This window comes from Lytechinus pictus, chromosome 15 (genome assembly GCF_037042905.1).
Source record: "Lytechinus pictus isolate F3 Inbred chromosome 15, Lp3.0, whole genome shotgun sequence".
NCBI classification, from domain to species: domain Eukaryota; kingdom Metazoa; phylum Echinodermata; class Echinoidea; order Temnopleuroida; family Toxopneustidae; genus Lytechinus; species Lytechinus pictus.
The window spans coordinates 22,224,779-22,296,867 of record NC_087259.1 but is presented as its reverse complement, the minus strand read 5'-3'; the positions used below and the strand labels follow the sequence as shown (position 1 = coordinate 22,296,867).

The window sequence follows — 72,089 nt, the reverse complement described above, 5'->3', positions numbered from 1 at the left end:
TTTCCAAAAATTGCCTTTCGCCAGCCATTGCAAGACATATTTCGGGCAATTTGGTTAAATGTGAGGGGGCCTTTACACGAAGCTGTGATTCACATGAAATGGCTAATGCTTGACTTTAGGTTTCTTAATCGTTGTCAATCTTGGGAAAAGTGTATAGAAACACGTATGAAGTGAAATATGAAATGTGGTCCCACGTTAAATGATAAAACTAATAGTGAAAGAATATGTCTGAAATAAACTTTTGTTTACAATCATTTGTGTCCTCAGATCCAGATGGCATGAAAAGGGTAAAGGTTTTGCTTACCAAGGGTTAAATAGTTAATTTGGGTGGCAAAGTTGTTACAAAATATTCAAATGTATCTGTTTTATTTCAATTCGCTAAAAATGCAAAAGAAATGTATGAAAAATGTATCACACGGTAGCTTTTTTTCGCCATTTTTCCTTGACAAAGCATCAAAATGAGCATTCCTGCGCAAACCGATTTCTGATAGCTTTACAAAAATGGACAGTGCTTACTCAGGTGTAACATTTTGTCAAAAATGTTACTTTAAATTGATAGATGAGACCCATACCCAAGAATATATGTAAAAAAATTATCCCCACGTTGTATTTTTTTCAATTCCCAGGTGGGTGTTTCATAAAGCTGTTTGTAAGTTAAGAGCGACTTTAAGAACGACTGGTGATCCTTTCTTGCGGTAAATTATATTCATTGGCGATGGTTTTTTTCAAAGTGTAAACTTACTGTAGTTCCTGCTTGTTCAGTGATTGCATTTAAGAATAGACTGGATAAGCATTTTGAAAAATTGCCTATGAATTTGAGTGATTTTCGTGTGTTTTTCATGGAATTTGTTGCTGTCTACGATAGTCCGCGTATGGGGGTTGCGCACTGCCTATTTCATGACCATGCGCGGTGTTACCACTTGGGTCACGTGTTTTTCATGCTAATACGATTTTCAGAATACCAATCGTGTTAGCTTATTTTGTGCTAACACGGTTTTCAGAATACCGCCCCTGTACATAACTGTGTTGTGCGTAATACCTTGGTCACATTTGCTCTACGGCGGCCGCATGGCGATTCGAAAACAGCCGTTTTAACATATTTTGTACCAACTACATATAGGTGGTTTGAATTAAAATTGATAAAACGGCTGTTTTTCGACTCGCCGTACAGTCGCCGTAGAGCAAATGTGACCAAGGTATGAATTTACTAACTGTACAAAGTACCCCTATATAAACCAAGACTTGATTATGTAATCACGTATGCATGTTCCCTCTGGGGGTACCTCATCACTTCTCCTTCACTCTTTCACAATATTCAAGACACAGGCAGAAACAATACAGTTTTAATGAATGCAAGTAAGATACTTTAATGGCTTCCACCACCGATTTCCCGTGTTATTCGGGTAAATTAAACTTAAAGACGGGTCACACCAATTTAAGACCACTTTGAACACATAACTGTAGCTGAATTTCAAAGCTTTATGGTAAGCCACATTATAATAAAATTCCGTCACCGGTCTTATGAAACTAATCGCATGTTGACTTTAAATAAATTATGTATACAGAGCTTATTAAATGCCAAAACACTAAATATTTATGACATAAATATCATCATTATTACTATTGTTACTGTTGTAAGTATTGACCTTATTAACCTTACTATTGTTGTTCTTCTTGTTCATGTTACGGTTAATTTGTTTTTATGGTTTCATCGTTATTATTTTACAATTAATTTAATTCCTGTTGTTGTTTTAATTCTTCTTTATTTTTCTTCTGCAAGACTTCTCAAGTTCTGTTGTTATTGTATATCATTACATTGTGAGTTTATATTCTATTATATCAATTACCTTGGACCCAATGAAAATATGAAAAAATAACACAAAATCGCAAAATGATATCAAAATCATGTTTGTGGTATCAAAGAATGATAGAAATAGATGTCTTAAACGAGAAAAATAATGAACTTTCAGAAACCCTTACGATGACAATAAATTACGTACACGTTTAAGGGCTTCACCTTAAACTCTGACAGTCTGATATGCATTTGTTTTTCTGGCATGTTTAGTTATATTTCGCTATTTGGTTTCCTATGAACATTAGAATATCATTATTTTCAGGATTATATCATTAATTCATTCCCTCACTAAATACCAAAAAAGATTAAAATCTAAAGGTATCAGAATATATTTTTTTAAAAGCTTATTGTAATGACGAATGAAAGAAAGAAATGTTCTTAATAGAGAAATTAACTTCCAGAAACCTTAAGGTCACAGTCACGACCTACACCATTTACGCTACAATCAAGTTAATTTGACTGAAATTAAGAAAAAAGGTATATTCAAGAGTAGACTCCATTCAGTCCATTTCTGTCATCGTATCTCATTATCATGATGAAGGTGGCTCGGGCCTGCGGAATAATTAGAAAAAATGTAAATGATAAAAACAAAATTTAGTTACGAAATTACGTCATTGCGAAAAGACAGAATCGACCGTTTCTCAAGGGAAGTGTAATGCAAAGGTTGAACAAAAACTTCGTCTTTTTCTGATGTCCCACGTCCAAGCCGCTCTCCAACCGTAGTCTGCAGGCACAAACACTGATTGGAACTTTGATCAACAAGTGTGCGTCCAAGCAAAGGCTAGCACATACAAAACTTGAGCCTTCAGTACACAAGGCATGAGTAGGCTGCACATTCAGACCCTTAGCTCGAGTGAAGGGTTTTGCCCAGCAGACTACTTCAACCGTTAAAATTTTAGAGGCCAAGCAGCACTATTGCTTTTCAAAAATAGTTTACATCATGCACATTATTACAAAAAGGACAGAGTATGAATTGTAATTCATGTTTAAATTACATTATGTGCAATGAAGACGTTGTCCAAATTGAGTTTGTTTGCCGGAAAAAAAATCAAAACTTTGGCATTGACATTTTCGCGAGTTCTAAAATCCATCGTGTATTTGCGTGTATTTTTGTATTCTTGCCATTATTAAAAGTGTGATATTGCAAATATTTGTGTTTACTTGTTAACACATGAATAAACATGAATCATTTTTGTAATCATTATCTGCTATTATACCATTGATATTTTTGTCATTATTGTTATAATCATCATCATCGTCGACATTTTAATATTACAACCCTGATAGCAGACAGACGTCTTAAACTGGACAAAATTGGTCAACTCGTCATACGTCGTAAACACGACATCTTTACGATGTCTTAATGACGTCTTATAAGAGATTACTATAATACAATATTCAAATAGGTTTACCTGTTTCTACGCAATATGATTATGACTTCGTGGTTATGACTTTCAAAGACATCAATTTTTCATTTTTAAAGCAAAAAGTTATGAGAGTAATATGACGTCTTTATGATTTATTTTGTTATTTTTGAACCAAAATACGACATCTTTAAGACGTTTTTAACATGTACATGTATATGAGACAACTTTTTAGTCATTTTAAACCCCAAATGACTTTACTGCTTTTATTTTGACCAAAGTACAGTGTATATTTTATATGTCTTTAAGACGTGTATAGACTATTATAGGTCTACGATTTTTTTTTTTTTGGGGGGGGGCTCTTTTTTGTATTAATTAGTCTATGCCTGTCCGCCTAGCCTGCGTGACGTGCGCTAGTGTGAGTGCTTATCGCTCGATCGCGCACAATGCGCACCCAGTGCGATCCAGCGCTAACTAGTACTGCCATATTGAATTGTATTTTGAACATGGTATCACAGGCCTAAATTCATTTTCCATACACCAGGGGTTCTCAAACTACGGCCCGCGGAGCTTCTCTATCCGGCCCGCGAGACTCTTCTTTTTTTTTATCACTAATTTTAAGTCACAATATGAAACATATAGCTCAATATGATTACATTGTGTATCCATGAAACCGTAATAAAAGTAATGGCAGTCAAATTAATTTGACTTTTAAACAATGTTTAGTGGAGTCTTTTCCTTCTGTTCTACTTTCTTATTAGATGACCAGCGCAGCGCTACATTGGAAAAAGTAGTTTCACGTCAAACGATGATAACACGTTGCATTTGAAAACACGTGCGCACACATTCCAACACGCGATCAATTTGGTTAAAACGTAAACTTAATTGCCGGTTCAGTTCTGCGGATTTTCTCAGGGGTACATTAGTCATCATTAATTGTTAGCCAGGTCAAGATGGCATCAAATTCTGCAAAGAAAAGAAAGGTGGATGCTGAAAATCTTGTTTTCCATGAAGAATGGACAGACAAGTATGCATTCATTTTGCCACAATCGAGCACAAGCCTTAGGCAAATGTGTTGGCCAATCTACGTACTTTGACTTCAAAAAATTTGATAGGCCTACTACAAAACATCATCTATCTCTTCAATTCCAGGTATGTGTTAAAATTGACATATACAATTTACATTCCTTTTAACAAAGTACAATTTTGTTGTCATTACTATTGACTCTCGCTGTATTTTGAAATCTTTTCTAATTTTGCCTATGTTTCATATGAAAGGGCCAGATTGCACCCGAGAGCATCTAGGACCCCGGCCGCAAGGTTCTTCGCGCTTCGCGCACATTTTTTTTCCTTTTAAGTATCCACTTCACCCTGGCCCTTTCAGGTTTATTTCGAGTCTCATCTGGCCCTTCAAAGAAAAAGTTTGAGAACCCCTGCCATACACTGTTAGAAAATTTATCCTCAAAATAAAAGAAGTTCCTGCAGCAGAGTCTCGAGAACACCTGTAATCTTACCAGATTGCGTAATCTTACAGGAAATTGGTATTTGGTGTATAGAACCTGAATTCCTTTAAGAAAACACCCTTTTCCCCTTTTTAAACAGACCTGTTCTGTTAAATTGCAGAAAAATTCCTGTTTATGAATTTACAGAATGATTCTGTTATTGCTTTCTGCAAAATCTTCTCTTTTTATCTGTAAAATCAGGGTTTTTTTAACAGTGTAGACTCATGTGTTAAAGTGGCACTTAAAAAAATCATAAAAAATAAGGAGGAAATTTGAGGGTTGAATGTTTACTACCACTGGATAGGATATATGTCTGACATTCCATATCTGACCAGAAAAGGTACCTCGATCGGCTCATTTTAAAAATAAATCGGCATTTTATAAAGACTACACCTGACGGGATCAAATTCATCACTTGAGAGAGTAAAATGGTCCTAATTCTTCCGCCAGTAAAAAATAGTTCCAAAGTGGTGATATATCTTTCCAATTTGGAAAAAGGAATTTCAGTAGGTACCCTCCATAGAATCAGTGTTAGATTGTCAGTCATATTCATTAATTTTTGTCAATCAGCAATATCAAATTTAAAAATTGATAATGTGTTGGCTCGAATGAATATCTTTTGTCTGCCAGTTGTAATTAGGCCCGTGTAACCACATGCGTGGGATGCAAGCCTTTCTTCTTTGCCTTTGTCTTGGAGTTGGGGCTTTTGAAATAAGATCAGTAGAGTTGATCTAATTCCGGTGAAATTATACAGTTAGGTCTACCGGTACCGTATTTAGCTCAGTCCGGACTTTTCGATGTACAACGCGAACGAACCTTTACGACGGTATTTGATTTTAGGAAATACTTTTGGGTCCGCCGTAAAACGCTGTCCTGTAATGCAAATTGTGTGACATGAGAATTTTTTTTACCTTTCGCATCTACAACGGAAGCTGCCGCTCGTGTGGAAAATTCTGGTTGCTACTTTGGTAACAGCGACATATCCGATTGAAGACAAGTTTCCAGGACTACATTTGATTCCTCCTAGAGCTCGAGGTAGCCGCCCGGGGGAGGGGAGTCCACTTCCATTAACGAGCGCGACCACGCGTAAAAAAACATTTCTTTTTCAAGAGTAGGCGCGTAGGCCTATGTAGCGTAAGAAGGGTGTCAACAACGCTATTTGAAATAATGACAAAAAAGGTATTTCGTAAGGTAAGCAACGTGTTTACGGTAAAATTTGCAATACTTGTCAAGAGCAGGGTTTCACCCCGGGGTTTCACATGCCAATAGGGATGCATTTTCATATTATGGAAAATGACTTGTTTAGAGTGCTTTTCGAAACTCCATGGTCGCGCCTGGTGCGTGTTTCATAAAGCTGTTCGTAAGTTAAGAGTGACTTTCAGAATGACTAGTGATCCTTTCTTGTGGTAAATGATATTCACCATTAAATGTTCATTGGTGATTAGTTAGCACGTAAGAAAGGTTCACCAGTCGTTATTAAAGTCGCTCTTAACTTACAAACAGCTTTACGAAACGGCCCCCTGGTCAGTGAATGGGAGTGCCCCCGGGAATTCAAAATCTAATCCCCATTTTCGGGGGGGAGTAATACATTGGTCACATTTGTTCTACGGCGGCCGTACGGCGAGTCGAAAACAGCGGTTTTAACATTTGTTTGTACCAGCTACATATAGGTGGTTTTAGTATAAATGAATAAAACGGCTGTTTTCGACTCGCCGTACGGCCGCCGTAGAGCAAATGTGACCGTGGTATTAAGCATAATGCCCATCGTATTGTGTGCGAGATGGCTTGCTTTGCGAGCAAAAAAAAAATTCGGATGGATTTTGAGACGGATTTTGCATGTTGTGTACATAGTACATATGCCCTAATCAACGCATGCGAAATGGTTAAGCTGAGGAGGTGAATATGACCCATGGATTTAAATGCCAGCAATCCACCAATAAGCCACGTTAGATGCAATATCGATTCGATGGACTGTAATATAATATACCTTTGCCTTAATTCACTAAGTTTTTCCTCACTTAATATGTACCCGATTTCTTTGAAAAACCACTAATCCATACCATATCCGCCTAGCGTTTCTCATATCTCCAGCTTAGCGGCTGAAGTACTAACAGTGCCGGGTCAGGTCCCGGGCATTCTGTGCTGACCAGTCGTACTTGCGAATGGCATACATTGTGTTGCATGAAAGAATTTTGCACACGAAACGCAGATCTAGGGCCCGTAACACAAAGCTTAGAAATGATTGTAGAACAGTTTTCTACGATTGATCCCATTGATTATAATGTACAATCAATCGTAAAATCGAGTGTACAATTAATCACTAACATAATGTGTTACGGGACCCTAACGTCCGCGTCCTGAGGTTTACGAAAAGTGCCTACTCTTACTACATCAACCGACACTGGATTTTAATTTTATCATTGTTGAGTAAGTCAAACTACTCAGTTAAAACTTTTTTTTTTTATAAGTTCCGTGAACGTTCAACGTACCGTGCCGTAGATTCTACTCATGGTGTTCTACCCACTTTGTATTGTCCGGACTCTGGAACGGTGGTTTATACGGCAATTTTAAGAACTTTACTTCAATATTTCATTAATTATTTGAAAGTCGGTGAAAGTAATGTCACCGTCAGGCGTATTATTTGGTCGAGACAGAGTAGAAGTGGGCCTTTTTACAGGATCCTAAACAAGTTTTATTAAAAGTCTTGCTTAATACCCTGTAACACAAAAATATGTTATCAATTTTTCGATCAGTAAATCATAACCCTTCACCAGATAGTCTGCCACACCTATAATTTCAAATCAATCATAGGATTTAGCAAATAAAATTTGTTTTGCTGCCGTACTGAATCATGGTGAATTTTGTATTTTTAAGAAATATATAACAGAGGACATGGTAATGAAATGTACCTGATGAAAAGATCTCAAATGAAACTCACTACTTTACATGTGTTTAGTGTGTAATTCATTGTACTGTATAACATTTACCCTATAAAGATGGTTGTAGGCGTATAAGCAAACAGTAGTATATATTACTTTCAGTTATACCTTAGGTGGCGCAGATTACCCCTACGTCATCAGAGTGGTCACAGTTGTGCTGTGTGAAGGGCCCGGCTGGACAGTATAATAGGTTTTTCTCATTCCCCTTACAGTCGACATCGTCGAGGAGGATTTCCCCAGTTCCCTCCCCGAAAGCTGATGTAGTGACGCTTCCGCATGTTTGGTACCCCAGGCTGGTGCACACTACATGTGTGTTAATCTCGTCCCATCCATCATCGCAAACAGTCCCCCAGTTTCCTTGGAAGTAGACCTCAACCCGACCTTCACTCTCGGTTGATCCACCAGCGAGGCGAACTGCACATGGAAGATTAGGTAGGGAGTATTTGCACGGCGACGCAGAACGTTTTCAAGAACATAGAAATGTATAATATTATTGTCAAATGCCCTTCATAACAAAAAAAAACAACCGAGACATCCTGGACACTGGACAAATGACATTTTTGCAATTTGTCGTCAGCTCCGAAAGTAAGGACAAAACTGATGTTCCGCGCATCAGCAAATTTCGATAAAGCCCCCCCCCCCCCCCTGCTCTACATTGTCATTTGACGGGCATTTTCAATTCATTTACTTTGTCCTTGAATTCGTTCCACGTGGCAGTGCGAGAGCTTCCTAGTAAAAAGAATTAAAAAGACGCGAATCAAACACTGATATCATTGATGTGTGGCTGAGGCATGATATGGTAAAACAGCATATCTTGAAGAAAAAAAACCTGTTCGGAGGAAAATGGAGAAAAAATGGGTTTAAAGTTCAAAATCATGAGCTTTTTCAATTTCATGGAAATGGTGCGTGATGCTTTTAGTCTATTCATTTTAGCCCAAATTTTGACCAAACTTGGAACAAATTGCAACAGAAAAAAGTTTTTTTCATCATAGTGCATTTCTGTGAGGTCCCGAGTACAACATACTAAAAGTCCCAACCTATCCGAATAGGGGAAAGGTATCTAATTTGCATAAATCCAAGATGGCTGCCAAAATTAATTGCCTTATTCTTAATATTTTTTGGAAAGATAATGGCAAAATCTTGAAATTAATACGCAATTCACTATAATTAATATATATCATAAATCGATTGCAATCGTTTTCGGGACAGTCCGGTTAATGTTTTTCGAAAAATGTGAGATTTAATGCCAGAATTTCCATGTTTTCGGTCAGGAATTTGCATGTGCGTTGATATCCAACCGGGAAATAGCGAATGATATCAATCGGCATTTTTTCCTCAATCTGCAACACACTACCACCACTGGACTTGACAACTCTTTCGGCATATCTTCCAGCACCTACATCTCCGCCCCCTATTCGCGAGAGGGAAGTGTAACGTCGCTTAAAAAGCCTTAACTCTTATAAGGCACCTCTTCCAAACGACGTCCCTACACGCATATTTAAGGAATTTGCGCCGGAAATAGCCACACCTCTTTCCTTGATCTTCAATAAATGCCTGAAGAACGGATATTTTCATCATCAATTAATTAATTGTTACTTTATATTATTTGACTTTTTCATTTCACTTTTGTAACAATGAAATTTATGTTTACATTGTAATCTTTGTTTGTATCAGTCTCCCGGCTGTTTTAACAAGGAAGTATTTTGTACAATAAACCGAAATGAATGAATGAATGAATATCTTTCTGTTTTATCATTAGCATCAACAACTAATGCAAAATATCAGCATTCGACAAGAAAGGGGATATATCAACAAGAGTATTGATATGCTTCATAACAGTATTAATGTCTTAACTTGCTAAAATTAAGGGCAAATACATCCGAATGTATTACTCGATATTGCAATAAAGTGACACCAAAAACCAACCTCCGTGTCTTAGTCATACTTTTGATATCGACTACAACGCGATCGCTGGCATGCCTTTAAAGAGAGTACAATAGATTAAATCGGTCTTACCTCGCCTTTGTTGGTGTGACTAACACGCATAAATACATGTGATGTGCGTATAGCGATAGAAATTACTTAGATTGGTATGTGGGTAAAGGGCTTTTTCTACATATTAAAGGAACTTTTATGTCAATGAAATCTCTTGGAAAAGTTAGAGGAAACTGCATGCTGCATGCAATTACGCTAAAAAACATTAAAGCATAGTCCCGCAAAAGCCCGTCGAAGATGCTCCCTTTATCTGTAGCTTAACTATTAAAATACCGTGCTTTTTGAAACCCCCAATGTGACAAAATGGTGATTTTGCTACCGAGCAAAACAACTTTTATCGTCTTCAAATCACGTGGAGGCAAAGGAGTAGGCTTTTCGCTATCATTTACATATAAAGAAGTGATGGCACAACAAATCCTACCCCCTCAGGGGTCTGCCTAAGTCACGAACCCCTTTTTGTATTTTGCCCATTTCTTGGAAAATTCGTCATTTTTAGCCCCATTGAGGCAAAATGCGTTTCCCCTTTGCAGTAAACCACTTTTATTGTATTGTAAGCACTTGGGGATGAAAAATAGATTTTCCTCTATCAGCTAAATAAAGAAGTGCTGGCACAGAAAAGCCTATCTCCTACGGGGTTTGACAAAGTCACTCACCCCTATTCCATATTTTGCCTATTTATGGAAAAATCTACCAATTTGGAGACCTCATTGATGCAAAAAAAAAAATTTGATATATAGCAAACCACTTTCATTGTTTCGTAACCACTTGGAGATAAAAGAAGTAGATATTCCTCTGTCAGCTACATATGAATAAGTGCTGGCTCAGCAAAGCCTACCCCCTCAGGGGTTCCCGAAGTCTTCCCACCCTTTTTGCCTATTTTCCCTCTTTATTAATTTATAATTTATGGGGAAATCTGCCAATTTAGAGCCCCTATTGAGGCAAAATTGTGTTTATGCTCTATAGCAAACCACTTTCATTGTTTCGTAACCACTTGGAGATTTAAAAAAGTAGATTTTCCTCTATCAGCTACATATAAAGAAGTGCTGACACAGCAAAGTCTACCCCCTAAGGGGTTCCCGAAGTCTCACCACCCTTTTTGCCTATTTTCCCTCTTTATTAAAACAAAATCGCAGTTTTTGACCCCCCCCCCCCCCCTCCTATTCACGCAAAAAGGCGTTTCTGCTATATGATAAAGTCACTTTTATTATTTGAAACCACTTAAAGATGAATAGGTTTCGTCTATCACCTACATTGTAAAAACAACTGCTGGCATATCGACGCTACTAATTCAGGGGCTGCTGTATAGTCACCCCACATTTTGCCGATTTTGCCTAATTGTTAGAAAATAAGTCAATTTTAGCCCACCATTGAGGCAAAAGGCGTTTCTACTATAGAGTAAAGTCACTTTTATTTTTAAAAACCACTTGGAGATGAAAGAGAAGGCTTTTTTCTATCAGCTACATATACCCAATTTTTAGCACATCGACGCCTTCCCTCTTCAGGGGCTCCACATTGACAGATATTTCCCATAAATTGGCAAAATACGGAAAAGGGGTGAGTGACTTCAATAGTAAAATAGTGGTATAATAGGATGTGGCAGGTCTACATGAAAAGCTACATTTCATTTTTCTCTTGAACTCTGAGAACGAGCAGGCAGAAAATGTCATTATTTCAGTGTACAACGTCACGTGACTATAGCATATGATAGTTTCCGAGCCTAGACCATTTTCATGTTAAACAATTAATACAGTCCAAACAGAATCGAATTTATGCATTTGATGTTAATAGCAACAATGTTCTTGTAGTACACATCTTTGCTTACTGATATTTATGATATAGCTATAATTTGAGGAGGCCAATGTTTATAGTAGTATCGAGTCAAGAATTGATTTGATTTGCAATCGGGTCTGGGTACATATTATATACTAGCGTCGTCTGCTACGTAAACAGGTAAACTAAATGAGCGAATATGACCAAAACTAACCATTATGTTTACGCAAATTAGAACACTTTCCCCTAGTTGGATTTTTGGGGACTTTTAGTATGGTCTTCATGGACCTCAAATAAATGTTCTGCATTGGAATAATCTCTGTTGCAATTTGTTCCAAGTGAAAAATTAAAATGACTGGACTATTTGTGTGAAGGTGGAGTCTGTACCAAAATAGACGGCTTTACCATAAGAGACAATCCTCCAACAAGTGCGAGCTAACGGTCTATCTCAGATAGACCGTTAGGTTTTCAAAACTATGCTATCGTTTTGATGCAAGAAATGTTATAACCAATGACCTTGAACCAATATTAAAGATAGAAAGAAAATGTTCATTATTTTTCAACAACGGTACCAACCATTCAAAGTGTGTTTTAATCGGTATAAAGGATGATTGACGTAAGTTAGATATCATAGAGTGTATTAGACAGCCCATTGGTCGTGTGATTGGTATTCGATGAACTAACAGCAATAAGTTTTATTTTATTGTAAATGTTTATGCTCCGATAAAATCATCGGAAAGGTCAAATTTTTTCAGAGGTTTATTGTCACGGCTGAAAACACACGTACATTAAGATGATTTGCTATTAATGGGTGGAGACTTGAATTCAGTTCAAAATTCATGTATGGTCATCCAAGGAATAAGTTATGCCTATGAACCTAATGACCTGTTACAAAATATATGTAATAGGTTGAACTTAGTAGACATCTGGAGAAAATGTCACCCTTCACTCAAAATATTTGCTTGGTTATTTAAAGAAACAATCAGAAATATCATAAAGAAAGTAAAACTAGAATATAAAAACTATAAATGATCAAATTTTATAGCATTTTGCAAGATTAAGATTTTTAGAAAATATTCAATAAAATACTCAAAGACAATACAGAAAGACAGAAACCAAATATATCATAAATTGCAAAGTAAACTTGATATCCTTTCAAAAGCAAAATGATGATGCTCACCCGAGTGACAATAATCTCATTGACATTAACGATGTTACTAAGCAGATTGATAAATTATTTGAAAATAAATGTAAAGGTGTCTTTGTGAGATCCCGTGAAAAATGGATGGAAGAAGGTGTAAAATCATCAAAATATTTTCTCAACTTGGAAAAAAGAAACGGGATAAAGAAACATCTAGACTTTCTGAAACGGGATAAAGATGTTGTTTTTGATAGAAAATCCATTTTAAAAGAAATTTATGAATACTACCAAAATCTATATTCAAACAAAAATAATGTTCTTGTAACAATTTATTATTTGGATGGTGTTGAGTTTACTACCCTGTGGGAAGATGAAGCTTACCTTTGCGAAGGTTTACTTACAGAATCCGAGCGTTACAAAGCATTGAAGTCAATGAAACGTAACAAGACTCCAGGTAGTGATGGACTATCAGCAAATTTTTATCCATGTTTTTGGCGAGACATAAAATATATGATTATTGATAGTTTGAATGAAGGCTACGGAAAGAATAAGTTGTCAGAATCTCGGAGCAAGGTATTTAGATATTGTTACATAAAAAAGGTGACAGAGGTTTACTTGACAATTGGCTTCCTATATCACTTTTAAACATCGATTACGAAATTGCAGCCAAAGTCATTTGTTCACGTCTTCAACGTGTTATCGATAAAATCGATCAAATTGATTATCTAAAATTACGTTCAGCTTCAGAAAATGTTTGTTTAGTTGAAAATGAAATAGATCTTTGCTCGCACCTAAATCTTCCAGGTTATTTTATTTTCTTAGATTTCAAAAAAGCTTTGATAATTTTAACCATCAATTTTTATTTCAGTTATTACGTAAATTGAAATTCGAGGATTACTTATTAATTGGATTAAAATTTTGTATAATGATGCTTCTGGATGAGTAATTAATAACGGTTGGATGTCACAAATTTTGAAACTAGAACAAGGTGGAAGACAAGGCTGCCCACTCTCATCAATTGTTATGGCAAGGAAAATGTATTTTTTTAATGGAAAATGAAAAATTTACTACATATGGCAAAATAATAATACTTAAATCTTTGATGATATCACAAATATTGTTTACCCTGCAATTGTAATGCGCGTGCCAAATAACCTGGTATGTGAATCAGAGAAAATGATGTATACGTTTATTTGGGGTTCGAAAAAAGGAAAAGATAAAACGAAATGTTTGTATTAATTCATTTGATACAGGAGGATTAGATATGATAGACTTACGTTCAAAATTATCTTCATTAAAGCTGTCATGGATTTCAAAATATTTAAAATACGATGATCAACCATAGACGTAAAACGAAATGTTTGTATTAATTCATTTGATACAGGAGGATTAGATATGACAGACTTACGTTCAAAATTATTTTCATTAAAGCTGTCATGGATTTCAAAATATTTAAAATACGATGATCAACCATAGACGTACTTTCTTTTATTTTGGACAGCAAAGATAAAACTTATGCCCTCGTGTCTCGATTTCAATTGTTCGAAAAAAAAGACATGTTAATTGTATGTACGAAAAAGCAAAGTCCATCTTTTTTACAGATATATTATGTTCTTGGTATGACATACGATTTACTGAATATCACGATATTAATGATATAAAATATGAAATTTTATGGTATAACAGTCATATACAATTTGAAAGAAACCTTTTATACTTCAACAAATGGTCCAACCACAATGTCTTTTATGTTTACCATTTTTTACGTAATCATGCCTCGAAACCTACCTAAGAAATTTTTTGAAATAGTAGCATGTAAATCACTCTTAGTCGAGTTTGAATATTCAAAGATAAAAAGAGCTGTCCCATCTGAATGGACTGACAAATGTGACACCTTATCTTCTATGCTTCCAGAAGATCTTTTTGAAATTTGAGTGGAGGAGATTTAAAGAACATGAAATCAAAAAATTTTTATGTTTTATTTGTAGCCAAACAAAATCCGATCCACAAATTATACAATACTGGCAATCTAAATGAGGATTACCACTAAACTTTGAATGGCAAAATGTTTTTAATTTCGAAAATACAACTTGAAAATCTATCACAATTTATTACCCTTTAAATTTAATTTATGTCGTTGGGTATTAGCTAATGACACATATTGTATATTTTGTGAAGCAGAAGAGACTTTTCTTCATATTATATTAGAATGTAATCTTGTTGCCTATTTTTGGATAAAGATTAAAAAAAATTATGTTCAATTTATGTTTAAAATGAAATTCACGTTGGTCAATTTGTTTATGATATTCGCAAAGTATGCAATATACAAATCCTATGTCATGTATAAAATGCAAGGAAGAACTTTTAATACATATTCAATTTGGTATGAGTTAAAGAATTTTATGTGAAATGGCGATTTAAATCCAATGTTCATTTAATTCGAATGGTCAAAGAGCTTTAACCCGATAGAGAAATTTCATCTTTATTACATTTTAGATTATTAAAATAGTTGATGTTTATACGTAACTTCTTAAGTAAATTTACATGCACTGAGTCTCGAAATAAATTGTTAAAATTAGAAAGGAATATGAAGAATAAAGTAGCTCTGAATGAGGAAAAAGAAAAACAAATCTGAGATAGACCGTTTTACCATATTAACCAAATGCTAGATGATACAGTAAAACGGGTCCACCTCTGTTCTGCGGCAATGGCAAACCGCTTAGTCAGATTTGTTTTACCGTTTAACATGTTTAACCAGACATTAATTTTAGATGATTCAGCACAATTGTCTATCTCTGACTCAGGTGGTTGTTAAATGCGATACTTCGAACTCTTCTTTTAGATCTATGGTGATAACTGATGAAGGTCTGCAAGCGTAGACTATACTATGTTATTACACGTGACCATTGTACTGAGAAGCCATATATGGCTGCTACCAAGACGTCGGAGCAGTGACGACGTTGTTGCACCTAACCTAATAAATGTCTGTTGTAAATAGTGTTATCAAGAATTAACTGACTACTGGTCTGTTATTTGCCTCCAACATTGAACATAAGTTTCAACCATGGTGTCAGACTTAATGCGGCAGTAATTTGCGGAGTTACCCACCGAGCCTTGAGATGGAGGAACCATTTATATCAGGCCAGTTCATTCCATTTTCTCCCAAACTCTCGTGAGGAGAGAGATGGTGAAAGAGCTTATTGTATCGTGTATCAGTGAATGACCATTGCAGCGTGATTTTATGCCCATAGAAGTTGTATGAGGCTTGAGAATGTGTTGGACAAATTTGAGGAATATTGCACGCTAAAACGTAATCTAACGTATGAGAGACATAGATTTTTCACAAGATGTCAATTAGCGCATGAGGGTGTTGCTATGCAACTGAATTGCGAAGTCGTGCACAGTCAGCTGAGTTACCTTCGTTGAAAGAAAGTCTTATACGGGACAGAATTATCTGCGGTATCTTAGATGATGGTCTAAGAGAGCATTTGTTGAGGATAGATGATCTAACATTGGATCAAACGTTGCAAGTGTTTCGGATGGCTGAACAAACTCGAACGCAGGCTCAAGCGTTGAGTTTCACCGTGGAAAATGCCTCGATTCCGGATGATTCTCTCAGCAAGAATAAGAACTCTGGTAAAAAGTCAAAACCTCAAGAGCGTGCTAACAATGGAACATGTACAAGATGCAGTAATAGACATAGCAAAGAAAAATGTCCTGCACTAGGTAAAACATGTTTTAAAAAATGCGGTAAGCAAAATCATTTTGCTAAGTGCTGTCGTAACCCAGTAGCAAAAGTCAATGAATTGCAACACTAAAAGGTAGATTCAGACGGTTTTCATGATTTGTTCAGTTGATTCACAGGAATCAAAGGAAGAGTGGAAAGTCAATTTGAGGGTCAATAATGAGCCAGTTGAGATCAATATAGATACTGGAGCTCAGGATCTATCACAAATTGAGACCGAAACCAAAACTACAAAAAGCTAAACTGAAGTTAACAGGTTGCTATGAGACAAACATTCCAGTAAAAGGTCGTTGATATGTCCAAATGGAATACAAAGGAATTAAACACAGTATTCAATGTTTAATCATTCCTGGAAATTGTCAACCTTTGCTAGGTCTTAGGACGATTGAAGAGGTGTATTTAGCCAAACGCGTCTACCATGTTGATAAACAAACAGAACTCAAAACAGGAAAAAAACTGTAGTGCAAGATTCTGACAATGTATTTGTAGTATTAGGATGTCTTCCAGGCAAACACCACATCACATTGAAAGACAATGCACAACCAGTTCAACATGTATGTCACACAGTTCCGTATTCACTTCAAAAGAAACTCAAAGAGGAGCTAGATAAAATGGAAAAAATTGATGTAATCAAATTAAGAGGTTGTTGAACCATCAGATTGGGTATCGTCTCTTGTTGTCGTCAAGAAAAGGAAAGGTCAACTCACAGTCTATCAAGATCCGCGTGATCTTAATCGAGCAATCAAAAGTGAACGCTATAAATTGCCTTCTAGAGCTGAAATAACTTCTCAGTTTGCTGGAGCCAAGTATTTCAGTAAATTAGATGCATCAAGTGGTTTTTTGGCAAATCCAACTTGATGAGGACAGTTCCAAGCTTTGTACATTTATCACTCCATACAGAAGATATCGATTTTTGAGACTTCCTTTTGGTATCTGTAGTGCTCCTGAAGTATTTCACAAGATAATACATAACTTTTTCGTAGATACACTTGGTGTCAATACCATGATGGATGACATAGTGGTATGGGGAAGCACGCAAGAAGAACATGACGATCGTCTGGGAAAAGTTCCAGACACCGCACAAAAATCAAACCTAAAGCTTATTCGAGACAAGTGTGAGTTCAATCTGAACCAGATGACTTTCATTGTTGACTTAATCAGCCAAGATGGAGTCAGACCAGATCCTAAAAAGGTGGCTGCCATCAGAAACATGGCAAGACCAACCACTAAACAAGACATACAAAGGTTCTTGTGGATGATAAACTACCAAGCAAAATTCATTCCAAACCTGTCCACAAGGTCAGTACCTCTACGCATATTGCTTGACAAGAAAGTAGAGTGGTCGAGTGGATGTAAGCAAAAGAACAAGAAAAAGCATGGTGCGAGATGAAAGGAGCTCTCATGAACCAACCAGTGCTATATTTCCATGTTTGCACAAACCCCACAAAGATATCAGCTGACGCTTCAAAAATGGACAAGGAGCAGTTCTCCTACAGCAACATGAGCAAAATTGGCATCCAGTAGATTTCGCATCAAGATATATGACTAATGCAGAAACACGTTACGCTCGGATAGAAAAAGAACTCTTAGCTATCACGTACGGGTGTGAACATTTTCACCGATATATCTATGGTCAAAAGATAGAAGTTGAAATAGATCACAAGCCACTTATTCCATTGTTTGTTAAGTCATTGGCAGGTTGTCCTCTACGCATTCAAATATTACTAATCAGAGTACAGAGATATGATCTCAAAGTGTCACACAGACCTAGAAAGTACATGTTCACTGCTGATACACTGTCGAGAGCAGTAGATCCAAAAGCAGAATTGAATGTTGAAACTGAAGAAGATATCAGAGTCTATGTAGATATGATTGTACAAGCAATGCCAGTAACATCAAACAAAAGACAAGAAATTGTTGAAGAGACAAAAAAAAGATCGAGCTTCAAGAGTTGCTAGCCACCATAAAAAATGGTTGGCCAGAAAGTAAGCAACAATGTCCAGCAAGAATAAAACAGTACTCGAACATTAGAAGTGAACTCTCTGAAGCAAATGGAATTATCTTCAAAGATTCCAAAATAGTAGTTTCAACTTCCATGAGACGGTACATACTAAACCAAGTTCATGAAGGTCACTTGGGCATTGAGAAATGTAAGAAACGTGCTAGGGAAGTAATCTATTGGCCCAGAATCAATGCAGACATAACTGAAATGGTCCAAAATTGTTTTGATTGATTGATTGCATTTATTCTTTTTCATTCCAAAATTTAACAAAAGTTACAATATATAGCAAAACACAAAAAATACAATATACAGAAATGAAAAAAGGGAACCCAGTGGAGAGCAAAGCTTGTTAGTATGGGTTCCCTGCAATAAATAGTTAATTAAATAGTTAATTAAATTTGATCAATGAAATTCAATTCGTAAATTAAAAAGGTTTGTACAATTAAAAAGAATACTAGTGGGTCAAGCTTTTATGCCTACTCACTATGTTACAATTATCAAAAAAATATTATATCATACCCCTACATCTTGTCTAATGTAAAAGCCAAAACAAGAGGCTAAAAGCCTAAATCATCATGCCGTGCCCAATCGTCCTTGTGAAAAAGTTGCCGTAGATCTATTCACTTCGAACGAAAGAGAATTATGGTCGTCGTCGACTACTACTCACAATTCATTGAAGTATGTACTATGACTTCAATCACAAGCAAGGCCGTGATCAACGACATGAAAGCAATATTTGCTCGTCATGGTACACCATGTGAACTGATGTCGGATAATGGTCCTCAATTTTCAAGCCGAAAATTCAACAGCTTTGCAAAAAAAATGGGATTTTCAACATACCACATCAAGTCCACATTATCCACAATCAAATGGCGTCGCAGAAAATATTGTGAAGATTGTCAAAAATCTCATACTGAAGTCACAGCACAGTGGACAAGATATCCACAGAGCTTTACACGTCTATCGAAGTTCATCAATAGCACGCGGAAAATCTCCAGCAGAACTTCTGTACAATCGTCAGGTTAGGTCGAACCTTCCCATGCTTGATACATTGCTCAACAACCAACAGATTGATACTACATCTGTGAGGGAGAAAGGATGAGCAGAAGGTGAAGCAAAATAAGCGATTCGATAAACATGCTCGAGACTTGCCAAACTTCAAACCTGGAGATCGTGTGATACTCCAAGACATGAAAACCGACACTTGGTCACAGCGTGGTATCATCAAGTCTGTCAATTATCGTAACAGATTTTACCAAGTTGAGATAGATACAGGCGAGATAAGTCGCAGAAACAGACGTCACCTCAAGCCAGATCTATGACACCAAGCCGAGTCTATTCAACTACCAACACAGGATGACTTCGAGCTAGAAGAGAGCACAGAAGCGATGTTCGCGCATCTTCGTCGTCATCATCACGAACAACCAGAAGCTGTCGAGTCGTTAAACCGCCAGATCTTTTACATTGTAAATCGAGGAAAGCGAACTAAACAGAAAAACTTTCACGCATCGTTTTGTAAATAGCCATATGAGTTCAAAGAAAACTTTAAAACTGTAAATGGTTTGAACTATAATGCAATCCATGGTAACTGCATGATTGCATGTGCATGATGTAAATGGAATTTATCGCTTTATTACAAACTCAACTTTAGAGATGTCTATACCGTTTCAACGAATTGTCGCATCATGAACAGCAAAATGAAAAATGAACTGTAATATTATATGTGTAAAAAATTGAAAGCGACAGTACTCCGGCTTCAATGGGCAGAATAATCCCCTAGTACTATTGTAAGTGCACAGGTAGTTCACCCTGTCACTCTGTAGTTTAAGAAGAATTACATATGTGTATATAAACCTCTTTAAAGAAAGGGAGGTGTGGTGATAACTGATAAAGGTCTGCAAGCGTAGACTATACTATGATATTGCACGTGACCACTTGTACTGAGAAGCAATGGCTACCAAGATGTCAGAGCAGTGACGACGTTGTTGCAGCTAACCTAACATGCCCAAATAAATGTCTGTTGTATATAGTGTTATAAAGAACTGACTACTGGTCTGTTATTTGCCTCCAACCAAGATCTATATCGCGTTGGTCTATTGGATTTTAATTTGACCATGTTCTTTGTTCACTAACCACGCAACACACATGCACGGACATGCACATGCCCTCAGACTTACAAATTCACCCTAATATTGTATATACATACAAGCGTACAAATGGGTGAGGGGCCTTGGGGGCTCTCATCACCCCCCCCCCCCCCCCCCCCCCGCCAAAAAAAAATGTTCCAAGACTGAGAAGGGGAAAGATAAAAGAACAAGAATGATAAAGAATTTGAGAAGAAAAATTGTTAAATATGAAATTATTTTCCGGATATTTGAATATAATTATATCAAAATTTCAAGTTCTTGTTTAAAAAAATGAACATTTTTTTTCTGAAGAACGGTCTAAATTTAAGTTAACCGATTTAACCGTTGAAATAACGGAATGATAAATAAAAAAGGCACATCGTAAAACAGTCTAACTTTTACCGAAATTTTACGAACATATGCAATGAAAGCCTTTGGGTATAAACCAGGACTGGTACAAACCGTCTATGTGTGAGACAGTTTTAGCATGATATGGCCGAAAATTGACCTACATAGCCGATGCTAACTTCAAAACTAAGCATTTTCACAACTTATCAATCCCGCCAATTAAAAGAGCGCCCTGATATATAACCTATAATTTTTTTTCTCAAAAAGTGAAAATTTCATCGTAGACTGTTTTACCAGGCCCGCTGCAAGAAAGTGAAGGAACTAAAGAACATCAAATACCTGATAACCAAAATGGAGTTGGAAATAATGAGAAATAAACAACTTACAATGTTCATCTACTAGTACTACTACTTCCACTACTACTACTACTACCACCACTACTACTACTACTACTACTACTACTGCTACTATACTACTACTGCTGCTACTACTACTACTACTACTTATTTATTTATTTATTATTATTTATTTTGTGTTATTTATTTTATACTGCAGGGTAGGCCTGTTCAGTTCTTAAAACTGCTTTACAAAGGCGCCCTGCAGTTTAAAATACATGTCAAGATAACTATGAACAACAACAACAAACAACATCAAAAATACAAAATACAAAATATCTAACATCAGAAACAATTAACACCAAAATATAGAGTGGGAAGTGACAATTTAAACATACATAGCATTGTAAATCAATGGAATATCATTTCGCTCTTTATCAATTCGTATGAAAGGCTTTGCATATTTTTTTAAAAACTAACAAGGAGGTACAAACTTGTAAATTTGAAGGAAGTGCATTAAATAATTTGGGTCCGACATATGCGAAAGATTTTCTTTTATGTTCAATTCTAGCTTTGGGAAGCTGAAGGGGGCATCGTAAAGAATACCGTGTCCTGTATTTCACGGGCCGTTTACATACTAAAGGTTTTAAATAATTTGGAACTAAATCATTCATTATTTTATATACAAGAACACAATACTGATATTTTATACGCTGATCTACTGATTGCCACTTCAGTGACTGCAACAAAGAAATTTGTGATGTATTATAAAATTTTTTTTCAAAAGCATTCTGGCATATTTATTTTGAAGTTTTTGTATCTTATCTAAATGTATTTTTGCACTGCTTCCCCAAGATGTAATACAGTAATCAATGTAAGGTAAAATCATAGAAAAGTACAGCTTCTTCATAATATCAAAGGACAGTAAGTGCTTAATCCGCCTTACACAACCTATTGCCCGAGATATTTTACAAACGATATTAGTAATATGTTCGCACCAAGTCATCTACTACTCCTACTTATACTATACTACTATTACTACTACTACTACTACTATACTACTAATACAACTACTACTACTACTACTACTAAAATACTTCCACTAATACTATTACTTCTATCACTACTACTACTACTACTACTTATACTACTAATGTTACATACAGAAACTCTCCTCATCCCTCTTCTTCATCTTTCCCCTTCTTCTTCTTTTTTTCCCTACTATTCTGTTGCATCTATCAATCTAACATTGTAATGAAAACTACGTGGTACTTACAAATTATACACCCAGAATTCTCTTTTTAAAAAAAGCATGTTAGTAAACTTACTTGGTAGGCTGCATTGAACACTGGCGTCTTCTTGATGGATGCAATTATGTTCCCCAGGACCGTTGTTTGCACATTGAAATAGATCGAATTCATTACCGTTACAGTCGACATTATCAAGAACAATATATCCAGTTCCTTCACCGAAATGAGCTTCATCAAATGCAATCCCGCCATAATAGCCTAAGCTTTGGCAGACGACCATAGCATCAGTCCTATCCCAGCCATCGTCACAAACAGTACCCCACGATCCATGGTATAAAACCTCGACACGGCACCTCTAGTTCGTCGGACCCGTCCACGAGACGGGCTGGTAAAAGAAAAGTAATATATCCCTCAGGGAACACTCTTAAGTTGTAATGTTTTTCTCTCTCTCTCTCCCGTTCCAGAGGACTATTTTATCTGCAACATTCTGTTTCTCAACTGTGCCTCAGCCAAATTTGACATAACTACCACAGCTGTAAACTGATGATATTTTCTGAAATGATCTAGAATATTTATTCATTGGATGAATATCATGCATCTATTATTGAACAGAGGAAATTCTTATTTTAAGGCAGACCGAGTCTCACAGTTAGATTAATTCGTTATTATAATATAAATACACCAACATTTTCCGCTGAGTGAAGCTCGTATTGTTAGTTAAAAACACAGTCAAAAAATCTTAGCGAAAATGATGACAAAAACCCAGTAAGAAGTGACCGCACATTAAATTGTTGCCCAAAAGAAGAAGGCTAAGTCCTAAATTATGTGGTATTAACAGATTATACACCCGGGATTATCTGAAATAAAACATGTTATTAAACTTACTTGGTAGGATGCATCCAACACCAGCGTCTTCATGATGTCCGCAATTGTGTTTCCCAGGGCCGCTGTTTGTACAGTCAAATAGATCGCATTCACTACCATCACAGTTGACATCATCAAGGACAATATCTCCAGTGCCTGGACCGAAGCTATCTAGACTAATTACGCCAGGAGAGCCAAAGCTTTGGCAGACGACCATAGCATCAGTCAGGTCCCAGCCGTCGTCACAAACAGAACCCCATGATCCATTGTAGAAAACCTCGACACGACCCTCTAGTTGTTTTAACCCGTCGACGAGACGATCTGGTATTAATGGAAATGAATAATATCATGATAGATCTTGACCTTGATATTTTGATGTACAACGCCTGGCGTGGCTATCCGGTATACAAGGCCATCGAACCTGACCATGTGACACACTTAATTTATCAAATGGTAAGAAGGCAATATGGGGAAAACGTTTTGTAGACCAAATGGCAATCATGGCAATTAATAGCACTTGGTCACGAGGTGAAATTGACAGGTAGATCAAATGGGTCCGTGACGAGGCATAGCTTAGACCAAACAGCCATGAAACCCGATTTGAAAGAGAGCATAGAGGGTATAGCAGATATGATATCAGACAATCACAGAACATAAGATCACTTGCTTTAGTAGTTGATATAAACAGGGAAAAACATATGATTAAAGTAGAAATGAAATTAACCAAACAACAGGTTATATTAAATAATGACAGGGGGAACATACTTTAAGATCTATGCATGAACCACATCAATAGTTTCAATAGTTCAGTATTCAAAGTTCAATAGTTTATAGAGATTGGCGAATAATTTTGACAATAATCCATTCATTAGATGTTAACTTGCTTCGGCTCACCCAACGTACGGAAATGAAATATTGATGTGTTAGGACAAAGGACTTTGTATACTATTAAGCAATGTACTTTTATTTGAACATCGTCTGGCTACAGGCTGGAAGCGGGATTTACGGAAGAAAGAGTGGTTATACCAGGGGTTATACTTACGTCTTGAGCCGCATCGAACTCCCGCGTCTTCCGAATGATCGCAGTTATGATCAAGAAGACCGTTGCTGGTGCATCTCCATTCTCCAGAGAGATGATTCTACTCCACTGCAGTCCACGTTGTCCAGCACTATCTCTCCGGAACCTTGTCCAAATCCGGCTTGACCGACAGCGGTACTAGTCTAGTTCTAGACGATTTTAAACGAATCTATTTGCACCACGATATAATACGTTCTATTCCGTGCGTACGCCCAGCCGAGTGTGCGCGCAAAACCGAGAACCTGTACTCCGAGGAAAAATCGTCTAGACCAGTTGCTCTGCGGTGACGTCACTCCCTCAGATTTTTGAGGGAAAGTCGTTAAAAGTGGACACGCCTCCCGTTCAGCCGCTAGTCTTTGTTAACAGCAGGGAAGATTACTCGGTTGAGAAATATGGTGTGATCTACCGATAGAATGAATATCAATTACCTAAGAAAGGACTTTTTGTTATAAATAATTGATAAAAGAAATCAAATTAAACACACAAAAACATCAGAAATGAATTTTTCCTCGGAGTACAGGTTCTCGGTTTTGCGCGCACACTCGCCTGGGCGTACGCACGGAATAGAACGTATATATCGCGGTGAAAATAGATTCGTTTAAAATCGTCTAGAACTAGACTACAGCGGTACCCGAGGGATAGCCGAGACTCTCACAGACGATACTAGCTTCGACGTGGTCCCATAGATCATCACAGACCGTACCCCAGGTTCCATTGTGATATTCTTCAACTCGTCCCTCATCACCGCATCTGTCTCCATTAACCAGACGAATCCCCGCTATAACAAAGAATATCATTCAAAGCAATGGAGTTAAAGACTCTGATGATTTCAGACCGAAAAAGCCCCACTCGTTTCAAATGAAATAACTCAAGAACGAGAGAATATAATTTGAAATGGTATTGATCAACTATAAAGACACTCATTGTTTTAGTCTCCATTTCAATCCAATTAGTATTTCAATTTTTAATGTCTAATATTTATCACATTTGTATTTATTTACATAGCTTTATTTCATTCTATTTATTATATTTAATGTATTCTTATTTACACTTGCTCTTTAAAAATCATTTATTTATTATCATTTATATATTTATCATCTATGTACATCGCAAATCCTTACATGTACCTGTTTAAATTGTAATTGTTGCTTTTACCAATGTATGACTTGTGAACATGTTATTGTAGACATGCTAATTTAAGCCTTTTGGCTGTGTAACATGAATTGTTTTTATACGAAATAAACCATGATTGAATTGTATTGAATTGAATTGTATTTCTAGGCTGCAAAATATGTGAATTATGGCAATTTTTAGTAAATAACGGTCATTTTGGACGCCATCTTGAAAAGAACAATTTTCGTAGATTTGTCAGCATGTTATAAAAAAAAAGTCAAGCATAAAAAAGTGTTGAAACCCGTTTGCCACAATGTTTTGATGTATGTTTGTTTTATATTAACCCGATTATATATACTTAGATGACATGGGAAACGTAATTTGAGTTGGTAAGAGATGAACCGCTGACCCTAAGATAAAGAAATATTTCCAAAGGTGAGGCATAAAAGGAAAAGAGGAAGAAACAACAAGAAAGCGAACCGAAGCGTGGTAAAAAGATCTCCCTACGAAGTAAGTTGTTCGCTGCTCGAATATTAACAAATTAGCTTTTCAAAAGGTACTAAAAACACCAGCTGTGATGTAGTGAATAAGAAATAACTGGGGACCGTTGCAGAAAGAGTTGCAATCAAACGCAACTCTAAAATCATGCACAACTTGATTTTCAACCAATCAACAGCGCTCATTTTGGACTTGCGATTGATATTTTGACTTGCGTTTAAACGCAACACTTTCTGCAACGGACCCCTGACCTGGTTGGGATTATCATTGTTTTATCGTATGACTTAATACTATAATCATCTTCCACACACATATTTTTTAATAATATTCATATTTTCATATTGAATTAAATACAAAAGCGCTAGTATAAGACCTGTGTCACATTGACCTGGGAAGCGGGGGTGTTGGGGGTGCTGCGTGCATTATTTTCCATAGGCAGCACCCCTACGAAATCAGGTTCCCCTGTATTTTTTGTAATATGTTAAAATGTACATAATTATCACATCCGACAATCGCAAATCATTTACATAGTCTTTCACATACAGTATTCCAATAACATCCCTCCTAGAACGCGACTCAATCAAGCTCCGGCATTCCGATACAGACGTGGTCGCGCGCGACACTGATCGATAGCAGGGAGGGACATAATAATGGGTGTGGTTGGACATGAAACTTCCAGGTTTTATGTCGAATCAAGTGTGCGCGCGCCCGACCGCCTGTGTTTTGTACAAACAATTACAAGTCAGACAATGGAAATCAAATTTCACAAGTTTTTTTCGCCCTGCCCCATGGCCCTGGGAAGCGGTGGTTCTGGGGGTGAAGCACCCTCAAAATTTGAGGGTGCTGCATGTGTTATTTTCCATAGGCAGCACCTCCTGGAAAGCTATAGTGGTAGGTATGAAAAATGACAAAAATTTAATCAAAATGCACGACGTTTTGTAGACCCCCCCCCCCCTTCAGAATTTTCCGACACAGTACTTAAAATAGTTTTTAAATTCACCTTTTTTCAGATCGGAATATCAAATGTTTTCGCGCTCGCATTATTGATTTTTATAATAAAAAATGTATTTAGAATGCCCAGATACTAGGTCTAACTCTAAACACGCGCGCATGTTTATTCAGATACGCAGCTTGTTTTGGGGATACTCCGGGCTGAAAATATTTATATCAAATACATTTTATCAAAATAAATAAATTTTATGAAAATCTGATAGCAAATACTTAAGTTATTTAATTCTAAAGTTTAGCAATATTTTACGAAAATGGTGATGCATGTCGTCATGAATATTTAATAGGTGGATTGACATTGGCGGAAATCTGTCCCCAAAGGTAGGAGGACCAGGGCCTGTAAAATTTGACTAGCAAAAAAATAAGAAAAAAAAGAAGGTTATCACCCTAAATGTAAGGTCATTTGAACCCAAACAAAATTTGACAGGTCCATGTCAATTTGCCAACTTGTATATTAATAAACAAACTGAAATTTGAACACATGACAAGACATCAATAACGATACACTATTACATTGATAATTATATTTGCCAAGATTAACCTTGAATTAGTGAAAAAAGTAAAAATTTGACCTTTTAGTGAAACCAGATTTTAACACCTTTTTCGATCGTTTGCGGCAAATGAAAATTTCATTTCAATTTGTGGTCGGTGGAATATTGCTATTCATTATTGTACAGTGCGTCCCAGAAAAAACGAAACCGAGATTTAGCGATGATTTATCATAACTTAATCATAAATAAAATAGACAAATGACCTACCAATGTAAAGCTTAGAATCTCCTCTTTCATCTGATATTACTTATATAATTCCTCATTCACGCATGAGTGAGCAAAAACAATTTGAAGAAAGGATACCAAAAACTCATTTGGCGGGGGGTATCTGAATTTCAAAGAGAAAATCACATGACTGAAAAGTTCAATATCTGCTCTTTTATTTGATACCTTAATCACACAAAATGGTCAAGAAGTAAAAAAATTATGATCCCTCGAAACAATGCTTGTATTTCCATAATTTCATTAAATTAACGTGTTTTCACTGGCTTCCCACAGAAGCTATCGCACGGTAACAAAAGACTTAATGCATGGCTGATCGTCAACAAAACGGAATGTCGAGAGAGTTTGAACACTAGCCTGTAAAACCTCTTCATTTTATGAAATTATTGAAATTCAAGCCTTATTTCAAATAACCAGAACTTTGTTATTTCTTGACCATTTTCTGTAATTGAGGTATCAAATTAAAGAGCAGATATTGAACTTTTTAATCATGTGGTTTTCTTTTTAAAACCCAGATACGGCCCGCCAAATGAGTTTTTGGTATCCTTTCTTCAAATTGTTTTTGCTCACTCATGCGTGAATGAGGAATTATCTAAGTAATACCAGATGAAAGAGGAGATTCTAAGCTTTAAAATGGTAGGTCATTTGTCTATTGTATTTGTGATTAAGTTATGATAAATCATCGATAAATCTCGGTTTCGTTTTTTGTGGGACGCACTGTATATGCCAGATGAGTGCCCGCACACGCCCAGTCGAGGAAATTTGAGTCATATTTCAGGACTTATTGTATAGATGCGGCGGTCTAATTATCATCACAAAAGCATATTTCCCTTTATATAATTATGACCTATAGCTGCAGTCATGCGGGAATCATTTGTCTATAACTGTAAGACATGTTGAGCAGAGTGCATGCCTGACATACTTTCTGCTTGCGGTTTTTAACCTTGTTCAAAGGGATTTTATTTGCTGTTACTCCATCTCATGTGAAACCTTGCTGAAACTAATTTATCTGCATGCAACTCTACATCAAAACGTTTTATTTATTATCCTTTCAGAACAATAATCATCTATTTTTCTTTTCAAAGTTTTAGTTTATTTCTTAAAAAATGAGGACAATATGAACTAGGGCGAGAGAACGGAAAGCAAGTCCAGGGGGGGGGGGCTACTTAACATAAATGTATGATACATATGTGCCGCGGACAAGACCCCCATTTTCAGCCTAAAATTACGTTTCAGACAGAAGCGTACCTAGGATTTTCAACAGGGGGGGGGGGCAAAATCGTCCGCCAAAAAAAATTGACAAAAAAAGGTCTTCAACCACAAATAAAGGATTTCGAGTCAAAAAAATTGACAAGCAAAAAAAAGTCCTCAACTTCTTGTCAGGGGGCAGGGATAGGTCACTTGCATGGGTTGTGACTCGTCAGGGGGGCAGTCTGCCCCCCCCCCCCCCCCGTAGGTACGCTAGTGGTTCCAGAGCATCACTTATTTAGAAAGCCATAGAAATTCCCATTTGTTCCCAGAGACCCTCAAATTTGTGGTTTCTCGTTCAAGTGCGCGCCCATCAAGATTTACTCAGCCGGTTGCACGGCGAGGAGTCATATGAGTTCCGAAGACCCCCATTGTTATGTGTTCAGTTCCCCAGAGCAATTCATTTTTAGCAATCGATGATTCAAAGGCCGTTCCGGAGACCCCCATTTTAAAGACTAATATCTAGTTCCGGAAACCCTTATTTTCGACTTTGGTGTGGCACACGGGAATCATGTTATAATTCGAGTAGCCCCCCCCCCCCCCCCGGGATGGTGCAATTCTTCTTACGTCCTTCACATCGTACACCGGCATCTTCAGAATGGCGACAGTCATGCTGTCCGTATTCAGTGGAGTTTACGCACATTAGGATACTAATCCAGCCAAATGGTTCCAGAGCCTTGCCCGTAATGGGCACGTTTAAAAACTTCGAGGGCGTTACCGAAGCCAAGGGAGCGGCAAACGACATTGCCATCAACGAGATCCCAGCCGTCATCACACACAGTCCCCCATTCTCCATTGATGAAAACTTCAACTCGTCCTTCAATCCCTGATTGACGGCTCGCGTCTCCAACTATTCGCACAGTTTCTGAAACATGGGATGATATAATGAAGAATAGTTTTACTTTCTTAAAATATTGAATAACCTTAGAGTACCGAAGTGATGACGTCATAAAACCTTTTTTTAGATGGTCAATCATGAATATGACAGTTCATCTTTTATATTTGTCTGAATTTTCTTTATTTTCATTGCCAATTTTTTTTCCCACTCTATCTCAAAATCGGACATGTCAATTTTCTTGATTTTCATGTCATGTATGGACATGATTACGGTCCCAACGAAGCTTTTCAAGGTTTCAAGTCATGATGACGTCATCTAGACGCCATTTTGTAAAATTAAATGATTGATCATATCATCGCAACAAAATAATCATCAAAAATCATCATTATTTGCATCGTATCAAGTTCATGTGACAGGTCATCGGGACATGTCATCAGAGGTCATGCAAAGGTCATGACGCGCACGTACGCTTTAGACGATACGATATATCTCCGAGGTCGAAACAAATTTAAGCTCACGAACATGACTTCATGTCAGGTGACTTGAAGTTTCCTGACATGGGTTCAATTCTCAGGGGTCCATTTCCATTTCTGCATATATAGTTTTATCAATTTCAAAGAGCATTTTTGATAACCAAAAGGATGCATTCTCTTCTGATCTTTAACAATGGCAAGCGAAGGTATTCCTTGATAGCCAAGACGGGTTTTTGTATTAATTCTTTGTCCGCCGATTTCTATTTAAAAAGGTGGAAGGGGTAATTTTTTGATTGTTTTTTTTTGTCACGTTGGAAATAGGGCTTCAACAATTTTCTTGAATTTGAACAGATTTGAAAGATTGGGTGTGAACTTTTCGGGTGGGTTTAGTGAAAATTGTAGATGTTAAAGCAATCACGTTGGGCCTAATCTAGAAATTATTATGATCATTGTTAAAACTTTGCAATTTGAATAAAAGCCAACTGAAGGAAATCGCACTTACGATTCAAACCGGTTTGACGCCTCATTTATCAGGCGTATACTAGTGATTGAATACTCTATGAATTTTGCTTCACTTTCTACACTTCATTTGGAAAACTTATCCTCAAGGCTTATCAACCATGTCATGAGAATATTCGGTTTTTGTTTATTTTCATTCTTTTCCGTTTTGTTAGTGAAAATTTTTGAAAAGTTTTGCAGCTTGTTCATAACATTCTATCTCATAACACTCTTTTTCATTAAACGGAGTGCTCAACGTGCTATTCAACATGATTACTTGATATTGAGTCTGACTGCACTTGATGGTAACATTATAAAAGGTTGCCAACAACAGAATCATATCTGCCCTAGCTTTTACATGAGGGGCAATATGTTTTTTTTCGGGCAACGTATTGTATGTGCTCTAAAGTAGAGCCTCATCATAAAGTGAAAATTAATCATTTATTGAAATGTATTTTGTCACGAAAACACGAGATAGGTATAACATACTGTTTTATATCAATATCCTAAAGAAAATTAAAAAAACTTACGTCTCATATCGAAATCTTAAACAATGATCGGCCAGCATGTGACAATGAGCAAAAGGGGACCTTTGACAAAATAATGAATCATTGTAAGTTTAACAATGCGCACCTGTAGTCCTATCTGCTTGCAAGCTTCGTCAATCAATAACAATCAAACAATACACCTTTTTGGGGTGGGTTTTGTAGGCAATATGTCAATTCTTTTTGTTTTCAAATAATGACATACTGTTTCTTCCTCTTTAAACATAAAATTCTTTACAATATTAAAATCATACCTAATCAACGAACATAATCATGAATGTCAAATTATGCATGGATTTTCTTTTTGGTCCAATTCAAAAACTTAGCACAAAGCAATTAATACAAACTTGATGAAATTAGCTTACATCAAATACTACAAACACACACACACACAAACACCCTCCTTCACCCACGCCAGCGTACACGTACCGCACATGCACACACACGCAGTAACACCAAGGCACGTATGTATTCTAAGCACAGGAATTAACCGAAATGAATATATTTCACCCTTGTTAATGTTCTTTAGTTCCATGGTGTATGTATATTTCGATTCAGAAGAACAATGATGAATATAAATTTGTCATATGAATGACTTTGATAACTGTAGTAAAGCATGAACCAATTAAACCCACTTACAAAACTGCTCTCAGATGAATCAATCGTTAAAGTTGTTAAGTTCCGTTCTTAAATAATGACCCCCTTTGTCTTGACATTATGTTCAAAACTTTGTTACGTCGCACATTTTTCTATCAATAAAATAAGAAAAAAATTACTTTTACAGCTGGTAGAATGACAGTTTGGGATTTTCGTACTCTTGAAAGGGAACAAAACTGAGGTGATATCAATTTAAATGAAAAGAGGATAGGCATTTTTTATAACAAGTTCCATCAAATTGGTAACGAAGATAGCTTAAATTTCCTTTCTAAGACGATCCCCAAACTGGCAATAATGCATCTAAATGAGACGTTTAGTACAACAACAATATATTGGCTTTAAAGTTGCTGCTTGAGTCTGTGTGAACATATTATAATTTTATCGAATACCCCTCCCCCCCCCCTCCCATCATGAGCTAGGAGAGAGAAAAACAGCACTTTGAGTGTTGAAAATAGGGAAAATATATTTTTTATTGAAGAAAGTGATATTATAGAAAGTTGTAGTATACTAAATTTGTCTATTTGAAGGAGCATTGTTCGTTTGAGAATCACCATAGAAACAAAATTTAGTCCTTTCACATTAATTTATATATATTTCGAAATCAATTTGTATCAAAATATTTTTCAAATCGCCTAATCTGTTTGTCCTTATCAAAAGCGATTTTTAAAATGCTTCATTTTTTTTATAAAGGAGATGAATCACATTGGTGACACGTTTTTATTTAGATTTCCCTGATGCTATACAAATCTTGCCCTATGTTGTTATGTAAAAACTATTTGACCATATTTTTTCATTAAAAAAAGAAAATGTTATGGTTATACCTATACCAAAATTTTGGTCATTATGATCAATTGCTAAACTTTTTCAAACCGCTGGTTATTTCAACGCATAGGATATTTTGGTAAATTTTGTTCTACAAAACTGGCAGAAATAAAACGTCCGTTAGGTGGATCGATCGATGAATTTGGTTTTGAAACATTGTCCCACTTACCATACACATTTCAATGTTGTACAGTTAAATCCGTATTTTTAATCATAACCTAAATTTGTTAATCTTCAAAGTAATGCGATCCGTGGTTTGTAGAAATCTGACACGGAAACTAAAAAATAAGTTTTTACGAATCCATACCATACAAATCTTTCTTAAATGTTGGCTGCATCTCTTTTTTGTTTCTTTTTCTTTTAAAAGGGGAATCTACTTCTCATAAATGAATCTTACAGAATTATTCGAATAAGTTGGCTAAATTGATTTGGTTGACACAATTTTTTCTTTAGAATATATCCCAAATGTGTGAAAAACTTGCCCATGATGATCAAGACTTGTTTTGAATAATCAATGAATTTATAAAAATGTTTATCTGTTGGTCATAATAGCAACAGAACATCAGTTTGTTGCCCATGAAATAGCATGCATGGCATGAAATTGCAAACGCACACGAAGTCATGATTTTATTTCGTTACCATGCATACACTATTATTGACAATGATCGGTTAATATAACCAGTGCCTTGCTAAATATGTGTCCGATCGACAACAATGGTTAAAGAACGACACTTAAATTGGTTATAATCTACCAGAATTATGGATGATTATTGACCATTTTTATCGGTATAGGACCAGTGCTGCACCAGCTTTTTTTTAAGGGGGTGAGATGGGGGGTTAATGTAGTGATTGATTGCTACTATGTATATACTACATGATCTATAGTAGATATGGATATGGTAACACTGATAGTTAAAAACATGTCGCCTTCCTCAACCCCCTACCTCACCCCTACTGACAGACTTTCTGTCTGAAGGGGGGTGCATCGACACCCTACGCACCCCCCCCCCTGGCGACGCCCCTGGTATCCACAAACAGAATTACAGGTAACTTTGACCAATCCTTTAATAGAGTGTCGTATTTTACAATCCTTATATTATTTGAGCAAATCGTAATGAAAATTGATAAGTGCAACTGAAAATGTAATTTTCATTTCCAGTGATTAATAAAAAATCAGTTTGAAAATTATTTTATGAACAAAAATTTTTTAAGTAAAAGGTAAAATTCATAAGGAAAGAATTTGCGCGCTTTTAAATGACAGAAATCAAAATAATGGCAGGTTCGAGAAATAGATGATAGTTTCAGCATTAGCGCTTACCTTGCTGGGCTTGTGTTGCTGCCAGTACCAAGCAGAAAAAGAGACAAAGTTGAAGCATCATTCTGTAAATGTTCTACTTTGCACAGGTATTATGGTAAATAACGATGAGCAAGTCAGACTGAAATCTGACTAAACCTCCCAACTCGGTTAAGCAACTTCACTGGATTGTGGTATCACAGAGAATACCTGAGATTAAATATATTTCTGAATTCTGATACATAGGCTTTGTGCTTTCCCATACTTCATTTCGCGTTTTTTTTTTTTATATTAATCTAAAATCTAAATAACGACCAGCAAAATTCAGATTCTGTATGATGATTTTACATTAAAAACATCTGTTTCGTCTGATTAAAAGCATGTCAATCAAGTGTAAATCATGTACGTGCATGGCAGAGGGGCAGAACGCGGAAACTTTTTAAGAAGTTTTCAAGATTTCGAGGGAGGGGCAAACTGCCCCTGCCCCCAGCTGCGTAAGGCCCGTGCTTCGTTTTTTTTTAAAGAATTAATCACGCTACATTAACCCTGGTTAAATCAGTCTCTGGATGACTGTCCCTTGGCAATCGCCCCTGGATGATTTTACCTTGATAATTTAGCTTTTAAAAATCCTGGATGATCGAGGCAAGCAAAATAGGGACTTAACGGACTTAACAACCTTCCGGAGTTCCTGAAAACTGAGGCAACTTTTAAAGCAAATTCAATTACATTTGGGTCCACGCAAAGGGTAATAGTTACATGTCGTTCTGAAACAGGACCTCATTGGGCTAGGAAGTTTTTAATCAATAATTATGGATATAAGATTCTCCATTGGCTTATATTTTTCATTAGCTTTATAACGTATTTGTTATATTGCAACAATTGACGTATATGTTTGATTTTTATTAGGTAATGATAACGGAACAAAAGTCTACAATCCCGATCCTTGAATCTACTAAATGATTGAAAACTTTAATCTGATCCTGAAGGTTGATTAGGCCTATGTAAAAGTATGATTTTTTTTTCTTTACTCTTTTCACTATTCCGACTTCTACTAGGGCATTTCAAACATCGTTTGGAAAAGACACTTCACTTCTAGACATCGGGCATTGCTTGTCCGAGTCTTGCCCTTATAATATTTTTTCGATAAAATAACTAGCACGATAGCTATAATCCCGGGGGGGCACTCAGTATATAATGCATAGTGGGTATGTGCCGCGGAGGGGACCCCCATTTTTACACTAAAATTTCCGTTCCAAGGCATAGCATTTCTGTCTTTTTGAGAAAAAGAACAAAGAAAGCCGCTCCAAGGCATAGCATTTCCTTCTTATCGAGAAAAAAAGAAGATAGAAATCCGCTCCAAAGCTTCGCATATTTTTCGTTACGCCGTTCCGGTCGCATTGATAAGCGGCCGTAGAGCGCTTTTCGACCATCGCCTAAGCGGGAGCGCACCCGGCAGAGGCCGCGCTAGCTGCGTCATGCACGATTGCCCGTTCCATAGGGATGCATACGCACTCACAGAGATACGGAGATCCGTTCCGAGGACCCCCGTTTTCACAAACATTTGTAGTTCCGAAGCCCGTTCCGAGGACCCTCCTTTTTACAATAAGCCCGCTCCAAGGCCCCCGTTTTTTGCCTCGCCCGCGGCACACCCCTACCACTTTTTTGGTCGAGTGCCCCCCCCCCCCCCCCCGGGGCTATAATCTAGCTCTCCTCTTTATATTTTACCAAACTTAAAACCCAATACATGGAAAGATCTTTTCAGTATCACGGTTCTTGTATATCGAATCCTCTTTCTGTTAGAAAGGCAACATCATTACAATCGTATAAATACAAGTTTAAAAAAAACCTTGCTTCCGTCAATTGCCTTAATCACTATTTTTTGTAATCTTGATTTCCTTTTCGTACATTTTGTAATTTTTGGAGGCTCTTTCTTTCTTTTAAACTCTTTTTCATATTGTATATTTGTTATTGTATGTTATTGTATAAATTGTTTTCATGCTATTTCATATTTTATGTATATAGTGTAATATCAAACTTGTGTTGTTTTATTGTGTTGCAAGGACCCTTTGTTAATCAGTTTTCTAACTGGATGGGCTACCCTGTTAAAATAAAACGTTAATAAATAAATGAATAGCTAAATAGTTGATATGTCTTTGTGAATAAAGACCTCATTTGGCTAGGAAGTTTTCAATAATTATTGGGTCTATGCATTGCATTGCACTGGTAGTGGGCATGTTGTTTGGCAGATGGTTGGTCGAACTTGTTTCATATTATTAATAGATTAACCTATATACGATGGCAGGCCAGTATAATGATGCCCCTGAAATTAAAAAAAAAATGCTCTTGATTTTTAGGGAAGTTTATTTTGAAATGTAAGTACAATATGTCAAACAAATATTTTTTCTGGTTTCTTTTTTTTTCGAGTGATAAATGAATCGGAATATCTGAATCTATACAAGTCGATGCATGGCGACCGACGTATATGTATTCATATATCGGTGTGGTCGAGTGGTATAAGGCGCCTGATTATGAAAGTCCTGGGTTCGGTCCTCAGCCACGGTACTTATTGTCCGTGAGCAAGGCGTTCAATAAATAGTAAATGAATTATTTTTAACTGCGTGCCTTGCACTGGTTATCGTTCAATTTGCAACAAAACGTTTTGATTTTTTATTAGGTATTTTTGTTGATATGAAAACGAAATAAAAGTCTTAAATCCCGATTCTTACTTACGATTTTTACTCTTCATTATTCCGATTTTCATGGAGGTGCTGCGTGTATCATTTTCCTTAGGCAGCACCCCTGGAATTCTAGGTGTAAAAAAAGGAGAAATGTAACAAAATGACCTTCATTTTGTAGTGAAACACTTTTTTTTTTTTGGCTTGTAAACTGTTTGAGACCAAAATTGCCTGCACTTTGTAGTAAAAACCTTTTTTTTTTTTGGCTTTAAATTTACATCAGCACCCCCAGTAAAAAAAAAAATCATTCCCAGGGACCGGCCTCTTCTGTACCTATCAAAATAATTATATTATATTGGATGGCTCAGAATGGACAATTTGGTAGGGCTGGGGAACTGAGATGTCTCGTAACGGGTAGGGGGGGGGGTCTTGCGAGCGGGGCTGTGGCCGGCTTCTGAACTATACGCATTCGGAGTATCTAGAGAACTGAAAAATTAGGGTCTGAAAAAGGGGGGTCATCAAAGCGGCACGTCCCCGTACCACCAATGTATGTGAGTGCCCCCCGGGCCCAGGGTGTCTTTAAAACTTCATTCATCAACAACAGCACTAACCTCTATTTTTCTCCTATACAAAAACTACATGCTGAACAATCTGAATGATTCCAATATCATAATGGTCAGGAACGCTCAAATATTCAACAAATATTCTTAGAAAGACTAACAATAATATCATTGAGAAGGCTGCACGCATGAAGATATTCACAGTGCATCCGTCCAAGATAAGCATATATAAAACCGTATGGACACCGAGGAACATTCTCAAGAATTGTCAAAATATTGCATTTATAAGAGTGGGCAGTTAAAGGGATGGTCCGGGCTGAAAAATATTTTTATCGTAATAAAGAGTAGAATTCACTGAGCAAAATGCCGAAAATTTCATCAAAATCGGAAAAAAAATGATAAAGTTATTGAAGTTTAAAGTTCAGCAATATTTTGTGAAAACAGTCGTCATGAATATTCATTAGGTGGGCTGATGATGTCACATCTCCACTTTCCGTTTTCTTATGTTATTACATAAAATCATATTTTTTTTCATTATTTCATACTTGTGTGAAAAATATGTCTCCCTTGTAATGAAATAAGTTGCAGCAATAAATATCTAATGCACGAAATCAGTTGTCAATCCAATTTTCTAGTTCTTGGAGGAAAATATTTGAATAAACCTAATTTCATATAATAAAATACAAAAGAACAAGTGAATAATACAAAAGAACAAGTGAATAATGAATATTCATGACGACTGTTTTCACAAAATATTGCTAAACTTTAAAATTCAATAACTTTGTTATTCGTTATCCGATTTTAATGAAATTTTCTGCATTTTGCTCAGTGAATTTTACTCTATTTATTATGCTATAAATAATGGATTCCAGCCAGGAGGAGATCAGTGTAAAGATGGCTAAAAATGGCTTGACTCTAAAAAAAAAACACCAGAAAGTAAATCAAAGTGTACGGTGCTATCTGAATAATTGCACGGAACAAGTAGTTTTAGTGATCGGTAGTAAAACTCGCCATAAAATCTGAAGTAAATCAAGTGTGGTGACTGAGAAATGAGGCACATGATGAAGATCTCACGCTCACCTCATCAGAATGAAAACAATAATAAACACAAATATACTATTCAAGCAGGCCTGTAGCTAAAGCAGAAACAGGTTAAATGAAGAAATCACCTTCTTGCTGCAGACTCAACATGCCCAAACGAGAGTGAAATGTAGCTTTATAAAAGTGAAGACGATGTTGATAGCAAATGCAACATTGTGCATCATTGCTCTTGATTGATTTGGTAATACCTCAGTTCAAGAAAGAATCTTTAATTAATAAATAATGAACAAAATGAAAGATCAAATTCTTTCAGGAGTCTCTTTTATTTTCGTCATTGATTTTTCGATGAACTTTGTCGGGGACTCTTTTGAGATCATAAACAGCATGAAATAAATCCATTTAGACCAGCAAAAGTGAAAATAATCATAGATTTATGATTTTTGGTTGAAAACACAATTTGCATTGACTTTGACATGCACCCTACAAAATGTTGCCTAATTTCGGAATCATTGGTCTCAAAAGATGCGCAAGACTTGAAAGTAAAGTCAGCAGCGGCGAGGTCAACAAAATTTGCGCGGCAAAATATTTCGCACATCGTCGAGGGGGGGGGGGCCTCTGAGGCTCCATCCCGGCCTAGATAGGGTTAAACCTCAGAATATGAAAGAAATTCGCCATCTTCCGACTTTTTTTCAAATTTGCCTGATTCTCTCAGACAGTAGCTGTATTAAGAGTCTTGACGACAATTTTTGTGTTTTTTTTATGACATGACAATAAAAATAATTGTATTAAAATTAGTAAGGGGGTCAAATTAACCCCTTTCCCTCAACTGGTGTAGGGTTATTAGTTACCTTGATAATGATATCAATATTTACAGACAACAGAAAAAATAAACAAAGATGACATACATTTATTGACCACATAACTGTCATATTTAATTTATTGTTCAAATGGAATCTCCTCTCCGTATTATATATGAATAAGGTAGAATTTTCACAAACAATATGATATTCAAGAAAAGTGAAGTGCGCTAAGGTAAATAAACTTAGCCAAGTTGAAGATTTTGCCAGCAGCGGGAAACATTGTCTACTAACATCCTTAGTGTAAGTATCACATGTACTACATCTGGGAGTATCAGGTGTGTTAATATTCTCATTGTTTGGCAGGAAAAACAAGTTTTGTTACACCCTTTGGGTGTAAACATACCTATACCTCCCCAAACTCTATAGCACAGGAAGGTCCATAGTAAATATTCACTTAAATTAAAAATTGCCCTTCACACATTTGAAAGTGAACATGAGCAATAAATTACATCAATTTGTGTGAACACGCCCAATATCTCCCTTAACTGCGTTTACACTTGAATAACAAAGTGCCATTAATATCCTAAGAGCGAACAGGGCACATTCATTCAATACATGGTCATTCACACTTACTTATATCGTTCAAGTTGATATTTGAGCTAGACCAATACTTAAGCCAGGGTGAGAATGGAAAGTGGAAACTTGAACAAAAGATGAATTTAATACAAACTTTATACTTCCGGGGGACATTTCACATAGACTTTCAAAAGATATGATACTACCGAGACAAAAGATTACACTTAAATTCCGAGGTACGTGTGGTGACATACAATGCATCACCGAATCGGTCAGATCATGTCCAAAGGACATGTATTCTAGCATATTCATCAAAGAGCTACGATGTTGAATAAAGCGTGCATGTGGCGCTTAAGCACTAGCTCAGGTCACATCAAACTGCTTGTGAAACAGTCCCCAGATACATGATCTATCATTTGTTCTTGATTCGAAACAAAATCTCACTAAGCCTTGGGTAAAGATTACATTGCACAGTGCAGATACATCAAGTTCTGATAATTTCAAAGAAGGCTTTCTAAAATATAATATAACATAGATAAATGATAAATCATGTGATGGATTCATGAATCTTATATTTTGCAATCCTTTTAGTTAAGAAGATATTTCTGTCTGTCCAAGGAAAGATAAAGATAGCTCTCTGAAACTGAAAAATCAGTACTTCCTAATTTACCCATAAACAACACACCAGAACATGAGAAATTGTTATTTGTTAACCTCTTCATCACTGGAAAATGGGAATAATCTATAAGACAATAAACTTGAAAAAACAAGAACACAGAAGTATGTTCAATGAAATATTCTATAATAAAGCATCCGTGACAGGAGCTGAAAAAATAGTAAAATGTTACTGTTTTAATATCGATCCATACTCACTCTGGCTTTAGACATGAAAACCAATTGAATATTGCATGGATAGATACATATATGCTTAATTCTTGTCAAGCGCTATAAAGTAGACAAAAGATTTATTCAAATAAGCCATCAATAGTTTTTCTTTAGAAGATAGATATTGTACAAACATTTAATTCAAAAGTTTAATTTTATCATATTTTACAATATCAAGCTTGAGTCTTATATTTCAAATGAATTGTAAGGATTCATTAGTATTACATTCTTAGAAAACCTCTCTCAGTAAATATTCAGGTACAGTAGATTGTACAATTTTTCTATTCAAATCTAAGCATTATTACCATTTGGCATGATACCATTTTGAATCATTAAACATCCAAATACATATTGAATATAAGGTAGTTTTAAGTTTACGATGTGCTATAGCAGACAAGCCCTATCCATGCAATATTCAATACTGCTGGCTGCAATCAAATTAAAACACTTTACTTTTTTCATAATTTTTTTTTCTCTCTCTTTAGAGGCCTGCTCTCTCCAAGACATAACATAAAAGATTACATAATATTCTAAACACAAACTTTCTCCACCTCTAGTAATTTCAACACTGATCATCAACTATTCACAGACATACACTGTTGCTTAAACAGACTAAAGCTAGATATTTCACACGAGGGAGAAGAAAGAGGAGAGAAATCAAAATTGATAAAAGATCAGAAGAGTTGGGAGAGGATAGCTCCTCGGCGTGGCATGCGTATTCCAATCAATTAGCCTGAGTTACTTGAACGAAGAATACTTTATGTTTAACAATGTCAATGACAGAATAATTACAACTGTAAGCTGAACCACACCCTGCTACAGAGCTCGATTGGTAGCAAGACTCTTATGCAGTAGTCACATCAACAAAACAAATTCCAAACCTACCAATAACCAATTTGAAATAATGTAACAGATATGATCTATTTGTAATCAATTTCTCTGGTGTGACTTAGCACTAATTACTTGATGATGAACTGTGTGTTCTAAAGGAACTTATTTGAGATTGATCAACAATATCAAGTGCAAACTTCGATAGTTGGATTTTATCACTAGCAAGTAAATTTGTATTTTCCATTGCAAGAAGCAGGCTAGTGATCAACTACAAGTCTTATGATCGATTTATGGACTGCTGAAAAATATCAATTGCAAACTTGCAATAGAAAAATTATATTAATCTACAGCAAGTCAACTGCAAACTGGCCAGAAATCACTTGTAAAATTTGCAAATTAATTACACATTCATGATTGAATTAGGTATATGAAATTGCCTTGAAATTGATTGCAAGTTTCTTGCCAATTAAGACATTCATCCCCCTCATCTGTTGCTAGTCTCAATCTTCAGACATTTTTCAACTTCATCAGATTGAAATACACACGCCATGCCAAGGATCAACCCTCAGACAGATTAATTGCTCTTGTGTGAATAGTTTGACGATACAATTTGGTACCATGTACAAAACATGTACAAAACAAAAAAATATCTTATGTACAAACGGTATATTCTAAGTAGAATAATATATCTCTGCTACATGATCCACTAAATCTGTCGTCACGATGCATGGCAGAATCTTTAAATAGATAATATCATTTGGAATATATAAAAAAAAATGGTACCAGTGACGTGATAAATGCATCCCTTGCTTGACATACATCATAAAAGAAGGCCTATAGAGTATATTAGAGATGATTAAACATACTGGGTTATTAAGAGTTGCTTTGAAAACTGGGACAGAACATATCAGTGAATACTTTCTATTTAAAAAAAAAAGAAAATCATGTTATACATTATATACCTGTGCTCAAATGGTTTTATGCTTACAACTAAGATTTCAAAATACAACTATGCACATGAAGACACTTAAAACAAGGACTAGCCTTGCCTTACGAAGGTACTGTTTAAAAAGGGCTTTAAAACTAGTGACACCCATACACGAGCAAAACCAGTTAGTGCAAAGTCAAATGTACTGCTTCTTAAATTTCCCACTAATTGCTCCAACATTCTCAGCTTTCAATTGAGAAATTCTTCTGTGGTAATCACTCCTTGTTGCATGGCTTGGCTACGTAAATAAACACCTTGACGTATAAGAGGATTCCCACACACGAATGCTGGTATCAATTTTCATATCATAAGCAAATGAAATAATCATACATTCAACATTTGATATTCAAAAATTTCCCAAGGCCATTCAATTTTCCTTGGTAAATATAGCATGGATTTGGTTACATCAGGTTTTAAAAAGCGCAAGATAGGTAAGAACAGAATTATTGTAGTATCTGTATTCATTTGTACACATACACCAAGGAATTTACTTTCTCTCTAACTGGCAATGAACTACTGGGAAGAGTGTGAAAGACCAAGGGAGCATTCCATAAAGAGATTCACCAAGTAATTTGCTCTTGGCCAATCAGGTGCAATGATTTTGGTAGCTTATAACATTGGTCATTGAAAATCACTGACAAGGTACCTCGTGAAACACTCCCCTGGGGCAAGCTTCATGAGATGACTCACTGACTTTCACTGATTAATGTTATAAGCTACTAAAATCACTGCATCTGATTGGCTGAGAGCAATTTTCAGCTGACATCACTGACAAGATGGTTCATGCAATGCTACCCTGATCAGATTCCAGGCTTAATCCTTCAAGCCGAGCCAAATCTTTTTTTCCCAAACACCATTCATGTGTGGACGACTCCACACTACAGCAGGTGTATCGGCTGGGTTAGGTTTCACGCAATACTCAAGGATTACCACTTTAATTGGACGGCTTTAGTATCGAGGCACTGAAGCCTGCCTTCAGATCAACACAAACAAAATGAAGTCAATGTTACCAGATCTGGACATCATTAAGACTTGAGAGAGATACATTTCTAACTCTACATGAGACTGAGTGAACCTCTAACTGTATGCATGTATTCACACAAAACACATAGTTTAATTTATTAGTTTAATTACGAGTGTTTTTCAAGCAATAGCCTCATAATGATCACAAGACAGGGTTGTGTGTGAAAAGTAATAATGCATTTGTTCCATTAATATAAACCTATAAACCTGATATAAACCAGTTAAACGTATCAGCTTTCAAGAACTATAAAATCCTTTTTGTGAAAGTGGGTCTCATAAGTTTAATCTTGATCACTACACCACACCCCACTCCACTCACCTCTCTATAATTCTCTTAGCGAGACATCATCCATAAATTGCTCTTCAATATGAATTACTTCATACTGTTTTTCATGGGGCGAGGAGTTCTAATTGCCTCAGTGGCTAGTTACTGTTTGAATAAACTCAAATCAATAGGGGCAAGAAACTTAGAGGACTGATGGCTCAAAGTCATCACCAAAGGACTTCATACCAAAGGCTAAGCTCCACAAAAAGAGGAGATTTTTTACAAGAATTTTTTTTCACCAATTCTGATGCTTGCGATATCACTTCCTGAATTCTTTTCACAAATGTCAATAGTCGTAAAAAGCGGGTCAGGGCAATTTTCGCAGGTGTGAGGTAAATCAAGCCATCCCCGTCCAAATAGGGTAGGATAATCTAGGATTCTAATCCTTGGATTAAGTCTAAATGTCACTGGGATTACAGACTGTCTGGTACTGAATGGCCCTTATCCACCTGACTCATATTGGAAGTAATATGATAGAAAGGAAAAGATTGATGATAAGGGCAAGATTTGATCAGATGTAAGACACAATATGTGTCAAGCCAGGTACTTGAATAGAAGTTGAAAAAAGTGACAAAGTTTGCTTAAAGTAACCAAAAAAAAAATAGATATGTTCGCCTCCTCATCTATTTCTACATTAGCAATGTCATTGGGAAATAGAAGCTATTGGAATATTGAACATAGTAAATATTACTGTGTACTGTTTTAAACAAATAAACACACTAATGAATAGATAACGAAGGGCTCTGTAATTACTGTATTATCAACTTGGTTGAAAATGTAAGAAAATTCACTAGAATCTGCTGTCAATTAAAAGACTCTTCTACCAGAGAAATTTGTTCATATCTGGGGATACTGTAAGATATGACTTTGACTGAAGTGAAAATTTCTCTTACAGAAAAATTGTATAATTAACTGTTGCATCTAAACAGGGATTATACTTTTATTCATAAGATCAACAAAACCAAATAAAAAATATCATGTCATTGCAACTTTATTTAAGAGCCTTCAAGTAAAAATTTAACAGGGTCAGAATAAAGTTGTGTAATTAATTGGTGTATTTTTTAAAGGCCTAATCCTTCCACGCATAATACCAGTAAAGCCAAGTAAGCAAAATCTGAGACACTACTAGACTTACACTGTATAAGACTATGCAAAATAAAAAAAACAAAATCAGAACCACTTTTGACAACAATGTAGAGACCTTTAAAATTGGTTTCCAAATGAGGGATTAATCATTGCATAATCAATTGTTTCAGTTAAACAGGGCCTAATAATGACATAGGCACTAGAAACACCAATGCCTAATAGGAACGATTAATAAGCTATCCAGGTAGAAACCAAATGCATCTGTATTAGGTTGGGTTTAACAAGATGGATGGCTGGTAATGAGGTCTCCTGCGACACTTAACACCCTCGCTGATGCACCTGGGTGAAACTCGATGCTTCCAACTCTGCTTCACAGGTATACCTCTCAATGCCGCTAAGCCCCTACTGATCCCTCAATCCCACCCCAGCCACGGTAAATGCGGCATCACTTCCCACAGGTAGTAGACAGACTACTGACATCACAAATTACCCAACCCTGGAATCACCGAGTGTAGTTGTTTAACTTTTAACTTGGACAAGACATCCATGGGCAGATCAAACGCAGGAATTTCCCTGGCAAGCTACATACAGTTATTTCTGATTTCAGATTTCTATAAAAAGAAATTAACATTGATATCGAAGCGGCGGCTACAGGAACTGGTTTTAAAGTGATTTACATTTGTTTCTTAATATTGCTTAAGATTTTTCAACATGATACTACCAAGGATATCACAATATGAGACTTTCAGAAATGACATTTTTAAACATCACATGTGCTTGTTCTACTTTCAGGTATCAAAATGAGCCCCCCCCCCCTCCCTCGAGAAATAATAACCAATAACCCATACATGTAGCTTCATAGCAGAGACTTGCAATGGGAAAGTGTAGTAGGGCATAGCAGTCATTTTCTCTAATTGCTTACATTCAACTCTACATATTCTTCTGATCTTCCTATCTGCGTTCAAAAGTCGACAAATCCCTCTGAACTGCATATAAGCTTCTCCTCTGTATCACAATGCATTGGAAACACATCAAACAGTCTACCCTTTTCTCTATACTCATTCAATAAGCTCTCTATAACATTCAATATGCTGTCTTACACAACCCATTGGATGGATTAAACATGCCAAAGAAAAAATTGCAAATTTGACTGGTTTTGCCCTTCTAACATTTTTTAATCACATAAATTTTACAATATTTGAAATCAATTGAGGTTGATCTATAAAAGGTCATCGAGGATAGAAGCACATAGGGATATAAATTGTTAGTCTCATTTGGATTAAAATACAAACAGCTATGAAGTAAAGAATGTGTCTTTCTGAGTAATTACAAGGGGGACAATTCAAAAATACATTTATGAGGCAATCGGCAATGTTTTTGTTTCACACATTCTGGGCAGAAAACTAAGTTAGGGATAAAGAGATCTTTTTTGCTTTTGTATCAAAGTTCCAGACTATTACTTGAAAACAACCTGATTCCCTGACCTTTTATTCTACAAAATGTAATAAAAAACCAAAACAAGTTTTATCCCACGATCCGTTTTCTTGTGAATTTCTTGATTTTAGCTTTACTTTTTTTCCAGAATAGATCTCTAGTTCATGTTACTAATTTTCCTGGAAAACAAAAGCTATTGATGGGTTAGCTATGAAGGTCTTCCATCCTGGTGAAACTGCTTTTCCGGAAAATTAAGAATGAGTAGGCAGCTAAAGAACATTGGTTTGCAAAACTTGAAAATTGTCATGGTAACAAAGACACACAAAAATACCTTGATAAGGGTTTTATCATCTCCCCCCCCCCCCCCCCCAAGATTGTCTGAATACAATTAACTATTTAATTTCAAACCTTTTCATTTGAAAAAAACATGGGGCGAAAAAAGGAGAGAGAAAAGTTTGATTGTGCCTCTCTTGGTTTTTTTTTTTTTTTTTTTTTTTTTTTGGTAAGATAATCTTTCAAGAAGCGTGTTCTTATTTGTGGGTGTGAAATGGGCTTCAAATAACATCGGCTTCTGTTAGCATGTTGACTACTGAATTCTGTGATTCAAATAGGGTTTGCAAAGGGATCACCCGGTTCCAGTAGGTAATTGGTTCAAATGTTGGTGAAACATTGATTAGATATACCTCTATCAGAGGCTAACGAAAATGATTTAAAGTGTGAATGGAACCTTATGCAATATTAGCAAGACTAATCAAGTGATGATCCAACATAGAACATTCTTCAGACCCTACCGAAGCATGTATAGTCACAACTGGAAAAACGGCCTAATACAAAAGCTAAGACAATGTAGCAAGAAATTCCATTCAAAATCACAGACATGTTCACACTGTCTTGTGCCATATTCAGGGAAACATAAGTACATGACATCAGTGTAAACAGGGCCTGATACATTACACATGAGACAATGTACAATAAGTCATGATCCCACTTTAGAATTCCCCATGCATTGCATTTCTTTTGGAAGTCATGCAATACCCAGAACAGTGCCAGGGGCAAAACCAATCTCCCACGAGTTGTAACATTACGCCCCACTCTGAAAATGAATAGGCGCATTGTTCATTTTGATATAATACCTCCCCAAAACCGCAGTGGGGAAAAAATCAGAGGACATAATCCAATTTGCTCTTCTCTAATGGGTGCATCCATTTCTCTACCAATCTATTAGGAAATTGAGCCGAGCGGAAAATACTAACAAGCGTTACACAATATTTGCCACCAGGGGAAGAGCTTCTAGCACCCCGAGGCAACTGTTGATACTACTCATACAAATAACATAAAGAACATGTTGCAAAAATGCTATTAAAGATGTAAAAGTGTGCGGTTCTCGTGGGAGAATTTGAAGCCATTCAAGAGTTTCCTTTTCACAGATGATGTCATTCACCAGCATTAGCATTTATCATTGTGGGCAATGGCCACTCATCGCCCTCAGATGAAAAAGTAACCTTCCAAGTTTTTCTTCTCCTAAAAAGTAAATTCCAGTTTCATTTTCTTTGATGAAATGTATAAAACATAGGACAAAGCGATCTGAAATCGCAAAAAGATGCGACTCAGAATGGTTTGAGAATTTGCTGATGCATGGATTTGTTAGATTAAAATTTGTTGATTAATGTTTCAAAGAATTTCCAAACAATGGACAATAAAATGAACATAATTGAATTGAATGTTTTGCAAATTTTTCATAAAAATAATAGTTTTAACATATAACAGTATTATTACACAAGCAAAGCAACTACTGCCTCCCATTAAGATTCTTTCTGATAAATTAAAGGATAAGAAACTGAAAATAAAGCTGTACAGCTTTATAATTGAGTAAATGATCCAGAATTTTCATTTTTTCTTTTATTAGAGATTATTATTATTAGTCCCAAATCACTACTCTCAAGACATACTCTCTTTTCCATCACAAACTCTTCTTCATTTCTATGAATTGCATTGCAGGAAGGCTGCTAATTTTTTTAAGAATTTTGGGTATCAATTTTTCTTGTGAACTTGAAACACATACCAAACACCCTTTGACTTTAAATAAACTAGGAGAATGTCTCAATAGGTTCTATGTAGTTTGTGTGGGTACATGTACTGTAGGTGAGTACTAGATTTGGACCTTAAGAACGACTGGTGATCCTTTCTTTTGGTAAATGGTATACATGGTACACACCATAGGCGATGGTTTAGCGCGTAAGAAGGGATCACCAGTCGTTCTTAAAGTCGCTCTTAACTTACGAACAGCTTTATGAAACACCCACCCGGGCAGTTGAAATCAACATGTCAAAGAAATTTACAAGCAACATGACAACACTGATCATCTTCTATGCGGTATTTGAAAGAAACTGAGAGTGAATAGCATGTCGATTGCTTAGTGAAAAAGAAAGCATCAATTGACTTGATTTAGTTAAAACTGATTCATTAATAGCAAATTTCCAATTGATACTTCCAATCACCTCCAGCAGACAAATGTTGGTTAATAGGGTATATGATTCATAATATGGATTGTTAGTAACAATTTCATGTTGATCTGAAGGCAAATATAAATATATATATGAGAAGCTGAATTTCCATGATTCTTAAATGTATGGACTGTCCAATAAAACAATAGTTTCTTCACATGAATGATATTTCATTCTACCAATAGAACTAAAAGTTAATTGGGATTTTTGGCTATATATGCTCATTAAATCCATGGTGTTTGTACATATCCCCTTGAGAAATAGAAAGGATGAACATGTCTTGTGCAGTTGTATGCAGTCCATGTTTAGAGACAATGACTTTAAAAAAAAATTGAAACTCCCTTCGGAATAGACATTTACAAAGAATATAATTTACTACAGTCTGATAGAAACAATAATGAAGAAAAAAGTGCCCTTTTATGTAAGTGTTGCCAAAAGCTGAAAAAACATATTTCCACTAAAAAGAAAACCAACGAAATTTGCACCTACAGAGATCCATTGAAATGTCTTCAAGCTAAATATCAAGATTATCACTAGACCTATTGTTACGGACATAACACATGGTTAATTTAAGAATATAAATTACAAAACACAATGATTGATTAAAAAGGAGCACTGGACACGAAGCAGAGACAAAAATGATGCAGAAATATAAATTATCTCTAGATTTTGCATCCAAATGTCTTACAAGTCATGATTTTAAGGGGGGGGTGATAATATTCCTCTTCTTTTGTACAATAAGGAGATATGGCTAGATTTCTACCGATGCAATCATTCAATGAGGTTTGTCAGAGTACATAAACCAGTATAGTGGTCTCAGTGACGACGCTAACACACAAAAAAACACGAAGTATTCAACGTCATGGAATTGTCCACCTCGGCTGATGCAAGCATGCCACACAGTACATGCGCACGAGGTTGTCAAAAAAAGTATACTCATGGTAAAACAGAGCCGGTCACGTGCACCTGAACTGTGAAAAAAGTGCCTCCCTCCAGCGCCATGGTGACGGCCACGTCCATTTAGGTCCACGGATCTTGAAGAGTTCTTGAAACGGTGCTATGATGACGCCCAGTGAACGGACGCTGGTTTAAAAAGTTCAAAGAGAGTGCAGAGGTTTGTTGCACTTTTGTCACAGAGGTGTGATGGGTGAACGCTGAGCTTGGCCGGTCATTACGGGGTATGCCTATCCTGCCGGCTTGATTGCGTCCTAACCTTGTGCATGACCGATGCAAACCAGGATGCTACGTCCACCCTGGCCACCAGGTACCTCTTGAAAAAGCTGTGCTCCTGTAAGCAAGGGGAATGGAATCAGAAACATATCATAGTACTTCCACATAAACTGCAGGATATAAAATATCCAACAGTAGATGGCGACATTTCTACACACAGATAACCCAAGTCCAAGGTTTGATCCTCGGCCGCGGCAGCTATGCCCGTGAGCAAGGCATTTAATCTACAATGCTCTTTTATCCTGCTTTAAAATAAATGGAAATGCTATATGCATTATTGGTAACTAGGTGTGAACTTTTTTTTTTTTCATTTGAGGTGCTGCTGTTGAGTGGTCTAAGGTGCCCAACTTCACCATGAAAACCTGGGGTTCGATTCCCGGCACAGCCCTTAAGTAGGGTACTTCATCTTCAATGCTATTTTATGTTACATCAAACATATCAAAATGATTAATGATATTGACAACATATGCAAGTGCTTTAAAAAAATTATATTGACATTATTCCTCCCAGTGTGGATTTTGTGGGCAGGCAAAATATATCTTGCTGGTTTATATTACTATCTTGATAAATTAGGGTAGAGTTGTAATTTGATGCAGCAGGGCCCTGTTTTTTAAAAGACCACAGATTCATTCAAATTAGATATCTATTTCAATTGTGTGGTTAAATCCTATTTGAAGCTCCATTATTTCCTCTAGTGTCTCTTATTGTTCAAATTTATTTCTACATAATATGAACATCCTAAAAAAAATTATGGTTTGGATGATACGAGCCCAGTCAATGTCTGGTAAAAAAGCCTTATACTGTGTGTACTTACCATGAGTTGCTTGTATTTAGGTCTTTTATTATAATCTTTTGTCAAACTGTAGAAAGATATAAAGTTGGGGAAAAAGAGAATGACTTGCACAATGTTATCAAGAACTTAATGAGCAGGTGTGAAGAGTAGTAATGGTTAACATAAAACCACAATAATGACTCAAGATGTTATCTCGCTCCCTGCCATGTTCTTTGCCAATCATTTTGTATTCGTTTCCTTCCTTTAACTTTTTTTTCATATCTGAACACTTTTTCTTCTCTTTTACCTATTTAAGCAATCGCTTACATAGGTAAAATTCCATAATTTGAAGAAAAAAGGTTTTCTTATAACAATCACTTCTGCCATATAACTGTATTAATTCCCAAAGCAGTATCACTTATCCTGTTGGGTACTGAATTCTGTGTTTCTCAGATTACTCAGTTCCAATATGCAATAACTTACATAAAAAAGCTTAATCTTGCATCAGATAATTATCAAATGAAGACAGGGGACAGAATAATGCCTATCATCTTGGTCAAAATGTTTGAAGCAAAAGTAAAGACACAATGTTCTACAGAAGCTGCATTCAAAATTATTCTTATTAATCACATACTCATAAGGGGAGCACTTACACATAACTATGAGGGGTGTACTCATTTCTATTGGATATTGTATACATATATGTAGCACAACTAATAATCAAGTTCAAGAGTCTATAGACCTCACGAGAGGGTATTCTTATTAAAACAAAACTTAAGAATCATTAAAGTGGAATTCATTTCACAAAAATAAATGCAAAAAATCATGATTAACAACAACTACAAGATCCAAAGACAATACTGCAGACTCACCAGCACTGAATGAAAGAGTGAAAGTCAACTGAGAAGCCTCTCTTCATAGGAAGCCTCGGGGGATCTTCAGACAACACTCTGGCTAGTACCTCAAAGTCATTTGTACAATTCTTGTAAGGGAATTCCCCTGTTGCTATTTCCACCTAGAAATCAATGATAACACAGTCCATGCGTGGTAATTCAATGTTTTGTTACACGCCTCAATAAGTTTGCTCAAGATTGGATATCGATAAAGTTTTGAATATCTAGAAATCAAATCCATGATCGATGGTCATGTGCTGAAAAAGTCACCTTATATAAAAGCCACTCCTTTGTTCTGGAATACATGTTCACAACATAGAATAATTTGAAACATGATTTTACAAAAGGTTTTTTTTAACATGTTTTTAATGCGATAGGATTACACACGAACCATATCTGCATTTCACTATTTTCCTTTTCATATTCCCATGGCTCTTATGAAACTAGAACAGGTTCATCACTATTCATGAAGGGAGGGCTGGGTCATGAAGCCATTTGCAAGACTGTAAATAACTGAAATATGGCAAGCCAAATATCGCTTATCCCCTTCAAGATCATTACGTTCCTCCACTTCCAGTTCTCATTATCCCCAAAGTTTCCAAAATCTGGGATGAAGGATAATGTGTCCACTCATCCTATAAGTTATGGAACAGCCTTCCTGAAGACATTATAAAATGCTTAACTTATGAAACTTTCAAACAACACCTAAAAACATTTCTGTTCGATTTTTCATAATTTTCATTAAAAATTTCTTGATAAGCACCTTGAACACTCTACAGAGTGGATTTTGCACGATACAAAGTCCAAGTCATTATCATTATTAGCTTATGCCAACAAATTGGTATCTCAATTATACATGTCTTCTTACTCTTACCATATTTTTAATTGTTTTTTTTTCTTTTAATTGCACATCGAAAACTTGTATACTTCCTCTAAATTTAATTCAAACGATTGCAATGTGATTCTTACCAGTGAAATTCCTAAACTCCAAACATCGGCTCTGACATCATAATCTGGATTGTTTGGATCGGGTGGGTCTATCCTCTCCGGCTGAAGGAATAAGAAAAACAAATTTGGCAATAAAGGTACAAATTATAAATGAACTTACAATTCCATATCGTCATTTATCATTTAAAGAAGCATTTATTGTTTTCTCTTGGAAAAGTACAATTTTACAAAATGTATCTATAATTTTGTATACTAAATAATGATACAAATGAATTATAATGTGCTATGGCTATCCTATAGAGTGCGAAGGTGCAATTTAAAAAAAGAGAATAAAAAAATTGGGAAAATATATAAAACATTAAGAAATATATTAGGAAACACAACTTATTAAAAATAAAAATTATGAATGAGAAACATTAAACAAGTACATATTCTGACATTTTAATAGCAAATACGGAAGGAATCTACGGCACTCTCCTTGTTTTCTGTGTTACAAGTCAATTGTTAAGTAAATCTGAACATACAATTTATTCTTCTACCAATCTGACATCTGCTAGCAAGAAGAAACTAGAAAGACTCAGGAAAACTGCTGTATCATCAGGTCAGAGTTGCCAAGTATAGAAGATATTTATATCATAAACATAAATTGAGCTCTGCTAGAGGTCAGTTGTTTTATGAAAAACCATACACATCACTTGTTCACTAATTACAAATATAATAGATCAGGGGCCCGTTGCAGAAAGAGTTGCAATCAAACGCATCTCTAAAAATCAAGCGCAACTTCATTTTCAACCAATCAACAGCGCGCATTTTGGACTTGCGATTGATTTTTTGACTTGCGTTTAAACGCAACTCTTTCTGCAACGGGCCCCAGGAATTTGTTTGTGCCCCCCTCCCATTAGCGAGGCTGCTTTAGATACTCTTTTTGAGAAGGGCTCTTTCACACATTTAACAGTAGGGTAAGACATGGGCAAAACTGCCTTGAAGGCCAACTTGAATAAGTAGTAGCTCTGAGTAATGTGTCCGCAACATGGGGGGGCTAGCAATAACTGGGTTCATCACTTCAGTAGTTGTTTAATGATTTATTTTATTAGTTTTAATTCAATTTAATCTATAAATGTCAAATACGAATTCAATTATCATTGTTTACTTAGTTACAAAACCATTTTGCTGTTATGATTGGATGCACATGTATTGATTATCATCAAACTATTGTTCGGTATACCTTGTATTAGTATTTATATTTTAGTTAATAATCAGTGAGAACTGAATTTCCATTCATTGGACAATAAATAAATTCAATTCAATTCAATTTGAATAAACAGAAGTGAAGTTTCCTATTACAGGCATATAATTCAAGAGAGCTGGGAAAGTATATGCATGAGCCTATTCTCCAATGTCCTTGAACACTTTGGAAAAACTGGAGAGCTATAGATATGTGACCATAAAAATCTGACAGGAGTGTATTATCAGCAGCAAGTAAAGCTTCATAAATTCAAAGTGTCTTGATGATAATCAATACTCGAAGTGAAGACAGGGAATCTACAGAAGTCCTTCAATTCTGTACCCGATGTGATGGTGTGTGACGGATAATAAGTTTTAAAAAATGGCACCTTGAGGGCGCTTTTCAAGGTTGATTGATATTACTCACTGCCATGTATGCTGCACATCCGGCACTCCTCGTCCTGGCCTTACTGTCAACTAGTCTGCCACTGATACCAAAGTCACATAGTTTGACCACACCCTTTTCATCAAGGAGCATGTTTGATGGTTTGACGTCTGCATTGATAAATGGAAAAACAAATAGCAAAGAAAGATTAGATATGAATGGAAGGATCATGAAGACAAGTGTCATTGATGGGATGCTAAATCCCTTTGCAAGAATCCGGAGTAGTGAAGGAGGCAGAGTGGCCAGAAAAAGGTAACAAAACCAACTTTAGCAACATGTAAAGGGGTTTCTTTGCTTACAGATTCCAGACTAAGAACCATAAGGTCATTGGCTAACTGGTAGGAAGATTGACTGAATGTTCAGGCACTAGATCAGGGTAGCTGTGATTAAACCATTGTGATAGTATGCAGTGCTTAGAAACATTGTATGAAATGCCAGATACGTATTAGACAGAATTCAAATATTGCATATTATTTTCATTATCAATTTCTAAGTTTCTATACTTCTATCCAACCGATTTGAGGCAAATTAATTTGAAAATTTCCAGGAGATATTTAATTTTTCAGCATCTTCTTTTATTCCGCAGCATATTATGATAAACAAAATCATATGAGAATGATGAGGCCTGTTTAAATTTCCAGAGGCTGTTTTATCCATTTCATGGACTAAATCGTTCCATCTTTTGTAACCTTGTGACACTTGGAAAATGAAACACAAACCACCAAACTACACTTCAGTTTCCCTGTTAGCATCATGATATAGTGGTCTCTGACTCTTGCCTTTCAATAGGAGCAGCAAAGTTTTGAAACCAGCTTCCTTCAGCAAGAAATTAGGTATATTAGATTTATTCCTTGAATGTTTTAGCAACTACAAGACAGCTCAGGTGGGTGTTTCATAAAGCTGTTTGTAAGTTAAGAGTGACTTTAAGAACGACTGGTGATCCTTTCTTATGGCGAATGGTATATTCATTAACGATGGTTTTGCGCGTAAAAAAGGATCACCGGTCGTTCTTAAAGTCGCTCTTAACTTATGAACAGCTTTATGAAATGGCCCCCAGGTTCAGCCGGAGTAATATAACACTGTGAAATAAGCAAATTGATGAATATAAATAATGTCATCATTACTCACCTCTGTGCATTACACCATGTTTTTCTTTCAGGTAGTTCAGTGCATTCACAATCTGTAATGTACAAAATAAAGTTTTCGAAAAATGATAGGTGAAATCTGAATAGAGTCAAGTCTTCTATAACAATGGCCACCCTCTAAGGATCTTATCAATCTACACAGATTTCATGATGTCTCGGGAGCCTGTCGATCTCACAATAATCTAATGCTACTTCAAAGTCAAGAATATAAGAAACAACTTTAAAAGCCTATAATTGCTATTTGGTTGATTAGACATTTTGATAGTCACTATCACAAAATATAGGTTGTACTATTATTCATCATTGCCAAATCAAATTAATTTTTTGCAATTATATCTATTTATTTTCATTCAATAAAGAAAACCATGTGAAAGGGCTATAAAAAATGCAATCTTTCATTATTTTTTTTTCATTTAGTTGCCAGTTGCAAAAAAAGCTACAGCTCAAAGCAATATGCCCTTGTGACCGATTGAACGTCAAGTTGCATTTGAATATGGGGGTTGTGATCACTCAAAAAGCTTTCTGCAATGGGGACCCAGCAGATATTATCTTATAATCAATAAGGCGAGTAAATTTCTAACCATCCAAAACCTATCCAAACATCATGAAAAATATGGGGGACAAATCTTTATGAAATGTTTTGAAAATGAAGGTATTCCGAAAGGTTATTCCTGTTCCTGTTTTCAATGTTTAATCTCTTCACAATGGGGAACCAGCAGATGTTTTCTCATAATCAATACTTGTGAGTAGATTTCTAACCATCCAAAACCTACCCAAATATCAAGAAAAATATGGGGGACAAATCTTTATGAAATGTTTTGAAAATGAAGGTATTCCGAAAGGCTATTCCTGAAATATAAGTGTCCTAATCAACATGGACTGGAAGTACATAGGTAGTCATCAACACGATAACAAACTTCTCATCATTTTACTAAAGTATGAGTGTCCTAAAAACATCAAGATTCAGTCCTCAACAAGTTATCTAAATCCCTCAATAAGTTGTAGACTGTCTGTAAACTTACTGCTACAACCATCTTGCCGATGATCTGTTCCGGGACCGGTTCTCTGAGTTTCTTGATAAGTTTGTCTAAGCAGGTAGCCATCTGCTCCATGCAGATCCAAACTTCACTCTGAAATTGATGATATCATTACATTGATAACAACTTAATGTCAGTACATATGTCATTTCACAAAGAATTACAGTTACAATCAATTGTAAAATGGATAATATCTTTAATCCTGCAGGGGCAAAGTCCAGCCAAAAGTCATTGATCCAATTTGCTGACAATACAACAAATCATGACAGAACATCGGTTTTGCAGGAGGTACATATTTCACTTTCAAAAGTCAAAAGGGTTGAAACACACATCGGGCTATGGCCAAGGTCTTTCATTGAGAGGATATCCTTTCCAACAAAAAAACTGGCTGAAATCGAACTTTTAACCTTTTAATCCATGTGAAGACCCTCCTCACAGTGCAAGATATATGTACTGAGCTGTAACTATTGAATCCATTCAATGGCTGGTATGAGCATTTTCATTAGGCGGACCTAGGCTAACTACCAATACAGATCTGAACCAGATGGGACAGAAGAGGATCCCCTTAAATCTTACCTCAAAAATGCATAATGTGACATACTTTTGATGAATTCTCCTTCTGCATTGTAATTTGTTGCCATGCCTATGAGAATTAGAGGTCAAACTCTCTTGGGCAAACTTTGATCTCACTCCACTTATGTGGGTTTTTTTAGAGAAAGAGGTTGTTTCAGAATCAATATTTCCTGATCTCATTAACTCAATGTTGTCATTTTTAAAGACTTTGTACATGGACCATCTGGTTCCCGTAGCCATTGGGTTATTGCTACATGTATGGATATACTTACAGGTGTTACTATAGCCCCTAAGCATTGCACGATAAAAGGGCTATTGTGACTTTTGAGTACCACATCCAAGTCCATTAGAATTCTCTTATTCTCTTCTTTGTTACCTGATCTTCTCATTTGCTGCAAGAAAATAAAAGGAACATAATCAGTCATTTTTTATTACCTTTAATTTGTGTCTAAAAAATCGCCTTAAATGAACATAAATTTCATTTTCTACATTTATCTAAACTGTCCAGCTCAAAAACTTGATAAGCATATCAAAATCATTGTTTCCTACCAAGGTGAAAAAGAACCTTAGCTCTAAAATGATATGCCTTGTGTAACCTATTTATCTTATCGATTATATCTCATAAAGTAAGTTTGACATTAATATCAGGAAGACATTCAGGAAAAATATGAAAAACAAGGTTTGAAGTCCGATGTTCACTCAAGAATAAAGTGTGCTTTTAATGCTTGCATCTTGCATTTAGTTGAATTTCTCGGTTTCATATTGTACAGTAGTCAATTTGAAACTTTTCTGAATTTCAATATTTTAATGCAAAATGACAATTTTTTATGAGAGCTGTTCCTGCATTGGGACTGAGTACCGGTAGTCATACGTACCGTACAACATACGTATATTACATGAAGTTATTACAATACAAATCAAGAACTTAGTTAATTACTCCGATTACAGTGAACAAAGCAATTATTGGGCACATATTGGCCTAGTAGTTCTCTCTCATCTTTCAGAGGATCATGGGTTCAAATCCCAGCCAAATCACATTCTCAATAGACAAGGAATTTGCCACATTGTGCTGCATTCAACCCAGGTGAAATGAATGGGCACCTATGTAGCAAGATTTATTCCTTGAATACCCTGAATGTTGAAGACAGCAGCTCAATCTAAAGAATGGAATAGATTAATATTGGGGTATAGCACTTTATACGTGTAGATGCATATTTTTATTGGTCGATCCTTTAAAAGGTGGAACTTACCTTTACCGCTAGTATTGTATTACTTTCCTTGTGTCTCATGCGAATCACATGACCACAGCTTCCAAACCCAAGTTCCCCTATTGATTCCAGGCTGTCGACATTGATGTGATAGCGCTAGAGGAAATTCAAAACAAACATAGAAGTCAGTGCAGACAAACTAAAGTGTGTAAAAAGGCCATCTCATTAGAACTAAATTACATATCACAAATCACATTTTCCTTACTTTCTGAAAATATGAATGCATAGAATATTTTTGAGGTTAAATTTAAAAAAAAGAATAAAAATACAATTTTTTCTTGATAACTGCAAGCCTTTATTTATCATTATATTAGGTCAAATTTGTTTCAGATCATACATGTTGCCTATCACACGATTGCTGTGACGTCATTGCAATTAGATATTGAATTAACTTTTATTCTACTAAAAAGAAGGGGACAATTGTCATGGATTAGAACATATAAAGTATACTACATGCATTATGATGATATAGAACTTTGCAGAGTAAGATGTTCCATAGAGATCTGGGACAAATGCTATGATGCTTTATGCTTTCAGGGGCTACTTTTCACTTCATACAATCCACATACTTCCTGAATCTGGATAAGCTTTAGCATTGCAACTAATGGGGATTTCCAGGGCTCCTTTTTTTATTTAGTTTCCACGGCTCTTTGGAGCGTTTCTGGGGCAAAATCTCCCAAAGCCCCTGTCATTTTTTTTTCTCTCATTCAGCAACCTGTTTAGTTGCTGAAATTCGATTGTTATTTTTTTAATGGGATGTACATTACTTAGATTAATAAACTAATTGAACATTCAGCACAGTTCAGGATACATGTGTACATGGATCCATACAAACAACTTTGCACCTAGGTTGATTGACTGAATGAAACATGCATTATATAAGTTAATAACTTTTGAAAAATCAAATATCAAATGGTTCTGACTCATGAACCATAAACTTCTTCGGACATAATGTACATGTAATGTATGGTACATTCACCACACGACATGTACTTCATTATCAAATATCCATGTTACATACTGTATGCACAGTACAGTACATGTACATATTTCACAATTTACTGTACACAAAGGCAAGAACATGAATATACTACATGAATGTACAGTTGTGCATGCAGTACATGTAGATGTATGAAAGTGTATTTTCATATTGTTTGTAAAAAAATAAAAATTCAAATCTAGTGTGTACGGTACTTTAATATCATGTCACAAAATATTCAAACATACAAATCCCTTTTCTACATCTATCATTAAAATGAAAATGATACATTTTTCAAGATGCTGTATATTTTCTTCATTATAAGAACAGTAGGATGCAGATTTAACTCACTTCTATCACTCCTTTTTTTCAAAAATGTATACTAGGCTAAAGATTCTGAAAGTTTCATATGCAAGTTGGCATTACAGGCAAGTGCAATGACATTGCCTACATGTAGTTGTGTTTTTGTGTCACGAGGCTGCCACAGGCATGATGAAAAAAAATTGACACGTGTAGCAGATTAAAGGTTTCCCCTCTGAAAACAAATAATGGATTAATAGGGGATTCCCGAGAACTTTGAAGGAGTCGCTTCAGGAAGACATGACGCAAGACGTACCTTCAAAACTTTCAACACCTAAGCAGTTTCCCATTGTGCATCCTTGATCACATTTGATAGTGCAAGGTATTTTGAGAAAGTTTCAATAGCCCAACATGAAATCAAATGTATAGTACATGTATAAACAGGTGTTAAACCTGTTGATCTGCATGTAACCGGCTCAGGGTTCTAATAATTGAATTCTGCTGATTAGATTTCATGTATTGTCTACTTTCTTCTTTCAGTGAAAACTAAAAATAAAACTACAAATATCACTGAAGATCATTATTACCCCCAATCTTAAGGCCACCGCACACCTTACAACCCGACTGGTCTGCGACTGGCTTGCGACTGAGTGAGGGGAAATAAATCGCAAGGATGTCATAAGCCTCGACACTGCACAACTTGCGATCCGATCTGCGACTCACGCATGCGCTTTTTTGCCATATCATCTGAGAAAGTGCGCTTACTACTGCATATGCGCGTTGTTTATCATATATGCGTCGTGCAACTCTACTTTCTGATTGGCTGGAAGTTGGATTGAGCTTGCGATCCAGTCATGAGGATTCGACATGTCAAATCCTTCCGATTTTCCTTGCGACTTGTCTCTGACCGTTCTGCGACGTTCAAGCTGACAAGAGCTGTGACGTCATATCTTCCCTCACTCAGTCGCAAGCCAGTCGCCGACCAGTCGGGTCGTAAGGTGTGCAGTGGCCTTTACACAACCGCCTGATGAGGATACTGAGCAAATGGGCCATTACCATGGCAATATAATGCCAGAAAAATACTGTCTTTCATGTCGTAAGTCCAAGACCAATACATGTAAGGGTCAAGTCTGATGAGTATTGAGCAAAAACTGAAGAAGTTGTAAGCTCAGGCTGTGGATTTCAGGTGTATTTCTGGCTGCTCTTGGGTATGCTTGCTAATGTTCAGGTGGTCACCCGGCACCCAAACTGTATCAAGACCTTCTGTCAAAGGTCGGGAGCTACATGTAAATGCAAGCGGGAATAAGTCTAAGTATGCTTCAGACTGTGCATCATCATTTCTGTCTATGCTCTCCCCTCACCTTAAATCCCCTTCTACATTTTGTTGAACATGTACTGTAAAGGGGGTGACACAAAATTTTCTCCTGCGACAATTGCTCCGGGCTTAATTTCGTCTAAGATCTAGGGTTAGGGTTTAGAGTTGCAATAGGGTTTTATGTTAGGTAGGGTTAGAGTTTATCATTCAATTAGTGTGTGGAAGTTAGAGCGGAGCAATAGTTGCCAGAGCAAATGTTATGGAACAGTAAAGGGATGCATACATGTAGTTGTCAAGGAACAAAACTCATATTTCTTTATCTAACAAATCAGGATACAATCATGTAAATTAGGATACCAATAAAAATGCCTGTATATGATACACATCCTTTCAAACATTGTTAGCGTCCATGCTAGTCATTAATCCACACCTACATTGTAAACTGTGGATACTCATGTGACAATTTTGTAAACTTTACGAAAAAGCCTTTGATTAGCTACAACACAATACAGGTGTACAGTGTACATGCAATACACATTTCCATTTCAAAGGTAATCATGCACTTAGACTCTTTGAGCACATTCTTGACATTAACATCCAAGGAGAATGACAGGAAGAGTGCTCGTCTAACAAGCTCTACAGCTGTATCCCTTGTGCCATAGTTTTATTGAACATATCCTTTGCAATTGAAGCACGAAAGTGTGAAGATACATGAAAAGCATGATTCCCGAAGACCATACTAGAGCAAAGCGCCCGACTTTCAGGCCGGTCTCCGGCTGCATTACGGCAAGAGCCACTCTCAGGCACCTAGCTAAACTTAGCAGCTTACTGGAGGAGAGTTTTGACATGTCCGATAACTGACATCGCCATGGCAACCAAACCAGGCCCCCTTGGGGACAGGAAGTGTTGTGCTTCTCTGTGTTGGCAATTCAGGTAATTGAAATTAATGCTCAATTTCCTGAAGAGGGACTTGCAGGGTCTCGCGTGTACATCCCTGACCTGCACTTCCACCGAAAATTGGGAGATATTTCTAGGACTGGCAGGGCGTCCTAAAACCTTAATGTTTATGTTTACAATTTTCAGCATATCATTCATGTTTACTTCATAATGACTTCTTAAAACTTACACTGATATACATGTACATGTACAGATATACTCCTGAAAGTCATTACTTAAGATCACATTCACAACTAGAGGATTCTTTCTTTTTGAGGGAATAATTTTATACTCTTGACACTGTAATATCATCATCTTTTGTAGTATAATTATCATTATCATTATCAATTTGTGTAATGGAGTGGAAGGGGAATATATCAATTATTCACACCTCATGAACATAAAAAACTTTTATAAGAGCTTATTTTCAGCCTTTTTTCTCAAATTTAACAAAGTAGATTGCTGCTCTGGATATTTTTGCATGACAAACAACTGAAATAGGAATGGAGTTCATCGTTCTTCATGTTTATTTGCATTTCATGGCTTAAATCGAAAAATACAGATGTCGAATTGCATTCCTACTGTGAATCTAGATATTTCAGAGCAAAACTTCATTCGTTACCATTTCATTTTTTTATTTCAGTGAAAACTATCGGCCCACAACATGGCACTTCATACATTCCAGTTGTTCACCAATTTATACACAACTTTACAGTTTCATGAACCCCCCTCGCGCCTTTAAAAAATGAGAACAAAATATTGCGCTCCTTATTATTTTTTTTTTACTTCACCAAAAGTTGTTGAAATTTCACATTTTACATCTTTATAATCATGAAATGGGCATCTATTTTCCATAATTGATTTAGTTAGAAACTACCGAAAAATGAAGAATATTAACCTCTTTCTTGACTCTGATTTATGATGTTAAACTCAGCAAATATTGTAGTCCCATATGTTGATTTTCATGGTGTTGATCAAGAGTAAAACGATCAATAAAGATCAAAACGATCAAATGCTCAACGATTGTTTTCAGTTAATGTTGCAACACCATGGAAGTCTACATGTGGGACTACAATATTTACCAATTGTAACATCACCAATCAGAGTCAAGAAAGAGTTGAATATTCTTCATTTTCCTGATAGTTTTCAACTAAAATAGATGGCCATTTCATGGTTTCAAAGATGTAAAATTTTAGCAATTTTTTGTAAAGTTTTTTTTTGTAGGAGCGCAATATTTTGTAAATGTAATAACCCGGGGGGAGGGCCGTTTCATAAAGCTGTTCGTAAGTTAAGAGCGACTTTAAGAACGACTGGTGATCCTTTCTTGGGGTAAATAATATACACAAACACGTTCATTGGCGAGGGTTTTGCGCGTAAGAAAGAATCACCAGTCGTTCTTAAAGTCGCTCTTAACTTACGAACAGCTTTATGAAACACCCACCAGGCCTACTTTCACCACAGATTAATAGCTACACAGCTATTGCATTTACAAGAAAAATTTACAATTTAGCATACATGTATTGTATTAATTTGAGCTCCTCTAGGAGAGCAATTCTGAGGAGCCCTATTGGGCTCCTAAAAAAAAAATAAGGAGAGCGATTTATTGAGCTCCATAAAATTATACATTTGAAGGACTGGTATGTCATAAACTTTTGAAAATATTATTCTTACCTTGCCTTCTGTTGTCAGAAGCCCAGTCTGTTTCATTATTTCCTGTAGCTTCCTGTCAATTTCAGGCCTGTTATTTTATAAAGGAAAATACATTGTAAACAATCAGTTTCAAATCACCTTTTCACACTGTGAATGATTTTGGTATAGCTTCACTACAGAATTGCGGTCATTTTATGTTTTGTGATCAAATATTTTGCCACACTTCTTTTCTTCTTTTTTTATATCTTGTCTATATAAAACAGTTTAATAAAAAGCATGATAAATGATCATCACTTTCGTCTTTATTAATGATTACATAAGTATGTTTCACAACAAAGAATATTTCTCCATTCTGCAAAAAAATACATTGGTATATGCCATGAGTTTTGTTCGAGACTGCAATATGACGTCAGGCATAGTGCCGATAATGACAGTTCTTCCTCGGCAATTTACTCCATGCAATTGAACGTTTCCTAATGGATATCTTTTTTCTTGATTATAAGGATACTTAAAAACTGCTCAATATGTTCTGTAAGAAGTTATCATGCACAGATTCTCATTAAGTCTTGACAACTTACATGTACATGTAGTGATAAACAAGGGGAAAAATATTCCATTTCACTCTTTACATGTACGTTGTGTTTCTAAAATTGCTTTAGATACTTGTTTTACTATTGGTTGTCAACATCTATACATTATATGTACATGTATTATAACATGAATTCATTTTAAAAATATGACATAAATAATACAAACGAAATAAACATTTTTGCTTCAGACCATCCAAAGACATAAGGTGTGGGGGCAACATATCTTTGCTAAACCCTCATTGCTAAAAAAAAACCTTTCAACTTTGTTGCTAGTATAAAATGATTCCCTGAATTCATCGATATAAAAGGTGCATTGTATTCAATTCTACAAATTCACACCTGGAACGTATGAATATAATCAAACTATCATATTGTGTAACCTTTAATGTACATCTCAAGATCTGTAGTTAACAAAATTTAGAGCGAGAATAATGGATGACTTGTAATTATTTTTGTAACTCATTAAAAGTACTGCATTGTTGCAAGTTCCAAGAATGATTCACAGGTTCTGAACTACCAAAAAGCTGTGATTTAAAAAAACAAAATGTTTATTTGTAAAACATTTCAGTACTTCAATTTGGAACTCTACTTACCCATCTATTGTACTTCTGTTAATAGGTCCACATGATAGCGGCATTTGTACATGTTTCTTGTCCCGTCTTGCATGCGGTGATAACCCTCCATTGTGATTTAATTGAAGAGCTGAGTAAAACAAAGAACATGGCAGTTGTAAAGACTTATTTTCATAACAACATACATTGCAGGTAGGCAGAATGGAAATTCTCACTTCATACCGGCAATTATTATTATGGCTGTTTCATAGAGCTGTTTGTTAATAGAGAACTTTTGTAATCTTTTCATAATGGACTTTGTGTCCTGAGCTCGCACCTAAAAAAGGGTGGCAGAGTTACATTTTTCAAAATTGTAGTTTGAACAGCAGACCCTTGGACAAGCTTGTACTATCAACCCAGTTGAGCTGAGATCTCAATTTAAAAAGCAACTAATATTTTACAATTAAACAAAGCTTACCGGGTACACTAAAAAAATGGTAACAGAATGTATTTTATGAGGTTGGGGTGATGGAGCAGGTGGATCAAGAAGGTACCAAAAAAATGAACTAATTGAGTCATTTTAAAGGGATATTTTTTTGTTACACTTAAATTGTACTAAGAATAAGTTCTGAACAAAATAAACATCACAGCACTTGTCTAATTTTACACACACATTTGTTAAAAAATATCTTTCTAAGGAAACGTGTGAAATTTGTTATTGACATTGCTGTTTATTCAAAATATGTTAATCGATGACCTAATTATGCCCAAACTACGGTAATATTTGGTGTTAAAACATTTTAGAATCAAAAGAGGTTTATTTTTAACAAAATATGGTGTTACCAATTCTGACAAGTTACCCCAATTGCACAACCTTTAATATAAATGAAATTTGCGACCAATATCTATAAAAAGGTAGGTTAGGGTTTGAAGAAACTGTTGTGGATCAGAAGCGGTAAAGAGTAGCAGTGGTTGTGGTTTGAGGATGTATTACATATTGAGGACGGGAGATGTGATGAGCCTGTGAAAAAAAATGGGATCCCATTGGAATCTAGAATTGGACGAATAAGAGAAAAAAAGAAGATCAAAGATTAGATATAAATCTACATGGAAGGATATCATACAGTGAAGAAGGAAAGCAATAAAGCCTAGCTCACACTTTGAATTTTTAGCCATAACAAAGCAACAATAAGAATCCCAACTGTGCTACAGTTGAATTTATTTTGTCTTTCAATTTGATTTACTTTCTATTTAGAACAAAACAGACATGTAAATGCCAGATAGTAAAAGGTTGATGGTGCTAATGCACTTTGCACCGCCCAACATAATAACTAGGCACTAATCTAATCAAATTTCACAACCAACTCGAGCATTGAAGCAGCTCGCGCAGCTTGCGACTGGTAGCACATTGAACCGGGATGGATGCAGGAATGATTTTTTGTTTTTGCATTTTTTGGGGCAAAATAAAATCTAAAGAGCCCAAGCTCAGGCATCACATAAATCTGGCCAACTCATTCATGGACATGATTTTGGAGATTCACGCACAGTATTTTGACTGAATGGATGTGTTTCTCAACAGTCTCAAGACAAATTATGATGAATAATTTGAATATGAAGATGGAAATGAAATAGCTAAAATAGGGAACTAATTGAAAAATTGAATTAGTTGATCTGAAATTGCGAGCGTACATGGAACAACCACACTTAGGGCACTACATTTTGTGGGGTTATTATAATTTTTGTTTATTGTTTATAAAAATGTTTTTTCTTATTTTCTTTATTGTATTTGTAAAATTAACTTCTGAGAAGAAATGGTAGCCGTATCTGCTTGCGAAAGTGCTCTTTTTACGTGCGGACGAAGCCTGAGTCATATAGATTATTTTGAAAACCGGTGTTCAACAGCTTTAATTCGATCGAACATTGATGCATCGAATTTTGAAGGCGGGGAAAATCGAGTCAATTTTTTTTTGCTCCAGCCGTCAAGTCGATGCACTATGCACGCACATACACTGACGGTATGCGCTGGTCGGGTGAGCATTGCACAAGCAGTTGACAGAGCAAAGTTTGTTTGTATTTCCATGATCACAAAACACAAAAAAAGCCGGGGACCAATTATGCAGAATTCTTCCCAAAATATCTTCAACAATGATATTTGCAGATGACAACATATAAGTTTAAAATGAAACAATATTAAAGACATGAATCACGCAGAGTCGATCCGAATGATTTTCGGTCAACTAGCATTCGCAGTCCAGACTCGAACACACCAGCCCCGTCCGCGGCCCCGTACAATCACTCTCTCGAAACGACAGGCGTGCTTGCCAGCGCCAGCAAACAAGTGCAACCAGCATAGAGCGCTGCAGCTGCAACTTGCCTGAGAATGTGTAGTTGGCGGGGTAATTGGATCCAAAATGAGCTCCAAATTGATGGGAATACGTAATTTTCTCTGGATGGTCATTTGAATTGGTATTCAATGCTGATATAACGATTGTGGAATATGAGTTATGACGATGTTCAAGAATTAATCCTGATATGATAATCCATTTCTTTATTTTAGACACAAGAGCATGCGATCAAAATAAATATGAATGTCTCGCTCGGATTGAGCTCTAAATTCATATAAATTATTATTGGATGTTAAATAATTACGATTTAATAAGATTTTATGGCCATACTAAAAGTATTGACGACGTCAGCAAAGTATGTTATGTTCATGTGGAAGAATTAATAGTATTATACTGGCATTTTTTTTTTTTATTCCATCTCTGGACGTCTGCAAGAAAAGAAGCACAATGCGCATGCCCGTTTGATGACGTATGACATATTTTCCATTCATGAAATCAGAGCCCAAAGTTGGGCACAAACTAGCTTCAAATTGATGGGAAAAATATCAAACGCAATTTTCTCTGTTTTGTCATGTAAAACATTATATGGTGATATAACGATCTTGAAAAGAGTTTCTGCATGTTGACAATGTTCGAGAATCAATCCTGACGTGATAATTATTTGTTTTAGACAAGTGCACTCACTAAAGTCGATCGTCATGTGATGTCCGTCATTGAAAATTGAAACGAAATACAAACGGTTCACATCAAGCTCTAAATTCATATTAATGATTATCATATGAAAATTATTGTTAAATATTACGATTAAATAATGTTCTATGGTCATGATATTAATATTGTTCATGAAAGCAAGATTTATTTTACGTTGATCGAGTCAATTTTCCGGCCATTTTCTGGTTTGATTAAAGCACAGTACTGCGCATGCACGATCGATGGCGATGACTTCCATTCATGAATTCATCGTGCATAAATTATCTCGGCACGAGCAGACGAGTGAGACTGTAATGTAATCATAATTACATAATTGGTTTCATTTTGGGGGCAATATAAATCAAGTAAGTAGTAGTCAAGTTGGACATTACTGTTTATTTTGATGATTGATTGTGTGAACCAAAGAATCGACCGACGTATTTTTTTTTTTCTCGATGCACCGATTTTGCAAAATCTGCACCGGCGTTCGATGACATCGATCGAACACCGATTTTAAAATCGATTCGACTCAGGCTTAGTGCGGACATTTTCAAAATCCACAAACATTGGGAAAAACATGAAAAATCCACTTTTTTGGACCCCGTAATTCTTAACTGCAATGTTAAAATATAGCAAGTGTGATATTTATGACGCAGGATATGGTGATTTAGGTAAGAAATTTTCACTTTTGTTCAAAATTTTGTCCATTTCAATGAACCATTTTGTAGTGTGGGAGTGAGCTAGTAAATGTGTAGTGTACATGTCTAGAGTGTGTTGGTGATTTCAGTAGTACTGGTATATTGCCGAGTCTGCTTAGCGTGCTGCACACCAACCCCAGCCGCGCACCGACGCAGTTACTCTAGAGGACTAACATTACAATCAAATCAATCATGCAACTGAGTAATAAAATTACAGTCCGACCTCTCTTAACTGGCCTACCCTTATCCGGATCTTTCTATTATCTGGACGCACACGTTTTGCAGAGATTTTTTTAAATCTAGTACCGTACATGGGGAGATGAGATTTCAATCTAAAATCAAAATTCCTTCGCAAACTCTCTTTGATTACATTTATTTTCCAATATAGTCTACCTACAACCACATTATTTTTATGGAGACCAAATTAACTTAGACAGGATAATTTTCCAGTAAATCAGGGAACAGCGAAATTGTTTTTTTGGGGGAAAAAAAAACATAAACACATCTATTGCTCAGGCTTCATTTTGCATTACGGAGAGCGCCATCTACATGTATGTTTGAGCCTACAGTCAGTATAACTTAACAATGGCTGACTTTGCAAAGCTGCGATGATCCAATTTTCAACTTAGTTTCATCTAGACCAAAAGCTTCGGTCTCTGTTATGTTGGTTGTTACGCTGAACTCCGTTGGCTCCACTCACCAAATACAGAGACCGAAGTTCTAGCTCGATCTATACAGGGGACTCAATGGCCATATGTTTATGTATTATTAAGTTTGGATAAAACAGGGAAGTGAAGTTGCGCGACAGCCGAAGTAAATCACTGTTTTTTTCCCCTTATTATTTTTTCTCCGATTTGGAGCGTTTCAGGCCAAAACGGAATAATCTTTATTTTGGTACAATTCTTTTTATATATTTCTATGAAATAAAGACAAAAATCGATGAGCCCCGTCGGGGGAATTTGCATTGTTAACCCCCTAATGTTGGCTGCACGATAGCGAGCCGTCTGTGTACGAGGAGAAATTTTAAAAAAAAAATTTAATGTTAAAAAAACTCCTCGAAGCAGACGGCTGCCAGCTGTCTAAGTTTCATCAAGTTGTTTTCTTTCTTTTGATTGAGGAATGCTTGATGTATTCCTCAATCATTTCATCAGCAGGAAAATTATGAGTTTTGGCAACCAATCGATTTCATTTCCGTTAAAAAAAACGCCTGTATTTGCACTGAGAGCATCGAGCAGTCAGTGAATACTGTCTGTGTACGCTCACTACAGTAGATTACGTGTAGGCCGTAGCTACCATTGGGGAGTTAGCTGCGTGTATTATCATTTATTGGGTCTCCCAGATCATGCAGATCCGGATGGTGCTGGTCCCAAAATGTCCGGATTAAAGAGAGGTCGGACTGTATCTCATAATTCATTAATTGTAAACTAAAATAAAAATAAAGCAATGAAGGCGGTCGGTCAGGCAGTGCCATATGATCATATGAAGTTGGTTCTCAATTTATCTCAATAATTCTTATCTTAATTTATAACAAAAATAGAAAAACGCAACAGGGGAAAAAATGTTTTGTTATAAAAAAAAACACGGCGTAGTATTATAATCTAGCCGAAGCACAGTCGCTAGTCGCGCCGCATCGCAGGGCTTGCATATCGGATGCAGCGCTGAGCTAGCTGAGTGCATTGCATCGACACACTGCACTGCCACCAGATTGTGGAGTGCAATGACAGTGTATTGTTGATGTCTTTTCATCTTCTCATTGCATAAGCCATAAACGCTCTAAAAATCAAAAAGTGATGATCAAGCTTGAGGAATTGATCTTACCTGGCCTCTGCCGAGGCATCTTAGGTGATTCTAAATTAAAATCAATAGATGGCCTCTCTTTTCTCGCTCTGTTTTCATCTTGAATGCTAATTTGGAGTTGATTCAATTTTTGTCGTAGGTCCAAGGAAGAAGACATCTTGGAAATTATGACGCATGCGCACAATAATTTGGTATCTCGGCGATCTATTTATATTTTTCTATTGATCTCTTTGTTGACATTCTTTTGAGAATAATGATTTGTTAACTATAGGCTCCATAGTTCGACTCAGTGTGAAAAGTGATTAAGCTAATAAATTTGTTTTCAAAATCCATAGAAGAAAAACACAATATTATCACACTTGTTTGTCAACCTCACAATGGTAGCCCAATGTGATAGATGTTTTTCATATTCACATTGAAAATTTAGGTATAAAATAAAAACTATTTTTCACAATAAGGGCCGCTCCATTTTCGCCCCTTTCCTTTCTTCTGCATCATTTTTCTAGGCCTCGTTTATGGAATATGCGTTCTATCCAATGTCTTTTGGGGCAATTGGAGGAGGGGTGGTTAAAAAAAATAGTATAACTCTATACGTCATGCTTCAACGATCAAATTTAGAATCAATATCAATATCCCATCTTTTTATTGTTTATTTATTTCATGTACCGTAGACTCATATAGGTGGGTTAAAGTAAACTTCCACCCCTATGACTAGACTTAAAACAAAATTTAATAAAAGGGCAATTTAAGGAGCTTTTCAAATAAAAATGACTATTTGTTTAGAATCAGGGGCGGCGATCCTGTGGGGCCGGGGCACAGTGCCCCCCCCCCCACTTTTTCATGCACTGAAAAGTGCCCTTGTTACGCAAGAAAAGTGCCCCTCACGATCGTGTACTGTGCCCCTTTCACCTGAGGAGCACCCGTTTTAGGTGTTAACACGTGCCCTTTCTCGTATAAATAAGTGCCAATTTTTTTTTTTTAATGCCCCCTCTCCAACGTGCATGTCATGTGCCCCTTTCACCTGAGAAGCTTTTATGTGCCCCCTTGGCTTCTTGTACGTGCCCTTTCTCGAATCAGTGCCCCTTTAAAAGTGCCCCTCATGAATGTGTTCTGTGCCCCTTTCATACTTGAGAAGGACCCGTCTTATGCCGTTTGCAAGTGCCCATTTGCCTTCTTATACAGTAGTTGCCCTCATTTCTCGTATCACCTGAGAAGGACCAAATTTATGTGTTAAAGTGATGCTCCAGGCTGAAAATATATATCTCAAGAAATAGAGTAAAACTCACAGAGCAAAATGCTGAAAATTTGATCAAAATCGGATAAGAAATAACAAAGTCATAAAATTTTTAAAGATTTGCACTATTCCGCGGTGAAACAGGCAAGTCATTAGGTGGGCTAATGATGTAATATCCCCACTAGTTCTTTTGTATTTTATTACATGAAAAAAGGGTTTATTCAAAAATGTTATACCAAGAACTATAAAACAATTGGATTGACAACTAATTAAGTGCATTAGTTATTTCTCGCCGCAACTTATTTCTTAATGGAGACACATCATTTACACATTTATAAAATAATGAAACAATTATGATTTCATGTAAAAACATAAGAAAAAGAAAAGTGGGGATGTGACATCACGTACATTTTACATAAATCATGTTGAATCTAAGTTGTCTTCTTCCTAAATCCGCGCTTCGAAATATGAAGAAATAACCATTGAGTAATTAACTTTTTCTTTCCCTTCGTTAAAAAGGGATATAATCAGCTTTTGACGGTCTGAACCTTGACGATTTTGTTATGCTCTCAATTTTCTATTTTTAAAAACCGATATGAAATATGCGAAAGCTTCCGCACTTCACGAGGAAGGGGAAATTGGGAGAACGCTCCGGGCGCT

The 72,089-nt window shown here is 36.1% G+C and overlaps 1 protein-coding gene across 1 annotated transcript; it reads right to left on the bottom strand.

The window, feature by feature from the left end:
* Positions 1-46,022: 46,022 nt before the first annotated feature.
* LOC129277916 (dual specificity mitogen-activated protein kinase kinase 7-like) lies at positions 46,023-70,528 on the bottom strand. The gene is made up of 12 exons (XM_054914105.2): positions 70,217-70,528; positions 64,708-64,816; positions 63,546-63,612; positions 58,327-58,440; positions 57,349-57,468; positions 56,489-56,596; positions 55,450-55,501; positions 54,304-54,431; positions 52,674-52,754; positions 51,684-51,826; positions 50,854-50,899; positions 46,023-50,097 (listed from the first exon to the last, which is right to left on the bottom strand). The coding sequence occupies exons 1-12, from the start codon at positions 70,350-70,352 to the stop codon at positions 49,981-49,983; spliced, it is 1,221 nt and encodes a 406-aa protein (XP_054770080.1). The 5' UTR covers positions 70,353-70,528; the 3' UTR covers positions 46,023-49,980.
* Positions 70,529-72,089: the final 1,561 nt, after the last annotated feature.

Excerpts from the sequence above, each read along its gene's own strand:
- LOC129277916 (XM_054914105.2), bottom strand. The coding sequence starts at position 70,352 with ATGTCTTCTTCCTTGGACCTACGACAAAAATTGAATCAACTCCAAATT. Across the intron at positions 51,827-52,673 it reads GGAGTTTAGGAATTTCACTG|GTGGAAATAGCAACAGGGGA; the intron begins GTAAGAATCACA and ends ATTGATTTCTAG. Across the intron at positions 50,900-51,683 it reads CACTCTTTCATTCAGTGCTG|TTTGACAAAAGATTATAATA; the intron begins GTGAGTCTGCAG and ends ATCTTTCTACAG.